The sequence below is a fragment of the Camelus bactrianus genome, chromosome 13, assembly GCF_048773025.1.
Source record: "Camelus bactrianus isolate YW-2024 breed Bactrian camel chromosome 13, ASM4877302v1, whole genome shotgun sequence".
NCBI classification, from domain to species: Eukaryota; Metazoa; Chordata; class Mammalia; order Artiodactyla; family Camelidae; genus Camelus; species Camelus bactrianus.
This window is the reverse complement of record NC_133551.1, coordinates 4,473,517-4,537,089: the sequence shown is the minus strand read 5'-3', so window position 1 is coordinate 4,537,089 and position 63,573 is coordinate 4,473,517. Positions and strand designations below refer to the sequence as shown.

The following is a 63,573-nucleotide window of genomic DNA, read 5'->3' as shown; positions in this document are numbered from 1 at the left end:
TTTGCAGTTAAAAAACAAAATAAAAGAAAAAATACACATGATAGCTAAACTTAGAAAATATCTAGTGTGTTTTCTGTCTCGGCAATGGATGGTTGTAGAAACTCGTGAAAACCTTCATTACACAAGTTTCTTAAAATGCTGATTAAGAAATAAAACCTTCCTTCTTCATCTTTCAAGCTGCACATCTAATTGTGAAGAAAGTGAGGGGAAATCCTCAGAAGCCAAGACAAACCAGAAAGCAGGGATTCTGGGTGATACGCAAGCCTTAGAAGCCCTGGGGTGCCTGTTGGCTCCTGTACTGAGTTTCAGTTGCCTTGACAGGAGGGTAGGAGGTGAGCCCGAGTCCTCTCACACTGGGAGTTGGATGACTGATCATATGTAAGGCCAAGCCCATCCCGAGAAGCATGGTTTACTAAAGGGTTAACTATGAAAAAAAATTCATCAAGGTAAGACAGTAAGGAAAGTCAATTTTGTTGGAAGAGGGGAAAAATAACAAATCCAAAGTAAGGATATAGTTTAAAGCTCTTCTGGCATGAGAGTAACCACAAACTCCTGGCAGAGAATCACAGCTACTCCTGGAATGAGAAGCTGTGGTTTGAATGAATCAGTGAGCAGCCATTCCGAAAAAGGCCTCCAGAGTCCTGTGGATCAAAATACTTGACTGCAAACACCTGTCTTCCAAGGTCTCATTCAAATAACCAGAAAGGTTTTAAAGGAAAGAAGCCATAATCATAGTTCTATTTCTTAACATTACTTTATGCTAGGAATTCAGAGGTGACTATGGAGTTGTCTCCTCTTTTATGGACCTTACCTTCTCTTTGGGGAGACAAACTGACACAGTTGGGGAGCTTGGTGGAGGGAGGTGATAGTCTGTTGCAATTAGCCAGGAGAGGAGATTAAGAAAGCAGTGAAGGGTGGGTGAACTTCTTAGCTGAGGACATTCTTGTTCTGCTGGCCCTTAATTGCAGGCTCAATGAGCAGTCACTGGAGGGAATATATCTTACGGCGGATGGACTTAGCTCAGGCCTCTTTAGAATGGACAAGTGAACCTGGAGAAAGACAGTCAAATCTGTGCAGACATTAAAGTTCACTTGAACATGCTCCATCCCTGAGCCAAAGATAGGAAAAATATGCAGCACTTCTTAAGGACAGAGGAGTGGTTTTTAAGTTTCTCCAAGAATGAAGCCCAGGGAACCGAGATGGCCAGTTGTCAAACTGTGACTTTGCTCTTTGGATGGTGTACTCACCAAGTATATTGGCCTTTTATACATTTCCATTTCTCTTTAATACATGTCAGGTGATGAGGACGTGGGCACAAGTGTTTGACACCTTGTCGAGGCGACTTTGGGTACCTGCCTAGAAACACGGGCATGGCTACAGCTGCGTCACACATCTTGCCGCCCATCCCGCTCCCCGGCTCCATGATCATGGCAGAGTGGTTAATTGTTGACCTGTCCATCTCCTCTGTGACATCATAACCCATGAAAAGACCGGAGAGTATTAACTTGGCTTTGTTAAAGTCAAAGGAACAGATCTAATATGGAGTCAGATTTGTTCTTTCCTATTTCAGTAGTGCCATGGAGAAGACAGTTTGGGCAGCTTTTTGTAGGGTCCTCGAGGCTTTCCCTCTCAGCCTCTGGGGGCCTCTATTGAAAACCCTTCATAGCTGTCTGGCCTGCTGGAAAACCACTCCGCCTGTTTTGCCCTGAAGATGTGTTCAGTTTATAACTTATCTCTACTCCTTGGAAAACAACTCAATAAAAACTCAGTTGGTTTTCCACCAGCCATGGGCAGGGGTGAGGGATACCTTGTTATTATTTCATAAAATAATAATAATAATAATAATAATAATAATAATAATAATAATAATAATAATAATAATAATAATAATAATAAAAGAAGTCTTAAAACAGCACTGGGCACATAAGTGAGAGTCAATAAATGCTTCCTGGCTTAAATCAAAAGTGATGACTCAGTGATTCCATGGCTGCTGTATTTGCTGAGCTAGTTACTCCTTTGCTCCATTACACATTTTTTTAACTGAATAAGAAATACATGCAAATGGTTAAAAAAAAATTCAAACAGAGCACAAAAATACACAAGTGAAAGAAGTTTTCCCTCATCCTCTCTTCTTTCAGCCCTCCCTGGAGATGCCACTGTTTACTATCCTTTGGGTGCTTTTCCAGATATGCTATGCACATTCCCACCTATGTATGTAAATTCCTTTAAAGTTTTAGTTATTTTTAACTTAAAGGGATTTAAATCCTCAAGTGGCTTCTGCCTGGGTAATAGAACAGAACAAATCTGACTCCATATTAGATCTTTTCCTTTGACTTTAACCCTATGCTCTGTCTCCTAGGCTTCATCTTGCTTGTAAAACAATGTTGCTTAGAGCCTGAAATATACAGGAGAACCTATTCTGAAGGCTCTGATCTTTAAGTATATTTAACACATTTTCATTCATAAAAAGATAAGAAATTGCAGAATAGAAAATAACGTTTGTTTTGTTAGAGGTTTACAGAGATTTGACCCAGGCAGATAGCTGCAAGAACAAAGGATTCTAACAAGAAGGAATTCCTACACCAAGAAGATTGCAACAACCAAGCACGTAGGAAAAGAGCCTGAATTCTGACTTGGGGAGATGGTTTTCCAGGACATTAGTTTGCCATCTAGGTCTACAGAAACTTGCTATTCCATGCCCCAACACCTGGTCTCCCAACTTATTGGCCTGTCCTGCACTGAAGAGAATGAATTTGGACTTGGTAGCACTCCTATATACCTAGCAAGCTGGGCACTGGAACTGAGTGTTATGGAAACAACAGGCCAGCCAAGGAACAATCACCACTCGGAGTATTGGCGTACTCAGATTTATTATGCCGGCGGGCTCAGAGGGGCTTCTGCTCCGAAGTTCTGAGCACCCACCTCCAAGACATACACATGAAGTTTTAAAGGGTTAATTACAAGTAAGGGTGTATTAGCCTATAAGGCTCAAGCAACAAAAAGCAAGGAATCAGCACACTGGTGCTTATCAACTTGTAATAGACACTTGTTGAGCTTCGATTTACGAGTTAGCTTGTTAGCCCAGTAAACTGACACTAAACTTCAGATTTACGAGTTAGCCCAGCAGAATTTAGATCAGTAAACCGACACTTATCACACTTAGATTTGTGGCTTAGCTTGTTAGCCCAGCTGGGCTTTTCCTTCACATGAGGACAGCTCTCCCACACCCAGGGAACTACTGTGAGCCCTTGATGGTTCCACTAGGGTGGAATGTGGTTTACCCAGGACGGATGGTGACTATGCACCAACACTCAGGCAGTCTGCTCTGTCTGGGGCTCTGATCTTGAACCACCCCGCTCCCTGCCAGCCCAACACCTGGGACAGTGGAGCTAAGGCAAAGATCGTGCCTGCCTGTTTCCCAGCGTGTAAAAGGGGAATATGTACTCTTCCCAAGGTAGTTCTGAGCGACAACACCTGCGGGTGCTTGGTTCCGAGACCAACAGAAAACCCTGCTCCGCGTGGGGGCAACAGGTGTGATACCCGTAGGGGTTCTGCAGCAGCATCGGATGGAGGGCTGGATCAGGGAGGTAAAACTTGAGCTGCGGGCCTTGAAGGGTTACAGAAGGGTACAGAGGCAGGACTGCCGCCTTCTTCAGGGTGCCACCAGAGGTAAAGCTTTTTCTCTCCATCCCCGCTAGGACCTTACCCTTTCCAGATCCCTCCCTTCTCTCTGCTCTTCCTGTCCATCTGTCTCCCTCCACTTTTTCCCTCCTCTCCTCCCCCTCTCATCTTTTCCCTCCCTCACTGCCCCACTTTCTCTCGCAGAACCCAGAGCGGATTGCTGGCCCTCCTGCGCATGGGCGGTCGGTGTAATCTGGACCGCGGGTTCGAAGCTCAAGCTCCGAGCCGGGATTAGCCCCAAAGGCTTCTCAGCTCTGTCGCCCGGCAGGCCTTTAGGTCCTGCCCGGGGCCGGTGCCTCTGGCTGTGGAAGTGCAATGTGGGGTCTCCCGGGAAAGGGGTCAGGCGGCTGCGGGAGGGCGGTCCGCGTGTCACAGACCACGAGGGCGTGAGTCAGCCTGTGTTCAGCTGAATTGCTCAGGCCAGACCCCTCTGCCCGCGCCACCTGCCCCAGTGCCCCAGTGCCCCAGCACCCCGGCCACAGCTTCACGGGGCCAGGTGTGCACCTGCCGCCTCTCACCCAGCCGGGCTCCCCTCAGTCCGCTGCTGGCGTCCCCTTCCCCTCTATCGCCCGCGAGTCCTCTCCTCCCGGGCTGCCTCTCCTCGGCCACCGGCCCGTCCCCACAACTGGGCGGGATGCGTCCCAGGCGGGCGGGGTCTACGGACCCAGACGGGGCAGCTGGGGCTGGGGCTGGGGATGGCCTCCGAGCGGGGCTGCAGCCCGCGTTTCCACCCATTTCCCTGCCCTGCGACTCCGGGGCTGCCCTGGTCTTCCTTTCCCGCTCCCTGAGGGACAGCTCAGTGGCGTCTGCGCTGCTCCCCGGGCTGAGAGCCTCCGGCTGTAAAACCCAGCTACTGGTGGAGTCGGGAAAAGGGATCCTCAGTGCCAAGCGAGCTTCAGTCTCCTCCCTCAGTGTTTCTGCCCCAGGTAAGTTCCTTGAACACTTTCAGGTGTTATGATGGCGGTGCTTGTTGGTGTCATGTGTTTTTATAGTGTGAGGGATTACAGTGTTGAAAGCAGGGCTTTGTTCAGTTAAAAATGAGCTGAAGGCATAAGGCTGTGACATCCTCCTTCATTCCCTCTCCCAGGGTGAAACGTGTGACCATCGATTTTAAAAAGACAGTTACATTCCCTAACTAGCCCAGCCCAGCTTGGTGTGTTAACAGGAACAGCACCACCAGAGGCGTTGGAGACCCAGGGACATTGCAGTCCTAAAGAGCTCCTGGCACAGTTTGGTTTGTTTTGGTTTTTTGTTTTTCTTAAATTGTGGGGCAGACTAAGTAGTATAGAGGGAAAAATAATTGTCAAGAAATATTTTTTCATATAACAGCTTTATTGTGATATTGTTCACACACCATGAAGTCCATCCATTTAAATGGTACAATTCAGCAGCTTTTAGCATATTTACAGTTGTGCAACAATTATTATTCCAGAACATTTTCATCACATCAGAAAGACCAGTGGAAATGAATGACCTATCCACCCCTCCCCAGTGGTGGTTCTAAAGAAGTTTCTTGGCTATTCTTGACCATAAATTAACTTGTTACATTCCATGAAAAATCTGGTAGGAATTCTAATCAGAATTGCAATGAATCTGTCTATCAAAACAGGAAGAATTAATGTCTTTATGGCATAAACTTCTTCTACCCATGAATATATCTGGGACCCTATATTTTCATCTCTCCAGAGCCTGGCCCATGGGAAGTCCTCACTAATTGTTGGGCTTGTGAATGATGAGATTCTATACATCATTAGTTGCAACTGTAGCCTTTCACAGAAGAGAAAATTAACCTCAGTGAAGCCAAGTGACTCTCTGATGGTCAGAAAGAGTGACAGCCAGTGCTGGAGTGATCCAGTGGACTTGGTGCTTGCAACCAAAATTCTTCAGCAGCTACAGCTAAGGGGATTAGAGTGTTCTTTTATTTTTTCTTAAAGGCGTTGCTTTTATTTTTACTTATTTTTTTAAATTAATTTTTATTGAAGTGTAGTCAATTTACAATGTTAGTTTCAGGTGTACAGCAGAGATTCAGTTATAAACATATGCATATGTGTATACATATGTTTTAGATTGTTTTTAGTACAACTCATTACAAGAACTTGAATATAGTTCCCTGTGCTATATAGTAGGTCCTTGTCATTTATTTTATATTTATTAACGTGTATCTGTTAATCCTCCCTTTCCTGCCTGCTAACCACAGTTGGCTTTCTATGTCCATGAGTCCATTTCTAGGAGCACCATTTTTCTTAGTAATATATGCTGGTTGGCTGCTTTCAGTTTCAGTAATTCCATTTGTGGGAGCTTTTCTTCTGGTGGCCTTTATGTGGTTTGTACACGTGGTAATAGAGGTCTGTATTTGGGAGAACTCCAGGCCTCGTGTAGTCCCTGGTACAGAGTTCCCACTGAGTTGATGCTTGAACTGGGAAAAAAACAAAGTAAATGTTGGAATTTCCAATATGGTTGAGACTTCCAGGTTTCTATAACCTGCTTAGCCCACCTTAATATTGGCTGCACCCATACTTGGTAATTTGGTGGAATTTCATGGTATGGTGGTGTAGAGACAGGGCCTTTTATGCTAATTCTCTTTCCTTTTTCTAACACTCATTCTCCTGGGCCTCCCAGATCCTCCCCCAGCAGTGCCCAGGGCTGGCTTGGTGCTACGCTGAGGATATATTTATTAATAAGGCCCTTTCCTCATCTCTTCTGAGCCTCCATTTTTTTCTCTGCACAATGAGGGCTTAGACTAGATATGTGCTTTTCAGTTTCTTTTAAAGCCATGTTTCCTTTGAGAAACAGAAAATGCAAATCACTCCTCCCATCCCAACCCTTTAGATTTTGATACAGCCTCCAAGGAGTGACATAGCACTTTGTGGAAAATTGATGTGATTGTGATTCCAGGTGGCACAGAAAAGACTCCAGAGATTTATTGCAGGGAGAGGGCAGGAAAGGAGCAGTATGTCACACTTTCTAGTGTGAGCACTGGAGCAATGGCTTGGATTTAAATACGGTGTCTGACGTGGCCTCTCTCTAATCATGTACAATGTGATAAACTTCTCTACCTCAGTTTTTCTTGATGTGTCAAGTTGGCGTGATAATATTTTAGGGCTTTTGTGAAACATTATACACATAATCCATTTGTGTTTCGGTAGAAATAAGACCTGCTAGGGATTCAGGGATTTGTTTAAAAAAAAAAAAAAATCTTGTCCATAGCACTCTGTCGGTGTGTATTTTGAATTTCCTGGAGGGTGAGGGTTGAGTCTAAAGTCCATCGTGGGACAGGTGGCCCATAGTTCTCTGTGCGCCTGATTGCCCCCTCCTCTCCAGTCCTCTTCCTCAGTCCAGGATTAAGTTCCCTTGTAGATTTACACAGAGGTCTTGTGGAAATGGCTTTTCATTTTATTGTTTCACCAAGAAGGGCTGCCATCATGATCTCTGTGGTCCGGTTTTGAAGGGCTGCCATCATGATGTCTGGTCAGGTGAAGGCTATGCAATTGGGAGTTTCTATTTAATAAAAAGAAAAATATTACAAATAGAAAATTAGAACAAGGGTGATGACAGGAGCTCTTGGAAGTGGGCACCATTAGTTTTGTTAGCTTCAGGTGCAGTGGCCTCTTGCCACGAGGACCCATCCTCTTGCTCTGAAGTTGGAGGGACCAATGGGTTGAGTGGGAATGTTAACTGAGTGTATCTCATGTGCTGGGCATTGTCCTATTTGTGCTTTGTGTTCCTTATTTGAGACAGTGAGCTCATTTAACCTCAATAGCCTCTTTAAAAAATTAGACTTTTTATTTTGAGATATAATGTAGATTCCCATGTAGTTGTAAGAGATAATATGGAGAGGGCCTATGGACCCTTTGTATAGTTTTCCTTAATGGTTCCAACTTGCAAGTTTGGGGTACAATTCATTACTGACTCACTAACAATTTGAGGTTTGTGTTATTGCCCTAATTTTATTCACGATTAAACTGGGGCTTAGAGAATCACACAGACCTGACCAGGTCACCCACATGGTTAGTGTAGAGACGGGTGGAACGTGGGCTTGGGATTTCCAGGCAGTACCATTATGATGGTCTGTGGCAGGGAGCAGCATTCACTTTGCTGGTTTATTCATTCATTCAACAAACATTATTGAGTAACCTCTGTGGGTCAGATGCTTTCATAGGGTTACCTGATTCTTCAGCAGTCCTGAGAATCAGGTAATGTTTATATTTTTTAATCTGAGAAAATTAGCTCTAAGAAGTTATAACCCCCCCAAAGGAAATATAGCTCATAAAGGAGCGATACTAAATTTGTACAGTCACCCCTTTTTATGCAGGTGGTACCCTAGGCATTTTACATTTGCAAAATTCTGTAATCCAGATATATTCATGTAAGGCAAAGATTTTTTTTTTTTAATTGAAGTATAGTCAAGTTTACAATGTTGTGTCAATTGCAAGGTTTTTTTTTGAATTTTGAATTAAAAAATATTTTTTTCAGGAGGGTAATTAGGTTTATTTATTTGTTTCATTTTTTAAAATGAGGTACTGGTGTTTGAACCCAGGACCTCGTACATGCTAAGCACATGCTCTACCACTGAACTGTACCCTCCTCCCCAAGGCAAGTTTTCTTATCCATTATTCTGAAGCTTAGGAGTTCAAATAAATTGGATAGAAATCCAGATCTTTTGATCCCACTGTAGTCCTTTTCTTTATATTCTGCTGAAGGAGGTTGGGGAAAGCACTTCCTTTGTTCATTTCCTTATTCAGCATTTTTCAGCAGTGACTTTGCATCAGGGACTTGGTAGGTGCTTGGAAACAGAAAACAAGTAATGACCCTTCTCTGCAGGGCAGGAAGCCTAGACCAAAAGCTGGGTAATGTGATCCGAGCTACGGTAGCCATTTGAAGACTCTGAGGACAAACTGTACCCCCGGATTTGCTTGAGCTTCCCTTGCCTTCTGGTTGGTACACACCAGGTCACCACAACCCAGATGGGCCTGCAGCCCACAGTACAGTATGTACCTCGATCTCCTCTCCCCTCTCGTCGGGGCCTGCAACATGAGCATCCCTGACTACGTGCAGTGTGCTGAGGACCACCAGACTTTCCCCATGGTGGTCGAACACGTGGGGATCATTTCAGAGGAGAATTTCTTTTGCATCTATAAGTGAATCACCTTGGTGAGTCAGATCAGTCCGTGCGGCTCCCAGTGGGCAATCTGTATCCACTACAGGCACCACTATGCGCCCAAGAATGGGTGGAGCGTCTTCCAGACCCACCGCAAGGTCTTGGGCCTTGTCATCATTACTGACTGCCTCTCGGCCAAGGTTTCGAGAAGCTCCACGTGCAGAGGAGCTGTATGGCACCACGCTCTATGACTCTCAGCTCTTTGACTTTCTGCTGCATGGGGAGGTGGCCGAGCAGCCGCGCACCGAAGTGGCCTTCAATTTACGAGGACTGCAGGGTGGTGGAGAAGAGGATCGAGGACTTCACTGAGTCACTCTTCATCTTGCCTAAGTCCAAGTGGCTGGACGGTGCATCCGACAATTTTGGGGACAAGATCCTCCTTCTCTGCATCCCATTTGAGAAGGAGGACATCATGGGACTGGACACAGAAAGCAGGTAAGTTTACCTGGAGGCCAGTCCACACTGGCTGTGTGCCGGGTTTCTTCCCTACATCCAGAAAGGGATCAGGAAGGAAGAGGACACTCTTGTAGCCAAGGGTGGAGGGAGGTGCAGCCCGCCGGTTTACAGACATTTAAAAGTGAATCCGCCTTTGTTTCAGAGAGATCCTTTTAGGGTTATTGTGGACACTTACTCCAGCTTTTCAGCCAGGACCCTGGTGGGACCCCTGGAGTTGCTGTCCAATAGAGTAGCCACAGCCACTGATGCTAGGAGAGCTGGGGAGGAGGCTGCTCTGAGCTGAGATTTGCTGTAGGTCAAATGCACATCAGACGCTGAGACTTGTCTAGTAAAAAGAATGTAAACTATCTTGTCACTTCCTATATTGATTACATGTCAAAATGATAGTATTTTACATACAGTAGGTTAAGATTTGTTCTTAAAATCAGTTTCTAGTACTTGTCTTTTTGTTTGTTGGTTTGTTTCTTTGTTTACCGTTTTAAATGTGGCAACTGGGAAACTTTCTTTACATGGCTCTCATTTCATTTGTTGGGCAGCCTGTCTTAAGACAGTCTCATCCCTTTGCTTGTAGATGAGATGCTGAATCCCGAGAGGCAGAACGAGGCACTGGTTGAGCTGGGGCTGGAGCCGGTGTCTCCTGCCTCCCAGGCCCAGCACCTGTTCGGCTCAGGCCCTCTCTTCCTGCCCGACAGGCAGCATGCCATGTTAGGACATCAGAATCACCGCCAGGGACCTCCGAATGAACTCCTTATGCAGGGAAAGGCTTATCACGGAGTATGGGAAAGAGCAGGGAGATGTTCATCCTCACTTTGTCCCTGTGATTAAGTCAATGGCCCCACTTTGTCTTGGAATTACAGACGAGCTCTTCTGTGCTGCCTACCCCCCCACCATTTGCTCTGTTTCCCCGTGTATCTATAGTGCTGTCCTTCGTGCAGAAGAGGGTGACATGCCTTTGCCGAGAGGTGGTCCCCCTTTGCTGGGGAGAGTGAGTGAAGCTGTGTGCCCATGGCCTATGGCCTCGGGCCTTGAGTCTGGAGAGTACTCATGGCGGTCTGACAGGTGACTGTCGGAGGACCTGGCACGGCTGCCGGGCCCACTGTGGAGGCAGTGCTCTGTGATTCTTGAAATTAACTAAGATCAGATTCTACTTTCTGGTTGTTGGGAAGTTGGAGGAGCAGATGCCAGAGGATTGATAAAAAGAATGTCCAGACCAGCCCTGTGAGTGATAGGGACAGGGGACCCAAGTCCCCCAAGTGTGTGAGGTGCCTAGCGGGCTCTGGATGAATTTTCTGTTCCTCCCGGTCATAACTCTATGGCTTAATGAAGGGGCAAGGCATGTCATGGACTGTACTTGTCCTCACAGGGCCCTGTGATCTTCATGCCCGCAGTCCCCTTCTGCTCCTTGGAGATGAGGTGTCAGGTTTAGGAGCCTGGGCACTGCTGAGGGCATAGCTGCCAGCACTGTGCTACACCGAGGCTGGCTCCGTTCACCTCACATGTCACCTCCTGCTGAGCCCAGAGGCTTCAGTCAAGGTAGGTGCATAGGTGCAACATACGCAGAGACCACCTTCTCCCCCTGGACAGATTGGTTGGTGAGCAGTGGAAGCCTAGAGCCCTGCCCCAGCCCCAGGCCAGTGCCGCCTCTTTTGTCATAGGAGGCACTGGTGACATTTTTGCTCAGCAACTGCTTGGCTCTGACTCTGCAGACCCACCAGAGAATGCCAACTTGTTTTTGCCTTTTGAAGTCTGCCCTTGGGATTTGGCGGAGTAGCTGGATGTGTGCTTAGCCCATAGTGGTTGACACTGTCACCATTGATTACCCAGAACCTTGTGTACCAGGCATGGCTCTCGGCATCAAAATACAGCAGCGCATTAAACCTCCCTCCTGGTGGGTCTGTCTGTTTTGTTACCATAAGGGCTCAGCCAGCATCTTTACGTCAGTCAGATAACGTGGCCAGTGAGCTCGGGTCAAGCACATTCTCCTCCAGTCACTTTTACTCAATTTTTGCTTTTACTATTCCACAGTCATTAATTTTTTCAACAATGCTTTGGTACAGGAACAGCCTAATTCTCTCCTGCTACTCTTGGTGGAAGTGAGTAAAACTGTCCAGCCTGAAATGCGACCACAATTTGTAGCTCAAAAGCTGCCTAGATGCATATAGGTGGAGTTTTGGTTAGGGGCGCTGACCACGTTGGGGTCCCCCGGCAGCGCCGCTCCCCTCAGGCCCCTGCCTTCCCTGGAGCACGAGGTGAGTGTGGGTCTCACCGTCACAGCATCCCTGGCCTCACACACTCACATAAATTCTTGTACATGCTGTCAAAATCATTTTTGTTCTTGTGTGTTTCTAATTTTCTCTTGTTCCTCTTTTCCTTTTTCTTTATTCTTTTTCTCTTGTACTGCCCAGTGAGCATGTTGTTGCGTCTGAAAATGTGGGCTGTGCACACCCTGCATTGGAAATAGCCAGATTGCCCTCCGTACTGTCTCCATCGCTTTAAAGAGCAAAAACTTAACAGCTGCCTTGATCCATGTATTATCCTAGTCATTTTTTATTTTCTAATTTTTTGGAAAATTTGCTTTGTTAGCACATCACCCACTGGTGTTTGATACCTGTTAAAATCCTTGCTTTGAGGAACCTGTTTGGTCCTCCTTATATTTGGTGACAAATGCGCCCTTATTAAATTTGTTTGATTGTTTTGAAGAAGTGAGATGCGAATTGATTTAGGCGGCTGCTGAGGGATTCTTTTCATGGAGTATTTAAACTTGTCAAGTCAAAGTCTGCAGCATCTTGCTCGATTCCTGCTTTTACACAAACGTGCTCTTCACGCGGTTCCTGGCTGTCACAGTGTGACGTGCGTGATGGCACTTCCTGGCCAGCGGTCACTGGTGAGAAAGTGACAGGCTCGTGGGTGTGCAGCTGCAGGGGACGCTGTTGGAGGAAGCAGTCACCGTTTAGTTATTTAATTTTTTTTTTTTTTTGCATTCAACATCCCTGTGCCATTTACTTTACTTTGCCTTCATAAAGTGGCTTAGGGGGGTCTAAAATCCATGCCACTCTTGTGTTCCCTTTACGAGGCTGGTATTTCTGAGTATCAGGAAAACATGGCCTTCTCCTAAGTAGCTGGCTCACCTGGATCTGGTTGACACAGGGACCGCTAAAGGGGACCGTAGCTTCCTCTCTTCTCCAGCCAGTGGGCATTCAGAGCCGGGTCTGAGCTTTGCCTCAGCAGCTGTGCAGGCCTCCCTGCCCCGGCCTTTACTTTTAACCCATGTTGGCATAAATAGCTGACTCCGTGTCTGTTGCAGCTGACGTCCACCACTGACGGCCGTGTCGTTACTTTGCGGTAGGGAGTCTGCAACACCCCAGCCAACCTTGAAGGAAGATGTTTTGGCCGACCTAGGACCTTGGATTCTCACCCCCATCATGGTTCATCTCACTCGGTGGAAGGGTTTGGCCACCACCATCATGCTGAACATGAGGCCTTGTTTCTCCTTTCATGCTCTGGTCCAAATGTGGACACTTCATTTATCACTGAATTTGTCTCGCTTGAGACAGGCCATAATATCTGAATGAGTCCATCACATTCTGGGTGGGGAACAGAACAGAAGTAAGTGTCACAATTAGATGGAGTCTAGGCTGTCCGGGTTGGCTAATGCTGGCTGGGATCTGTGATGGCCGGGCTGTGCCCTGGACACAGGCCTTTCCCGTGGCTCCCGAGAGCCCAGGGTTTGGAGTGAGAACAGCCTTGCCTGGGTTCCTCCATCCTCATCTGCTCACTGGCAAGTGTGTCTGCTAATTAGGAGCTCCCCCAGTCCTCGGGCCCTTCAAAGCTCAGACCACGGGAGAACCTTGAGTCCCTTCTCCTGGGCCTCCTTTGTGAGAATCCAGTGCCTTCTGAGGTGACCAGCGGCAGGAGATGCCTCCCTCTCCAGGGAGCACCCTACGGAGGACTGTTAGTCAGTGTACCATGCTGTGAACTTGGGGGGTTACGGCCATGGTCCCTGTAGAACCACATTTGAGATGGGCTTAGTGATGGAAATAATAGGACTGATTCCAGGGCAGGGATTAGGGGAGGGTACATTGGAAATTGAATGTGACTTCAAACACATAGTTGGGTGCTGGGGTTTTTACTAAAATGGGGAGTCTGGGAGGTACCTGCCAGGAATCGAATTCCAGAGTAAATGGTGAACATGAGGCATTTTTAAGATGCCATTTGTCATCCAAGTTAAGACTTCAAAGAGGCACTCGTGTCTATGAGATTGTGGCTCAGGTGAAGGAGCCGGACTATAGATACACGTTGGGAGTCGTCATTCTTAGCTGGTGTTCATAGCCTTCCATGTGAATTAGATCATCTCGAGAGCTGCAGACTGAGGCTGAGGGGGGGCAGGGCCCTGCCTGGGTTGGAGGAAAGCCCAGACCATGCAGCTTTGGTGTGTCAGTCAGCGGCATTTGCGATTTTCAGCCTAATGCCATTTATCTTTAAGGGGCCGGGGGCTGTGCAGGGCCAGCCAGGAAGAAATCTGAAGGGAGGGTCGTGGCCACGTGTGTGTCTTGGGAAGATGCAGAGTCTGCAGGGTCCGGGAGGGTAGACTTCTTAGAAGCTGGAGCTGGAGTGAGGAGTGGGCAGAAGGTAGTCACACTCACCTGTGAGGGAGGGGGGAGTCCTTGGGAGCCCCACCCTACCAGACTCGCTTTCCCATGAACAGAAGGCAATCATACAGAGTATCTGAGGTGAGAAGGGATGGGTGCTGGGAGGGGAGCCAACCTGGAGAATGGTGCTTGGAAAGATCTGGAATAGTCTCTCTGGAAAATAGAGTTAAAAATACCCAGAATCTTAAGAACGTTGATAGTGACTGGGGAGGAGGCAGTTTTTCTGGCCTCCTAAGGGTAAGTCATGTATCCAGGGATACACAGAAGAATCGGGCATTCTGTTCCGTGGTCTTGATCCTTACCGGGGGAACAGTGCAAGTTTAAAGGGGGAGAAGGGCAGTGGAGGGAAACTAGCCAGGCCCCGTGTCAGGTACCAGTCGGCCGCCCTACTTGCGTGTTGAATTCACATCCATGCCTCCCAGGTGGGCGGTGGCAGCCCCCTTTTGCAGATCGGGAAGCCTTCTCAGAGGGTTAAGGAATTGGTCCGTTTAGTGGCTAGTAAATGCTGTAGCAGAATTCAAGCAAGGCATTGTCAGACTTCAAGGGCATGTTTTCTCTACTAATTCCGGTACCTCCCTGTTGAACCTGGAATGGTGAATTGGGTCAGTTTTGGAGCCTTTCAGAAAAAGTACGATTTAAGTGCCTCAGGACTGTTTCACAAAGCTCAGCGTTCTTTGATTTTTCTGAAGCACCGCAGTGCTTTTCGCCCCACAGTTGTTAGGTTTTACTCCATTCTCGATGACGTGGTTGCAAATCACGTACAGGTGCAAAACCAGACTTAGCAGCTTCTGAAGGGAAACTCTCCAGTTCTCCCTTGATCGGCTTTCTTCCACGGGATGTAACTGTGCTGCAGCGTAGGCCTGAGTTTTACTTATGGAGTGAGGGTTTAATATCCAAAGTTAGCATAAAATGGTCAGATGAAGAAAATCGACTTTGACAATTTATTTTTGGGTTTCATTAGACAAGATATATTATCAATTAATGACCCATATAGCAAATGAAATTGACTACAGAACATTGCATTTCTTACTTTCTATTTAGAGTTCTCTTACAGAATATGGTTGCCTGCTTTGGAACATCCTCTCCACCACCACGGCACCTATCAGTGTGTTGGTGTGATTGCATTTACGCAGTGAATGTAATCTGGTCTTCCTCAGCCCCAAACACTCCAGTGAAGAATCACGGGCTGTAGCCATCTCTTGGTCACGCAAATTCTTCTAAAATTATATGATGCCAGAAAAGAAGGAAGAGAGAGAGAGAGATTGCCTTTATCAAAGTTCCTTTCAATTCTAACTGCAAACTGTTGTTAAGCAGCTCTGGTTTCCTTTGGATATGAATATATACATTTCTTTGCATGTAATCTGGGTTTTGGACTAGAAAACCAAGTTCTTGCTGTCCACAAGCCACAAAAACAGTAGCCAAATTGCACACGTGTGAAATTGTTTATACTTTTTCCTGAGAAAGTATCCTTGAATTTGGGACTTGGGCTGTGATTTTTGCTTTTTGCTTCCCCCACCCCTCTTGTAATCTCTCACTCCTTCCCATGTGGCCCCCAAGAGTTCGTGGTCTCAAAGGAGCGGGCAAACACCCAGTTGGTCACCATGTACTGCTGCTATAGATGAAGCCCAACCAAGACCTAAAGGACATTATCAGAGAGGACTTCCTGGAAGAAATGGACTCTACATTCATTTGTGAGGACAGAGTGTCAGCCAGGAGAAGTAGTCAAGAATGTGGCTCAGGTGGCAGGTGCAGCCCGGGCAGATGCCTGGAGGCTTTTGGCGTGGGGAAACGGGGAGAGTGCCCTGTGTGGTCCAGGGTGGAAGGTGCCCCTGCTGGTGAGGACACTGGAGAGAGTCCGGGATGGAGGTCTTTGGAAGAGCTTGGGTTTTACTAGAACTGACACAGTAGTCAGTGAAGGGTGTCATCAGAAAGTGACCCTCAGGAAAGGTAATTCTGGTTTTTCTTCTGATATTCTACAGACACAAGGGTCGGGACGGGCGAGAGTAGGTATGTCTGTCCCTTTGAGACCCACCCCGTCATTCATTTATTCATAACAAGTGCACTTCTGTGTGTCTAGGGGAGAGAGGGTGGAGCCACATTAGTAAGCAAAATGTATTTGCTTCTTGTGAGCTTAGCATTGTCAGAAGTTGATTTAGCCTACAATGTTCTAGGAATAGAGGAACAAATTGTGGAATTTGGAAGGAGGGAAGGCTTCCTTGGGAAACAGTCAAAATGAGCCTGGAGACAAGTGGGAAGTAGGAGCAATTCAGGGGACCCCTGAGGTCACTGGGAACCTGTGTACTGAGGTGAGGCTGGGCAAGCAGTGTCTGGGGTGGGACTAGAATTCCACCAGGGAGCCTCTGAAGGGTATGAAGTGGGTGTGATGTAATCAAATTTGTGATTTGGGAAGACTGCTGTGGCTCTGTGTGTGTGTGTGTGTAGCAGGGAAGAGGGGAAGGGTGCCACCAACAGGGGGGTCATTAGAAGAACATTCACAGTCTGGGAGAGAGGCGTCGGGACTGCTTGGGGATGGCAGGGGCAGTGTGGATGCCGGATTTCCTTATGGGAAGGGCTTGTTAGCAGGGCGACCCTAGAGGCGACTTTTGGCTGGAAGAAAACAGATGGAGGCTGCCAGGTGGACTTTCCTCTTCTCTCCTTCCCTGCCTTGTGTGATGATCTTAGCTCAGCCAACTTTTGGAAAAGAAGAGCTAAGTTCCAGGGTAGCCCAGGAATTTGTTGAGCTCGTTCGAGTGAGATCTGATAGGATTTTGGTTTGTGTTCAGATCTGCATGTTCACTTAGCTAGAAACGTCCCGTCATTTCGATTTCTATAGGGGTTTTTATTCTTGATAAAGATTGCTTTCTTGGTGAGAGGAAATTTAATACAGCTGTTGGCTTTCTCAAAAAAAATCATATCTTTTAAGAACTTTAATATTCAAAACAATAGGAATATATTAAATTGTTAAAGTAAGTCTTTGGTGCAGTGTCTTTGCTTTCTGAGCTAGTGTGGAGTTAGAGCCTTTGCATTACTTAAGAGCACATACTTGTCAGTATTTAAAGAGCTGTTAGTGAGCTCCCCAGGCCCCACCTCTCAAAACATCATTAAAGTTTGCTCTGAAATAGTGAGGTCATAAAGGTCTTATTTGCAGAAACGAAACAGTTGGTTTATAATAGGCAGCATAGCTCCCTTTATAAAATAATAATAGGTTCAAAATTAAGAAAGTGGAGGATAATTGATTTTTTTTTAAAGCTGAAACATAAACTTTCTTGTGCTAATGTTGCAACTGGAAATTTTGAAAAGAAAAATCCTACTGTAATATCATCTACGTGGAATACATATATGACTTTCACTTTTGAAAAGTAACTGCGCGGTGGTTTTTGAAGTCAGGAGCATTCCAACTCAGATACTGGCAGTGATGGTTGCTGGTTTTTAATGGAAGGGACTAAATTTGCCTTCTTAGCATTTTTTTTTTTTTTTTTGGAGTGAAAAGGTTGAGTAGTGCTTTGCCAGCATGATTTTGGGGCAATTTGAGGGCAGATGTCGTGTACCAGCAGTGAGATATTTCCATGCATTTTATTTTCCGGACATCACCAGGGCACATGTGGGGTTTGTGCCTGCAGGCTGGAATGCTGCTGGACTCCCTGATCCATCACCGTTATGTCCTGGAGCTGCTCCGGTCAGTGAATGATTTTCTGTGGCTTGGAGGTAATGTGGTCTGAGGCAGATGATCAGATGTGCAGTTAAAGTACTATTACTTGAAATAAGAGTAACCTAGAAACATGGCTCTAACAATACAGGATGAGGGAGAATTGGCTGAGCTGCTTGCAGTGGGGAGTCTTCTAAGGTGACTCCCTCACCGTGATTCTTGCCAGTATCCGCCCCAGCCCTGCACGGTAGTCCTGCCGAAGCAAGCATGCTCTTTGCTCAGAAACGCACTGAATTTCCTTGTGCCTCTGTTTGTTGGCTTGTTTTTTGAAAGCACGTCTTGCCCTTTGCTTAAATGCCATTCATGGTAGTCACTTCTTACACTCATTCTACTGGAATTCGTCCATAAATAGCTGCTGAATGGAAGAACAGAATGTAGTATCTCCATGTAGTGGAACATTATTCACATGTAAGGGTGAATAAAAAAGAAAAAACAAATAAAGAGGAAAATGAAAAAGGCTACCAGTTCTGGGAACTCATCCCTGGCTGTTCAACCCGCACTTTTTCCTTTGAAACCAAATCACTTATGCTCCACCGTACTTTTTTTGATAGTACTTACTACCTTCTAATAAACTTTAACGTTTTCAAAAAAAAGAGAGAGAGAGATGCTGATACCACTTCAAAATGGACAAGCCTTGAAAACAGCATTTTAAGTGAAAGGAAGCAGACACAAACGGCCACATATTGTTGATTTCAGTGATCTGAAATGCCCAGAAAAGGCACATGCAGAGGCAGAGAGCAGGGGATGGTTGAAAGGGGCTGGGTGGAGGGGGATTAGGGAGTGACTGTTAGTGACAGGAGGTTTCTTCTGGGGTGATGAAGTGTTCAGGAAATAGATGGTGGTGAGGGCTGCACAACTGTGAGTGTGCAGAAGACTGCTGAGCTCTGTCTCTGGGAGTGCCTGTTGTTGGGGCGGCTTTATTTTGTTCTCATCGTGCAATGAGAAGACTCATCTGCTGCTGTGGCCGTTCTACTCCCGTGAGTGGTGAGTGTCAGAGACTTTGTAGAGTCATGTTTCTTTTTTTTTTTTTGACCCTTGCTGAGTGTAGGCAAAAAAGGTTTAAGCCTGAGAAAGTGCTCCATCTGCAGAAATGTCTTTTAGTTTGGCATGGTGTAAAAATCTTGAGAGCTTTTAAATCATTGAGGACAGCCTGTGGGGGGAAACAGCCCGTGAATCCTGGGTAAGTCCCGGAAGAGCTGCGCTTCCCTCCCTGACACGGGTGGGGATTTCACCCCCGTTCAGGCAGTGAAGTGCCCAGACCCGAGAGCGGAGTTGACAGTCGTGAATATTTACGTGAATCCACTACTTCATCTTGGATATTAATTTCAAGCTGAGTCAGTTTGTGGCGGCAGCCTCATCCTACATCAGGAATTTATAGTATCTGCTCTTTGAGGTGAAGACCTGACAGACTTGACTATTTAACAGTCTCCCTTGAATTGATATGTCAGATTCCTTTGTCAAAAGCAAAACAGCAGAAATACAGACGTCCTTTAATGCCAATGTGACCTGGAACGGGTTTAGTCTCTGTGCCTCAGTGGCCTTATCTGCGGGTGGGGATGATGATAACAGTGCTTCCCTCAGAGGGGCTGGTGAGGGGAGAGTTAGAAGCACACATGGAGGACTTATACGAGATGCTCATGAATGACCGAATTTAGTGCTCTCAGCCTGGTCAGGACTCAGGAGCAGAGATGTCAGAACAGAGCAGTCCTAGCGGGAGCTCGATCCGTGTTGGCAGGTGTTACAATCAGTAACACCTCTGTGGGTTATCAGGTAGTTTTAAGACTTGGTAATATGAATTCATGAATAATGTTAGAAGACTAGACATCTCAGATCCTGTTTACATAGTTCTCAAGATTTCCTCTGAGAAATGGATGTTTTCTCCCCATCTTAAATCTGAGATGAGTCTCTAAAAAATTCTGTATTCCTCCATCTTTTTGCTTTAATTCTCCATTTCTTAAAAAAGAAAGTTTTTAAATGGAGTTTATGGGGACTGAACTGAGGGCCTCATGCATGCTAAGCACATACTCTCCCAAATGAGGTATAATCTCCCAAATGATTTTTTTTTTTAATTTACTTTCTTAGTATTCAGAGGTTAGAGGCCTCTAATTCTTTTTCTGGAGACTTGTCCATGAACCTGTAAATCTATTATTAATGGACAAAACTTTGTTTTTTAAAAAATTAATAGAATATTCTGCAATCCATCCAAAAGGAAATGCTCATTGGCTTAAAATGTTTCTCCTTTAAGGTGATTTCTCCTTTTTGGTCTAGCTCAATTTATTAACAGACATCCTTATCATCATAATGACCAAACTCGCTCTGAGTGGACACATACCTAAGGCTAAAATGCTTTCCTCATGTTTTACTTCATAGCAGGTGTTTGACGGTAGGTATCAGTGTCTCCTTTTTTGCAGCTGAGGGATTGATAGATGGAGCAGCTTGTCCCAAATCACACGCAGCTGGCGGTGGCTAGCTCGGTGCTGGAACCCAGGCTGCACAGGATGCATTCTTAATTGCTCCTCTAATCAGCCTCCCATTGAGTGGTTACCCGAACTGCTGTGACTCGATAAATGGCCGATTTAAGTGATCTCAGCCTTATGAGGCCTTCAAAGGAGAGACACCAGTGAGAATGTGAGACAGAGTGGCATAAATTAAATTTGTACATTTTCACAAATGTTTAATTCTCAGGTAATTACTTAAAAACTTAATTTTTTTATTTTAGTGGTCTGTTAGCACAAAAAACAAAACATTAAAAACAATTACAGTGCCAAAGAGAAGTGGGCTTTGAAAGTCCAACCACTGTTAATGATGTTATTTGTTTTTCTCTAGTGGCCCTTATTGACAGAAATACTTACAAAGACTGAATTGGTTTTATGTAGTCTTAATATGGAAGAAAAAATTGTCAGTGAATATTGTAAGTAAAATCTTTACTCTTTTCTTTCCTGATGGTGAATATGTAAGTTGTTTTCATGGCTTAAGTACATTTCCTCATTTGTGAAATTTGAGTAATATCGTTTAACTTGTCTGACTGTGAGAGTTAGACGCCTTGTATACAAAGAACCCAAGAGGTGCTTAATAAAAATGTGCTGTCAGAATGACAGATATTTTAGAAGGATCAACTCTGAATACTAAAGAGTGTCGCTTATTTCTGATGCATATTCAATATTTATAATACTTATATATATGATATATTTGAATATGGTTTAAAGTAACAAGGATTCTTTTTTTTTTTAGTGTAGTATGAAGTTTTAATGAAATCTGTATCATACTAGTGAGACAGGGACTAGTTAAATTGCCTTAATCAGACGACCTTGAATATTATTTACACAGAATATGTATTGTTACAACTCAGAATTCATGTTGCCGTGTAACCATCCACACAGACATTTAAATTCGTGGGATTCTGACCAGATTCATTAAGTTTAGTAAAATCCACATTGATCATTTTCAGGGAATAAGCTTCTCTCTTTTGTGATTAAGCAAAATTTTGATTTTTTTTTCTGCACTCTTAACAGGTTTAAAATATCAAAACATTGATTTAACAAGTCACTTTTTTAATAGAATAAATCTCATGCTGTTTTATTATGTAAATAAATGTTTTTGTATTTCATCAAACTTGTATGATATCCTGGCTCTTTGAGAATTATTTTGCAAGATACTTAGATAACCTACTGTTGGAAAAATACAAACGTGACTTTTATGAATATAGGCCTAGTACAGATCTGTTGGTTTATGCTACAGTGCAAGACATGAGGCCTGGGAGAGCTTTGCTGCCGATTGCAGGACAGAACCCATGTCTCAGTTTCCCCTCCTGTAAAATGAAGTGGCTGGACTGGAATCTTTCCTCTTCTAAGATGAGTTTCCATGAACCTATGTCTTTTGTTTATATTCAGGAGTATTAGCAATATCAGATTAAATACTGAATACCCTTCCTTTCCCCCGAAGCAAAGTGCAGTATGTGCTACATAAGCTTTTAGTTATCTGATTCTCTTTTCTGATCCTACAGGCAATTTTTGTGTTGCATCTTTCCCGGCATCCTGGAAGGTCATTTTAGCCATAGGTGGCGCTGTTGCACCTTCTAACAGTCTTAATATTCCTTTAGCAAAAGAAGGCTTAACAAATGTTATTTTGTTTTGATTCCGTTGCTTAGTGCTTCAGAATAGCACAATGTCCATTATGTCTGTCTACCTGGAAAAATTATTCTGCTTATGTCTTAGACTTATTCTGTCATCTCGCTGTGAACATTTCAGACTTGCTGTGCAAACAATGGCAAAATCGGTCTTTTCTTCCAGTGTTAGAAGTCAGTGAGCCGGGATTTTATAAAACAGCTAGAAGCGGCCTCTGGAGCACTTTAAAGCTGAAAAGTGTACTGGGTTCCCTGAGTATTGACCCCGCTGCTGTGTGTTAATTGGTGGTAGGAGATTTGGTACATATACGAAGGGGTGTAGATTTTTGACTTGGGTTTGCGTGCACGTGCTGCCACTGAGCCACGTGAGCCTGAGTCAGTTTGCTCTGAGTTTTTCCCTCGTCTGTGAGATGGGGACATTCATATCTGCTTTGTAGAATTGTGAGAATTAGAAATTATGTAAAGTGTTTACCACAGTCGGTATGTCAAGAGGGCTCATAAACTTTAGCTGCTTTTTTGTGTGAAGCCATCATTTGAGAGTCTTTGGCAATTACTAAGAAACAGGAAAATAAGAAAAGCTGGTTTTATGATGAAAGATATTTGAGGAGGTTCCTTAGTTCCTATACCCATAATTAAGCATCAGCAGAGTCAGAACTGTTACACAGTCGCCCTGAACCAATGTTAAGCCACAGAATTCTTTGTTACTTCATATATTTTGGGGCTTAAAGGGATCCGATACTTATACACATGTTGTCTCCAGCAGCCAACTGAGAGATGATACAAAAGATTAGGCAGGCAATAAATGTCTTCTTTGTTACTGATGAAGCCACGTTCTCCATGAACTTCAGGGCTGTGAGAAAATGCGTGTCATGATACTGTGTCCCATGTAGCTCTGTGACACAGCGAGCCTTCCCTTGAGAGGACCTGCCCGTTCATGCACAAGGCTGTCCTTCCATGGAGCCGAGCATCCCAAGTGCTTCCCGATGGTGATCAACACTGGAGGGAAAGGAAGGGTTTCAAATGCCCTGCTTGTCTCCCCGGACTCACACCTCACTCTGTTAGTGTGAGGAGGGCTAGCTGTGGGCCAGGGGCCAGGGGTGTGAATGGAGAAGCACTCTCCATGGCCCAGAGGAGTGGTTAGGAGGCATTCCCTCCCTCGGTTTAAACAGGTGGTGGGATGGAAGAGAAGGGTCCTCCCCAAGAGTTTATAAAAGGAGAAATAAGGATTTTCTTTGGGACTTAGACTAGCCAGGAAACACATAAGATGATTAGAAGGGAGACTTGTAAATCACTTTGATATTAAGTTGACATTTGTTGAACACCCAAAATGTGCTACATTCTTTTCTGAGAGTTTTACAGAAATGAATCCTTCAATCTTCTCAACAAGCGAGTAAGGAAGTTTTGATTGTTATCCCACTTTTACAGTGTGGAAATTGAGGCACACAGAGGGTAAGTTGGCCAAAATCACAGAACTAGTAAGTGGCAGAGCTGGTATTTAAACCCTGGCTGACTGGTTTGAGGCTCCCAGAGATGGGCTTTGGGTGTTTAGCGTTATCTGCATCCCTGAATCTTTGTACCTCTGTGCATATGTTAGCCCAGAAAGGACAGGGAAAGGAGAGTTACACAGATGCTCATAGTCATGTCTTGGCCACTGTCCACAGAGAGTGCATCATGATTGGCGTTATTTGTTTTCCAGGCAGTAGATCAGTTCTTATAACAGAAATTTAGTCCATTGATTTAATCTAGAAACCCTTCCTGCTCTGTTTCTGTCCATGCTTGCCATGTGACTGCCTCCCCATGATTAGGCCATTGAGAAAATGTACTCATGGTTGAATTCTGATATTTCAGTCTGGTTCATAGTTTCACGTCTTCTGTTACATTAATAAGTTAAGTTTCTGGTTTTCTTTCATCAGTGTGTCATGAGTTTGGTTAATGTGAAACAAGTCCATGGGAGCCCAGGGGTGATGACGGTATAATTTCTGAGCACGTTGTGGCACTTCTACCCGTGCAGACCTGGCGGGAATATGTCCGCCTTCCTCACTGATTTCCCCCAACAGCAGGGTCCTCTCCCACCTCCGCATGTGAGGCTGGGAGCTCTCTGAGTAGGCCAGTCAGAGGCCAAGTCCACCAATCAGAAAATGATGAAGTACCTGGAAGTGGTTTTAATAGAAGAAAAGGGTTTCCAGGTAGTCCGATGGGCTGTTCGAGTCCGTTTGGTGAAAAGCTGTCCAGTGTCTGTGGTTGAGGTGCTTCTTTGCTGTTGAAAAGCCTGGATTAGATGAAGGGATTTTAAAAAGCAGAAAGGAGTGATTTCAGGTGGTACGTCCAAACCGGTGAGAAGTGATGGATGACCACCTGTGTGAGGCATAGACAGGGTCTTACAAACTTCGTAAAATAACTTTAAAAGCTCTTCCATCTGAGTGCATTTCATATGGGGTCCAGTTCATCACTGGTCACCCTGAGAGGGCAAATAATTGATGATGGCAGAAAGGACACGGAGGCATCAAATAGGTCTCAGTCATTTTCCCTTTTTAAAGGATGTGGCAAAGTGTAATATATTTGAGCTGGTTTTTCACTGAACAATTTTTAGTGTTTTCTGGGACTCCCCAATGCCCCAAGGTTCCATGCAGCTGGGTGTCCCCTCAGAGCAGGTCTGTCAGTGCTTGCCCTGGGTTGACGTGGTGGCAAGGGGAGCAGGACGGTCAGAGTCCCCGGATCTTCCGAGCTCCGTCTCCTCATCCTCAGTGCCGGGTTTCTCATCCGTGTCTACTTAGGGTTGTTGAGAATCACACGTAATGGTTCAGGTGTGATTTGTGATTGTCTCTGTGATTGGCATATAGTCAATATTTGAAAGAAACACTTGTGTTTTTAGTATAATTGTAGCACATAAATTGCAGTGCTTTTTAGTCTGCTTTTTTTTTATAACTTTATTCTTATTTTTAAATATGCACTTATTTTTATTTATTTTTTTGGAGGTACTGGGGACTGAATCCAGGACATTGTTCATGCTAAGCAGGTGCTCTACAACTGAGTAATACACACCCTCCTTGTCTGCACTTGAAAATAAATATTTCAATACACAAAATAGCTCTTAAACACCATCATGGGACCTAGTCTCTGTATAGAGAGTTGAACACGTATGCTTTTTCAATAAGAATAAATGTTGTTGAGACATACATTTCTGAATCTGTTAATGTGCTTAAAAACGATCATAGGTAGTGATAAACACGAATCTTTGATCCAGTACAGTCTGTTTTGCCATCAAATGAAATTACATTCTACAGAGAAAGCTAATTGGATCTCTTTGATATTTGGATGGTTTAGCAGATGATCAAGGCTTTCATAAGCTGACAGATTTGTATTTTAAACTAACTACAAAGTTATCTTCTAGAAGTTGGAATTCCTAAACTTGTGAAGTGCCCAGTAATCCAGGGGGTATGTGTCTGTGTCTGTGTGAATGTTTGTGTGTGTGATTTCAGGAATCTAGAAATAAGTTCCATATGGACTTCTGATACCTTTCTCCTACAGTTCAAGGTATAGGCATATATTTACACAAATAAATTGATATTCTTTTGTCATTTTGCATATTGGTGGGAATAAGAGGTTGTCATACTTGTTTCAGAAGGGTTGGGGAGCATGAGCTCAGAAAACGGGAGGAGAAAGAGGCCGGGAGGCACTTCACAATTTGTGCAGGATATGAGAAACAGTAGCTTTTTTTTCTCTTTTCTTCTAAAGCAAACTGGCACTGAATTGTAACCTACTATTACCCAGAATTGCTTTTCTGATCAGATACAAGTGCCTCAGATTTTTCAAGGCAACATGAATGATGAAATGTGTTTTAGCAGTTATCATTAAATGTAGTTTTATTTTTCAAGTAAAAGGCTATAATCTGTTCTTCCAGCGGTACATGAAGTCCTCATCGATCTATGTACATGATCTATGTGCTTAGTTTCTTTGTTTTTTTTTTTTTTTTAAGTGCTTGTTTCATTGTGGTGTGAATGAATGTTTAAAATTTCTGGATTTTGATCTTTAGAACATGCTGATTTATCAGAGCTGTTAAAAACCTGATTGTTCTTTGGTCCTTGTTTGTTGGGGCACCCTATTGATTTCTGTTGTCTGTTAAAGCAGGAAATGCTTCCTCTAGCCTGCAGATCATAAAGTGAATGGTTTGCAGTGTGCCTTTAAAATTATTTGAATACATTGAGCATGTTTGTCCAGTGAATTCTGAATTAACTCATTCTGTTGACTTTGCTTTGGTTCTGTGGCTTTTGCTCCTCTCCACAAGAATTTGAATTCTCTGTTGCATTTTGTATACGTGTTCTTAACAGGGGAAGAAATTTTGCATTTTTTACAGAGGTGGCTTTTCCTATCCCCTCTGAATGCCTTCTATAATTGATACAATAGTAACCTGTTATTGAAGTGCATAATTCTTTCATAAACTATTTTTTGGCATATTCAGAAACAATGACAAAGAATGATAATAAAAAATATGAAAACCTTCCTTCCTTTGAAGAATAGAAATCAGGTGGTCAGGCTCACGCATGCTTTGTGCCTGACACACTTACTCTCATGTCATTGTGTATCATGATTCGGAGATGGAGTTGCTCCAGGTTTATAGATTTTTGTTTTAACATTTGTGTTGAATTCTTTCTCCAGGCTGATGTTTCCTGTTGGTTTTGTGGAAAGAGTAGAAGGGAAACAAATCCTTTGTTTTGTTTTCAGGAGGCCTGAGTTGATGAGAAAAGGGTTGAGGGTGGGCTGAGGAAAACAGTGACACTCCCTCTCCTCCCGGCTGAAATTGATAAACAAAGAAATCAATTAAGTGTATCGGTATTTGACCAATAGAAGTTAGAGAGCCCAAAATGGCTAGATATGCCCAATGGAAATTACTGAATTCACCTGCAGAATTATGTGCTTTACCAAGTAGAAGCAACTTAGAGCAATCAGAAAAATCAGTAATATGATGAGATATAAAAGGAATATTATACCTTTTATTTCTGAAACTTTTCTACGGTAAGTTGTGTAGAGCTAAAATTAAGTTTCAAGCACCAGGAGTTAAGAGTGTGGGTAGTTCTGTAGGATCGTTATTCACGGATGTACCTAGGCCCTGCTAGAGTGGCTGAAGATGGCAGGAAAAGACCCAGAGGCAGGATTTGTCATCCTAGGGTGTCCTCCATAATGGTTCCATGTGGGAGCCCATGATTGGTTTAACAAATTGTAACACACTCCAGCCGCCTGTGAACTTTAAGAAGAAAAATATATGCTTAAAAACTGCTTTACAAGCAAGTGCCTGTACATCCTCACTCCAGTCTCCTTGCATTAAAAAGCAGAGACAATGCTTTGCTTGCATAGTTGAGGTTTTAGATAGCACTCTGCTGGTTGCAAAGCAAGGACCGAGGCCCTCAGGTATAAACGCTGAGCTTGTGTGCTGTTAGATAGTCTATGATCCACAGAACAAGGACCTGGCTGGTCTGGTGGTCTGCTTTGTAATTCACATGTCTAAAAATGTATCTTGTTCCCCTCACCCCATTACTTCCCTAAAGATACACTAATCCTTTGTACTCATTGTGTATTCTACAATCTCTGCTTCATACTGTCTTTCCCGAAGTTCCTATTACTATCACACAACTGTTAATGAATTTTTCCTTTGATTATACACAATAAATAAGGGTGCAATTGAGAGGCTCGTGGAGTTGGCTCCCTACTCCCTCTCGATTTATTGACTTTTTCCACAGAGACTTGAATAATCATTCCATGTCGGTAAGACTTCTGCCAGCCAACCCACAGTTCCAGGTGAGAAGGATGCAGGTTTACCTCTCCTACCCGATGGAGACAGAGGAGAGAATTGAGATATGCTCCCCCATGGTCGCTTCCTGTCCCACGGCCACTGCAGTTCACCTGCAGCCTTCTGGCCTCTGCTCAGAGGGCCTCTGTCCCAGGACTGACTGCAGCCTTTTCTTCCCTTGTCAACATTTCCTGTGCCTTTCAGAAGTTGTTCTCTTCTCTGCAATTCAACCCTGGCAGATGTGATGGTGGTCAGCGTGCTGGTGGGCAGTCCTTTGGGGACTCCCAGGAGACATGCTGATTCTCCTGAGTCTCTCAATCGGGGTTACAGAACAGTCGAGCACCGAAGGAAGCCCATTCACGTGAGGTCAACAGAGCATTTTATCACTTTCATTTTATTTTTAAATTTTCAGTGGAGAAATTATTTTTAGCAAACTGTTCCAGATTTTCGGCCACCTGCTTTCCTCACCACCATTTCCTTGTTGGCTCTGGTGCTTGTTTTAAGAACCAGGTTTCTTCTCTGGTCATTTGTAGCAGCTGGGCTTGCCGAATCCTTGATCTGCATTTGAAGCAGAATGCTTCTTCCTGATGTGAAACTGATTTTCCTAATTCTGAATATTTCGTGTACACTCAGCAACTGTTTCAAGTGAAATGCTCTTGTCCAATTTTGGTTAACTCACATTTGCTGATCTCCTACTTTCATGCTGAGGGCAGTTTCTTCTTCCTCTAATAAAAGTTAGCAATTTGCATTTACTAGGGAAGGTACTGGCCCGAGGTGCTTTTTTTCTTACCAGTTTTAATACAATTCACCCATTTAAATATACAGTCGTTTTTACTCTATGCCCAGAATTGTGCATCCCATTTAATCTTAGAATATTTTCATTTCCCCAACAGGAAGCCCCGTATGCATAAGCAGTCATTCCCATCTTCCCCATCCTCCCCCAGCCCCAAGGAGCCACTCTTCTCTCTCTGTGGATTTGCCTGTGCTGGACATTTCATTTAAATCGAGTCACTTCATGTAAGTGGAACCGTCTATTTTGACTGACTTATTTCACACTGAGTAACGTTATCAAAGTTTGTCCACGTTATGGCCTGGGTCAGTACTCTATGCTTTGCTATTGTTGACTAATATTCCACTGTATGGCTGGGCCCCACTGTTTACCCATTCATCAGGTGATAGGCAATTGGGTTGTTTCTGCTTTTTGGCTGTGATGAGTAGTGTCGCCATGAATATTCCTGTAGGAGTTTTTATGTGGACATTTGTTTTCCGTTCTCTTACGTTTGTGCCCAGACAGCAGAGTTGCTGGGTCATTCAGAAACCAAATGTTCAACTCTCTGAGGACCTGCCAGGCTGTTTTCCAAAGTGGCCACGCTGTGTTACGTCCTCACCAGCAAGGGCTGCGCGCTCCGCTTCCTCTGTGTCCTTATTAGTGCTTGTTACCCTTTTTTTTATTATAAACTATTGTTGTGAGTGTGAAGCGGTTTCTCCTAGTGGGTTTGACTTGATTTCCCTTACAGCTAATGATATTGAACATCGTTTCATTGTGCTTATTGGCCATTTGTATATTTTCCTTGAAAAATACCATTTCAGATCCTTTATTCACCTTTTAATTGAGTTGCCTTTTTATTGTTGATTTGTAGTAGGTACTTGTTTTTTTTATAGATACAAATTCCTTATCAGATAAATGATTTGAAAAAAATTTCTTCTGTGTGTTGTTTTTTCACTTTCTGGATGGTGCCCTTTGAAACAAAGTTTTAAATTTTGATGAACTCCAATTTATCTCTGTTTTCTTTGTTCCTTGTGCTTTTGGGGTATTATTTAAAATCTGAGGTATTTTATTTAAAATTTTATATATAAAATAACTTAATTCGTAGGACCGTTCTAGGAGATGGGTGCGGTTGTTGTCCCCAGTGTATGGATAGAAGACTGAGATGCAGAAAATTTCTCTGAAATATCAGTTTCACAGCTACCCAGTGCTGTGGGAGTTCAGGCACTCATGATCGTCCCAAACATCTGTGATCCTCACCACCATGCTCCACTACTGCCTGGAATCGTTAATGAAAACGTCTTTCCTTTTTTGATTCCTTGTTTGTTTTCTCATTGGGGACCTCATCTCCTCATTTTCCTTTCGGATATCAGTGTAGATTTATTTTAGGTCTCATGTAGGCAGAAGCATTTCTATCAGTTAACTTCTTTATTACTCACTCTCCAGTGATGATTGTTGCTAGTTGACCTAATCAAGTCATGCTTAAGTCTTTCCTTCTCATGACACTAAAAACAGTCATGACTTACAGAATGCAAAAAGCAGAAAGTACTTGATTGATTTTATTTTGCTACCCAATCAAACCAATCAAATAAAAACCCGCTGTTGACACAGATTATAAGCCCTCCAGGTTAGGGTCACTGTCTTCCTTGTGTTTCATTTATTTGGTCACAGTGTCTGGATAGTGCCTTGCTGTTCAGCAGTTTTGTTAGGAAACGGTGCTCGTGAATCATTGTAAGGACAGAATTTTGACAACAGACTGTGTTGTTCATTTCACAAGGGAAAAGATAATATAGAAATACTGCTCAGATCTATTTGAAAATTAAGCTTGGAATTTTGAGAACAATTCAAGAAACCATACAAAGATTTTTCACTAATTTTAGATCTATCTTAAACACATTATGGTTACATAGCAGAGTAACTTATCAAGTAGATTTGTCAAGAGGAGTGTATTATTGATTTTTTGTTTTAGTTGAAATATTCTATCTGGGATAAAGTAATCAGTGCCTATAAATGAACAAATATGTTTGTATTTCTATGCAACATGGGAGCAGACTTCATATGTTTCAATATAATATATATGACTGTGTGTTTTAATCTGTCTGTCAGTGTTTTTATAGTTTTTCAGCAATGTTGTAACATTAGAATTCTAAGAAATTCACTCCCGATACTACTGCAGTTTGTACTGTGTATCCTGTCTTATGTATGGGATTCCACTGTCCCCTAAGTGAGGAATTTCCTCTCCTATTGTGTTAGAAGCAGATTTAAAGGAACTGTGATTTCTAGGCCTTTGCTCTCCATGTGTTTGCACTTGGGTGTCAATCACAATTTTCCCTTTCTTGAGTTTTCATTGTTCAATTAGAATTTTTGAAAATAACTATTAATATGTTTCAGTAGTCTCCCTAGAAACTTGATGTTTTTGTGCTTTTCAGTTTTCAATTTATGAAAATTGTAAATGCACACTTGTTTTTAAGTAGTCCTTTTTCACTAGATATTTGTTTACTTCTTTATAGTTAAAATAATTTTTTTCCTAATGAATGAATCACTGTGCATGTTTTACAAGATACCTTACTTTTTATTTTTCTTATTCTAACAGGTATATTCATTGTACAGAATTTTGAAAATAAGGATAAACCCAGTAATAACTTAAAAATGGCCTCTAATCTCACCTGGAGATACAGTTGTAAGGTTTGAAATTGAGAATTACAAGTCCTCTCATGTTTTTCTTCTTTTTCAAGTACGTTTTGGTTACTGAGTCCCTCGAATTCCCATATGAATAGTAGCAGCAGCTAGTCAGTTACTGCAGAGGAGCCCGCTGGGATTGTGATCGAGACCACGTTGAGTATACAGATCGCTCTGGGGAGCACTGCCATCCCAAGAGCGCTGTCATCTGATCCAGGAATGTGCGTGGTGTGTCTGTCCAGGTATTTAGGTCTTCTTTAATTTTTTTCAACAATGCGTAGAGTTTACATAGTATTATTTTACCTTATTTTTTTGCCTTTATACTGAGTACAATTGTGCAAGGTACTAGGATCAGAATTGTATTATAGCCCCGCCACTTGCTGCCACCATGGACTCTGCACTCTTGCTTTGCCCTGTGTAAAATCTTGCACAAAATAGGACCTAAGTAACTCTCTCTTGAATGAATGATTATATGATTGCTGGATGATGCTGAAGAGTCCTTGTGATGATGTCTTTTTCCCAGACTTTCCCCTCTTCTTAACTATGCCTTTTCTCTTCCTTTCCTCCAACCTGGGTTTCAGCCTGCCTGTGGCATTGATTTTCCCTGAGTGTGGACTCTTCCTTTCACTAGTTCACGATAATGTTTCATGCGGGCTATGAAAACTTGCTAGATGTCAAGAAATAGCAAATTCACTGCATGCTAGTATTTTTAGTCTGTGGTATTATATTATCCATTGAAATTAAATCAGGCTGACCCCCTGAGCCCTCCCCTGACCTCTTTTCTCCTTCCTACGGGTGATACTTCTCTGGTTGCTGTCTGTGCCCTTCCCCCAGACTTGGTTTTGGAGTTGAGTAAGTCACCATCAGTGGAGCTCTCTCTTTAAAGATGAAGAGAACATTTGCTCCTTCTCCCTGGTTGGGGACTGGATGAGATGTGTTAACAGATAAAGAATGGAGCCCCATCTCATTCTGACCCTCGCTCTTTCCGTTCCTTTCTCCAGGGGAAAAGAGTACAATTCAAAAATATAAAGATTGTGAGCTAATGAGATAGACAAGACAACCGAACATTTGTTAAATATCCTTTCATGCCGGAAACAAATGTATTATACACACAAAAAGCACACAAATCACGGTAGTACTGCGGTTACAAACGTGGGTCCGAGTTCGAGTCCTGCTCTGGAGTGACCAGTCCTGTGAGATGGAGAACTGGTAGGTCGGCTTAGCCTCTCCCGGACTTGTTTTCTGTCCTGCAGAGATGGGGCTCGCTAGGCGTCCCTCCCCCTTAGAGGTGCTGTGGGGTGTAAATGGCACGCGTAGGCAGCCCGAGCACAGCTGCTCATTCCTCGTAAGGGCAGGATAGCATCGCTTTTGCGGTGACAACTTTGTGACTGTCCCGTGTAGACTCTTAGTGCTCCGAAGGGATGCCTTGTGGTTTGGAGATGGGATTCTCACTTCTGTAAATACCCAAGGATTTTGTTATTGGGCCGTGCTGATTTGAATCTATTCTTTAGAAAGTACATATTGTAGATATATTTTTCAAGCATGCATGCTTTTTTCTTTTATTATTTATAGTTCTACCCTCTCATCTCTTGGTGTGACTTTTCATGGAATCCAGGAAACAGTCCTAAGCCACTTGCCTCTTCACACTTCTCCGTGGTGGTTTTCTTCCCTGACTAGAAGAGGGTTCTGCATAGGAAATTTTCTTTGTTCCCCTTTTCTTGGAGTCACTCTGTCTCCCCAACTCTCACCTGTCCATCTGTCCATTTATCTACCCACTGATTCTTCTGACTTATTCCAAAAAGCATTTCAGGCAGCTTACAGAAGAACAGATACCAAATAAACAGGTGAGGAAATGGGGCCAAGTTCAGACAGTGAGGCTAGGAGGCGAGCCTGTGTGAGAGTTGCAGGCGTGAGACACACGCCTCAGCCCTGTGACTTATAAGATCGACAGCAACAGTGTGCCTGAGGTTCCCAGCAGACACAGGGAAACAGGGTTTGTGGGAGATGCTCACTGGCTGTGAAATAAATAAGTGGCTTAGGAGATGCCCAGCCTTTCCAGCTACTAAGGCTTAGGAGAATATTTTGAGTTTCTTCCAAAATCAGAGTATTGCATCTTTTCTTTTTTCAGAGATCTATGTATAGTTTGTTACATTCTATACCTGGAAATTTCTCCAAAACTGCTTCCCACGTGAGTCCCATGGCTCGGGAATGGGGTGGTTCTGCTCATTGACGGGGGTTGGCCAGAAACAGAAAATGACAGCCTCAAAGGAGCCTGGGATTTGTCAGTTATGTTTTGTCAGTGCTGTAGATTTCAGAAAACGCTTTCACCGTTTCTCTCCATCTGAGGCGGCAGCGTGCTCTCTTACCAGCATCAGGAGCTCAGGGCCGCGGGATGGTGGGGGCTGACTGCACTGCTATCAAGACAGCTGTGCCAGTCACTGCAGGCGTGGTGATTTTACATAGTGCATTTCATGTTCTTTAATAGGTTTCAACAGGTAGTTAATTAACTGAGTTAATTAACATTTAAAAAATATGATGCTTTGTTGAAAAGACAGTTATAGGCAGAATATAAGTTGTGAACACTTTAAAAACGGTTTCATTACTGAAATTTTAGTAGGGAAGATTTAGTTTATCTTATTTACACCTCTCTTCAAAAGTAACAAAGAAACAAGACAGAAAAAGCAGAGGATGATTTCTGTTCTTCCTCTCGGCTTGCAGGTGCCCTCACCTCCAGTGGCATCCATCCAGACACCAGCACTGACACTGGCCGTGCTCAGAACTGCCTCAGCCCTGAAGACACAACTGACAAATAGAAGGGGGCCATGCCCTGTGACAGCAGGTGCTCTCACTTTGTGGGTCCTTATGTAACTGCGCAGTGTTATTCAGGATCGCCCGTTCTACACTGTGTGACGCTGCTGCCGTGTCTCCTAGTTATTTCTGTAAGTACTCGTGTATTTTTTTCAATGTGTGGTACTAGACATCTAAAAATGCTTTTTTCAGATGAAAAATAATATGTATTTAATATAATAAGTCTTAAAAAAAAGGGACAAAAGGGTCTATCCTGGTCCCACTACTCAGAGATAATAATTAACACTTTAACATCTATTTTCTGTTCTTTTCATCAGTGTGTATTACGTCTGTCATAAAAACGAGCGAGCACTCTGTGCCTGTTTACTTTGTGGAGACCTCCATTTTCCATTCGGCTTATTACACTTTTTTCTACAGTATTCTCTCTCCCCTGGCATGATTTTTAATGACCAGTATAGCATTCTGTCTTGTGGAGGCAACGTCCATTTTACTTCGGACTTAAATAACCTTTTAAATTCCAAGTATATTTAACTGAAATACTGAAAAGAGAACTGTGGTGGTACCGAAAGGCCCCTACATCCCTTCCCCTTTTTTTCCTGAGAGTAAAAACTGCTGACAATGTGGTGTATATATTTCATGACCTTTATGCCTGTCATATATATATACACATACATACATACATGTATATGAGAAATCTATGTATATGTGTGTGTATATATGCTTTATTGAAAAATAAGGCCATACTATATGTTTTGTGCAGCTCGGTTTATACACTGAGGTGTATATCATAGACGTCCTCCCACTCCAGACTCACCCGGTCATTTCAGATAGAGTAGAGGGGTCTCCTGATGTGCAGTAGATTTGGTCTCTTGTGTAAGGACACCTTTGGTGGGAGAGTACTGTGGACAAGGCCTTGGACCAAGCCAAAACGCCTGCCCCTTAGTGCCCACAGCTCGCCTTCATTTACCGCATCATTGTCTTGATGGTGGATACTTAAGTTTTCTCCATTTTCCACTGTCAGAAAGGGTGTTTGACTGGCGTCCTTCTTGTACAAACATTCCTGTGATCTTGTATGAGTATTCCTTTAGTTAAGGTTTCTGGAAATTTAGTCCCTGGATGTGACAATTACATACGTCACAGGCTCCTTTCAAGTGACTCTAGAAATTCCTTCTCCTGCGGGGAATGAAAAGATGTAGAATAACTTATGTAACCAATTCTCTATCGCTGGATATGATTTCACTTCAGCTTTTCTTCCCACCATTGTAAACAGTGCTGTGTAAATGCTCTGATGAGTACATCTTTTTGAACTGATTTTTTTCTAAACGAAAAGATTCCTAAAATGGAGTTCAGTCTGTGTGTACACACATTTTTCAGAGTTTACATATCCATTGACACGTCGTCCTCCAAAAAGATCGCTCAGTTTGTTCTCTCAAAGATGGACACTACCTAGAATATTTTTTAAAAACATTTGCCAATATGATGAGCAAAACTGCTTTTTCATTGTTTTAGTTTGCACTTGATGACCAGTGAGGTATTGAGCATTTTTCACTCATTAGCCATCTGACTTTTAAAAGGTGAATGATCCCTTTTGTCCTTTGCACACATTTAAGTGAGGGAGCTTCTTGTTGCTTTGTGACAGCTCTTTGTATGTTATGAACATTAACCCCTTGTCTTCATTAACATGTATCACAGAGCTTTTTCTTGTCATTTCTTGCCTTTCATTTTGTTCAGTAGGTTTATTTTTGTTGTGGCCGAAAATAATCTTAAGACAGTAAATGTCTTCTTTTTGGGTTTTATCCTTGATAGTATTCTTAGAAATACTTTCTTATAATGGTATATATCTCCTCTGTAGGATTTTTTAATCTCTATGATGGAGATGATAATACTACTTTTTATAGTGAGGAGAAGTTGAATTACTATAAGCAAAGAGTTGTATTTGCTGTTATTAGTACTTTCTAATATTTACATCACTATCTGTAATTTTTCTTGTGGTCATTATGACTGGAATAGAATTTGTTTTTTCCAGGTGATTCTCTGATTGTCCCAAGACAATTATTGAATTCATACTTTGCTCTTTGATTTGAAATCCCACCTGTACAAAATATTTATGTACACTAGAGTCTCTTTTTGAGCTCATGGTTTATTTCTGTCAGTCTTACTTTCTTACTCCAGTGCTATATCTTACATATTGTAAAAATTTATTTAATATCTGACAGTGCGACTTTTTTTATTCTTTTTTCCATCCCCAATTTTCTTGTCTAGTATTATCACTTTATTATTCCTGAAGAGTTCCAAAATATTTTGTTCAAGTTAAAAAAAAAACAGATAAGAGCTGTCATGGGATTTTTTAGTAAGTTTTGAATTATCTTTAGGAGAACGTTCATCTTTACAAAACTGCTTTCCTCCATACAATATGTTGATGTCTCTGCATTCACACTTCTTACTTTACCCCTCAGTACAGTCCTGTGTTTCTCCATGTAAAACATGGGCATTGTTTTTGAGTTTATTCCAGATTATTGTTGATGTTTTTGTTAATTTTGTAAGTGAGAATTTTTTGCTATTATATTTTTTAACTGTTAAAACTGACACCTAGGAAGGCAGATTCAATTTGTAAATACTCACTTTGTAACTTGTCATTTAAAATTGTAAGTATTAAGTACTTGTTACAGAATAGTTTCTTTTCTGTTTTTAAAAATTTGTTTCCAAGATTCTCAAAATGGTCATAGCTAAGTAGTATAGGTGGGGAGACAGATGGAGAGAGGTAGTGTGGCTCATGTACAAACTGTGAGCACTTTCATGGCTGCCTTTATGCTGGAAAAGCCGCTGAAGAGCCCAGGTAAGACCAGGGGTGGCTTTGTATGCACTTGAAAGCCAGCTTTCCTGCCTGTATGGAGAAGCCTGGTGAGTGAGGCAGGTATATGATCAAGGTCGAATGGAGGTTATTGGCTGCACAGAGCACTGTGTCTGTGAGAACAGGATACCATCGCCATGGAAAATGCTTGGTGCCAGGAACAATGCAGGGAGCTGGGAAGCCTGTCTGTTAAGGATTTTCCAGCCCTGGGAGTGGGAAGATCAGACTGTCCATTCAGATCTGAGTTTGAATTCATCCTCTTTAGTTTACTGGTCCTCTGACTTTTCTCAAGTTATACATCCTCTTTGAACTCCTGTTTTCTTGTCTCTCAAAACAGGAGAATTACGGCCTGCTGCTAGAGTGTTTGATCAGGGTAAATAATTTGTGTCTATAAGATGCCATGTACAGTCACAATCTCAGTGAGAAATGGGCTGTCGCCTCTTCTTCTGCAACTCAGTGCTTGATGAGACATGGGGGAAAGCCAGTCCCTAATTTGTGTGTGATGCAAGTAGGAACAAAATTAAAGTCTTGCCTTTCCCTTGTAGTATTCTTACTCCTTTGCTTCATTTACTTCTTTCCTCCTTTCCTTTCCCCTTTCCCCTCCTCCATGAAAAGATCCTGGGACTCTCTCAGAACACTAGATTCAAGTTACTTTAAAGGTTGGCTCATCCTCATGAAATGACAGTAACATAAAAAAAATCTGTACACATCCCAGAATGCATTGTATTTGATTTACACAAACACACGCGTGCACAAAAACACACACACAATCAGGCTACCTCCCACTTGCAGAGGGAGAAGGAACACTTTTTCTGAGTTTTCATTCACTGAGCGTGAGAACAAAGTCTCTTACGCAGACTTTCACCAGCCTTCGTGCATGGTGTTTTTAATTGGATTTCTGCTTTTTGGCCATAGATATAGTATCCTAATAGAAGAGAGAAAGTGAAGACATAGACATTCTGCTGAGATATTGGTGTCATCATATTTGAGTTGGAAAGGGCTTAAGACAGCATAGAGTCATAACTTTTTATGGGTAAGAATCCATGATGTTGTAACTTGGACAAGAACCTGGGTCTTCTGCCATCTTGTCCATGTGGGTGAAAAGGCAACTGGGTGGGGGATGGTAGGGATCTTTCTTGCTTTAGTTCCATGGTCTTGCTAGTTTTCATTGCTCAGCTGCCTTTAGTTTATGTCCATGAGGCCTCTCATGGGAAGGTCACTCTGTCCTGATAGATTGTTTCTTATCAGCAAAAAGCTCTGGACCCACTCATATTTCCCAGAGTTTTCTGCTGACCTGCTGACACTTTATATAAATGAGACCAAGAAACTACTGAATATAAAATCCTTATTGTTATCATTTGCCCTCGAGTTCCATAGGAATGGGGTGCTGTCTCAGGCTGTCTAATGCTAGATCTGAACAAAGATAGGGTGATAGGCTGTGCTGCTGGACCTCCACAGTCGAAGGGGATTTCCACCTTAGTTTTTAGAATCAGGCAGATGAGTTCAAATATTGCCTTTACCAGTAATTATCTTTGTGACTTGGGGGAGAAACTGTACTTTTTTGTGTCCAATTTTCTTTGTTTGTAAATAAGTTCAGTATTTATTTTAAGGTTTCAGTTTTAGAATTGAATGAGCTAATTCCCTCATTTATACCTAAAATATTGATCGCGTGGTTCTATGCTGGTGCCTTGGAGGTTGATTACTATGGGACTCGGCAGTGAGAATGGGGGTGGTGGACCCCTGGATAATAGAGCTTATATTCCAGGATATGCTTGTAAAAGACTGGATGTGCAGTGGATTTTTAGTAAATATCCACTTCTTTCCTACTCTGCTTTGATTGTGTATATATCTTTATACTAATATATGAACAATTTTTATTGCAATTTAAATATCTTTGTAGTATTTACAATATGTAGCTATAAAAAATACGTGAAATAAAATGATTTGACTTTTATTTTCTTTTCAATAAGAAAAACAAAATAAAATAGAAAAGAACAAAGTTTTGAAGGAGTAGAAATAATTTTATTTCCATGGAATCAATTCCGAATAATAGGTTTTTTGGTCGTGTTGTTAAACAGCATATAAAATTGATTGGTTGTGACATACTGGAAATGAGGAAACAGTGGAGACATACTACCTCTAATGCAGTCATTTATTTACCAAGTCCAAACTCGTTCTGCTTGCTGCATGACAGGCCAATAAATCAGGAGATGAGCTTTTGGAGTAAGGAGTAGTGACTTTATTTGAAAAGCTGGCAGACTCAGAAGATGGCATACTGATATCCAGGAAAACTCTCTTCCCCAAGTCAGAATTCAGTCTCCTTTTATACTAAAAAGTGGTGGGGGTGTGGTTGGTTGTTGCAAACTTCTTGCTGTATGAATTGATTTCCTTGGAATCCTTTGTTCTTGCAGCTGTCCATGTGGGTCAAATCATGGCACCCCTGTAAAACCTCAAAAAAAACAAAGTTTATTCTTTATTTTGCAACTTGCCATCTCTACATAAGTGTAGAAAAGCTAACATCCTTAAAGATCAGAGCCTGCAGAATAGGCCCTCCTGGATATTTCAGGCTAAAGGCAACTTTCTTTTACAAAAGGTGCAGAGATAACAAGTCTTAGCCTAGAAAACAGGGTACAGGTTTAAAGCCAAATGAACACATCTAACATGGAGTCAAATTTGTTCTTTTCTATTACAATTTCTTTTTCCACCTCATAGATAATTTTAGTAAGAAACATGAGCAATTTTTTTACTTTTGCTTCTTAATAACGGATAAGTGGCCCAACTACAGTTTTGTGAACAGGGATGCTGTGCGGGCATAGGGGTCACAGCAAAGTCTTGTTGGGGGTGGTCGACCCTGCAACATGTCTGATGCCCTGTGAGTGTTGGTGAGGGTCCCCCTAACCAGGGGCTCTCTTCAGGAACCACCATGTGGGCATTGATCTCTGGAGACTTCTTTTTCAGCTGTAGGAAATTTTTTTAGATGCTGTGATGAAAAAATCACTACAGCTGGGGATAATCAGGGAATAAAGGAAGGGGAAAAGGGCTTGGAGTAGTGTAGAAGAGAAGGACAGAAGATCAGGGAGCCTGGGGGCTTGGGGGCAGGGCCTCGGGAGAGAGAGTAGCAGAGGTGGGGAGGGGCCCGGCTCCAGATCCAGCTCCTGCACCTTTCCCTGCACCCAAGCCTCACAGCTTTTAATTGGGCCCAAGACTCTTTCCTGTCTGGATGTCACCCTGGGCAGAACGTTGAGAATCGAAGGTAAGGGGTGGGCAGCACTCACCTAGGGGGTCACTGAGGACTTTGGTCAAGTCCACAGTGCCTTTTCTAGTCATGTGTCTTCACTTGTTCTTTATCTCAGGATCTGAGAAGCAGGAGCAGGGAAATCAGGGAGAGATCCAGGAAGATATTTGACTCTGTTAAGAGACGACAGTCACAGCGACACGGGGAGCAAGGACACTTGCAGCAAAGTAAAATGACTTCACAACTATTGCATCAGAGCTGCAGGTGTGAGAGAGCCTAAGCCTGTCTCAGAGTGCAGGGGACAAGAGGAAAGGAATGGTAAAATTAACACTGACAATTGAAATTTTGTTAAATAGCCTGCTAATATTAATTGTATCAAATGAATGTATGCAGGTGTATTTCTATGATAATTTATAGGTACACACAATCCCACCAGCCCCTCTTTCTCCCATCGGGGATGGGCTTTCTCAAGCACAGTGCCCCTCCTGGTTGAGTGGGCCACGCTGCGGGTCCTCGCCTGGGGCCAGGCTGCTGCAGGGCACTGAGTCCCCGAGGCACGGCCTGGGAGACATGACAGGAACATCTCTGCTCATAACTGAGAGCCTCCGTTTCCCCCTGCAGTGTAAGAATGCCGGTGACTCAGTTAGAAGCATGCATCCAACCCGTCCTTCCGTGTCATCACCATCTAGAATCGGTGCCTGAATCTTCTGAATTTCTCCAGAATGTGGTTTAAAATCACCTTCGACAATTGAGTGTGTGTCCTCTTACAAGTGGAGGAATTGCTGCCGTTTCCCTGGAACTTACTCACCACTAGTCCATCTGATTTTTCTGTGCTAGGATTCAGTATGGCCTGCTAAAAATTCTGCAGTCAGATCTTGAAACACTGATGAAGAGGATTATTTATTTTATTTCTTTTTATGATAGTGTTTTACTTTCAAAATTCAGAGTTTTCGGTTCTTTAAAAAATTTTTTGGGGGGTTGGAGAATCAACGTTTCTCTTACCATCTTTGTGACCTGTTGCTATATGCCTCTCACCTGTCTTCTGTCACTTGTGAGGCAGTTCCATTTGTGACCCTGTCCGGTTTGTTCATGTTATAAAATATAAAGTCTGTAAAAGTACAGTCCCTTTTACTCCGAAGACATTCCACAAGTACTACTTAAATCTGGGTGTGGTTTTTAGAAGACAGAATCATTAGAACATGTACTTGCAGGTTGCTAGTGCAAAATCCCCAAATCAATAGTCTAGCTCAACATCTAAAATCTTTCTAATCTACCTTGGATTTGTATGGATAAGTGAAGCAGTTTGCTAAGAAATCAAGACCAGGTTTAGAATACAGGCTGGTGTAGCTCAGCAGGTCCTCCCATGCTGATGCTCTGCCAGAGGGTGGGGCCAAGGAGAGAGGGCGTGTCCTGCCCTCCCTGAGCTGACAGTTTGATGGCAAAGACCTTCACCAGGTGAAGAACTTGGAGTTTCTTCTAAGAAAAGTGGGTTTGAAAAGAGTCCTAAAAGCGCGAGAGTGACCCAATCCCATATGTCTCAAGTAGGGGAGAGCGGCTGTAGGGCCACTTGGGAGACTCGTGATTCCAGGTGTGCAGTGTTGGTGGCTTCCACTTGAGTATTGGATGGTCAGTGGGTAAAAGCGAACAGATTGAAGACATGTTTCGATGGTAAAAAGGAAAGGATGAATGCTGTCTGTGAAGTTATAATGGAGTAAGGCCCAGGTTTTGGGGTGGATTAATGAGGTAAATGATAGTCCTGCTGTGCTGTGATGAGGGAAAACTGCAGAGGGAGTTCTGGGGAAAATCTGATGAGTTCAGCTGTGGGTAAAATGAAAGGCTGTTAGATGTGTGGACTGGGAGCTCTGGTGAGAGCCAGTAGTGTGTAGGGTGAGGGGAGAGAGACTTTCAAATCATTTTGTCTTGTGAACATACAAATAATTATGAGCAATGACACTCTTAACACCTCCATATTCTGGATTTAAAACCCAGTAACATTTTGATTTATTGACTGCAGAGGTTGTTAATTTTTTTAACAGAAATAAAATAAATAGAAACAAAATAGTGGAGTTAATCAACATCTTAAATTTGATGTGTGTCCTTGTATATATTTTGATACCTCATCTGTTTATAACTATAATCTACAAAAAGTTAACTTGCTTAGCATAAGAGTTAAACAGAGGGACGTGACACACTCTGTTAGGGGTTGCAGCTGATCACCTTGGGCAAATTATGCCGCCTCTCTGTTCCTTAGTTGCATCTTCTGTGACTGCCCCTGGGCCCCTCATCACAGCTGATTTCCTAGACTTGATGTTGGGAGGGAGGCTGCTGAAGGGAGTAAGAAGTGGCAACTACGAGGGATACTGAAGAGAGAGACAAAAGCAGATTAAAGCCTATAAACTTAGTACAAATACCCTCAAAAGAGAAAGAATCCCGCAGTGTTTTGAGCCACTTAGCGTAAGGAAAACAAAATCACGTGGACTCAATTCTCTTGAACATTTGAGTATTGCGGGTGGGTGGGTGTCATCAAAAAAGTGTCGAGAAAAGGCCTTTTGGTTTCCCTTGACATTTCCAGTAAGGGTGGGTAGCATAAGCAAAACCCCCCCGGTTCACACTGGAAGGTGCCTTTTTGTGCAATACTGACCAAAGGTTGGAAACCAGTCTTCAGCGGTGCTGGCAAATGAAGAGACTCCTGGATTGGGTGGGGCACTTGCTGTGACTTCCAGGTGACCTGCTGGCTGGGGACTGTGAGGCGGGCAGTATGTTTGCAGGGAGACACGGGCATAATCCCTGCCTCTGAGGCTGCTGGTCTGACTAGCAAACCTGGGCACCCGCAGTCCTAATGGGGCAGCTCGGGATGTGGCCTGGGACACCTGCTCTGCTGAGGGCGAGAAGAGGGCTTCCCTGAGGTGGTGTCCCTGCAGAGAGTGGAAACGTCCTCCTGCAGGGGAGGAAGTGCCTCTGAGCAGGGTGCTGGATGCACAGGCATGACCACCCTGAGCATGGAGGATTTGGGAAGCCGGAAGTCATACAGTGGCCCGAGCAGCCTTGTTCCTGAGAGACTGGAGGTAAAAGATGCTGAAAATGCAGGCTAGGTTCAGACCCTGTGGTGGGTTATGTGTGACAGGAAAGGACTGGTCAGGCAGGCAAGAGAGAACCCTGTGGGCGTCCCAGCTGGGGCGTCACGACGGAGGGAGGAGCAGAGTTATAGACTTTGCCACTTATTAGCTGTGTGACTTTGAGCAAGATCACCCCAGGTCTCTCTCTATATATATTCATCTGTAAAGTGACACAGTGACAAGCTTGTGTCATCAGAAGGCTTAGTTTAGTTCTGATCCTCTGTGTCCAGTCTTGTCAGTGCTGCCCTGTGAGGTTCTGCAGCGGCTGCTCTTACCCTGAGATGGGAGGTCGTAGAGGGACATTGTAGCACCCGAGGGCAGGATGGGTTTGCTTTAAAAGCAGACATGTTGCCGCCTGTAGCTGCAGACCTGCAGGCAGTTTGGTTGATGGTCGTGGAGAGAACTTTGGAGGCCTTAGCGTCGTCTTAAGACTTGTTTTCACTTAGGGACCGGATTTGAATTTGCAGATTAATGTTGAAGATTTGGGCTTCTGGCAAAGCTGTTTTCAGAGATGGGTATATACGTAACATATCATATAACATAAAATGATTTTCTTAACGTGTGGGTCTTTGCAGCTGTTGGGAACAGCTCTGTTGCCCTGGTCTCCACGGAGGAAACTAAGGGTCAGCAGAGCGTGCGGGAGGGCAGGCAACCCACAGTGCTTTTGCCGGCTGTTTTCCCCAGTAGGGCAGTCTGCTGAGTTGACTCTTCTCTGTGTTTGGTTACCAGATGAGCAGACAGCAAAGTAATGAGTTCTGGTGGGACTGTATAATGACAGGAAGAAAGAGGAACCAGTAGTTTTTCAGGACTAGAACTCGCTTTTGGTTCCTGATCCAGTGTATTCCATTAAAGAAGTGATGAGTTGTGTCTCTTCTGGGACTTGATTGAAATAAATGTTCAGCCTAAAATTAAGAGTTGTGTTTCATTTGGCGGGAGGACTCGAGCCGGGATGACAGCCTCTCAGATCACTCTGAGGAACTGCTCCCAAGAGGTATGGGAAGAGCTAGGATATACAGGAGCTTTACAACAAAGACCAGGTAGTTGGAACAATAAAAGATTGCTTGTTATCTAAAGAAAGCCAGGTATCTCAAGTTCAAGTATTTAGTGGTTTTCTATGTATGGGAGGAAGCAAACATTTGGACTCACTGAATTCATACTTTAACAAGCACCTAGCTATCTAGGGCAAGTATCCTGTCCTTTCTTATTCTGAGTCTGCTCAGAGGGCACCAATATGAGTGGCTGAGAGGCTGGGCTGCAGGCCTGTCCTCGCTGGGGTGTGGCAGTGGCTGCTGATGGCTTGGTTTCAGGATTCTTTGTTTACTGACATGGTTGCAGTATTTTCTTTCACATTGTAGTACTTTCATTCACAGTGCTCCCACTTGGTCCTAAATTCGACCAATATTTTGAGAGACATTTCATGACCAATTTTGTCCCAGGGTGCTAGGATGGCTCATTCCTAGTTCAGGTGAAGTATCTTCTGAGCTGCCATTCAAGGTGTTAGTTTTTTATCAGACCCTGTTGATACTAAAAGTTCTCTGGATCGCCTGTCTTACTAGTCTATTATGATCCAGGAATTGTTTACCCTTCGTTGCTCATTACCATAACTAGAATCACACTATTACAGTTATTTTACACAGAGTTATAAATTTTATCTAATCCTTCAAGATGTTTAGCCATCATCAATTTTGTAGGCCTAGTTCCACATTGGGAAATGTAACAGACAACAATTTTATTATATAGACAGTATATAAGTAATTCAGCTAGTAACGTTTATAATGTCATGAGTAAGAATTTAATAGTCGAGAAGTTATATTTTTGGGTTAAAATTTTCCTTGTGTTCCTGATTGAGTTTGAGTGATCTTATGAGAAATTTCATATTTATGGTCAGGGTCAGAGCAGGTATTAATTGGCCAAGTGAGGTCTCCCACCTTGTAAGATCAATAGTGGCCTAAACAGAACTATAATTTCTTTTTAGAATAATGTTTCTGAGGGCTATCTAGTTAGAGCCTTGGAGTAGGGAAACCCACCAAGGTAACACAGAAGTACTAGACATAGGTAATTTACCATAAACTTAGCAGTTGGAGTAGTTCATAATCAAAGGTAGGAGAAATTATCAAAGTAATTGGCATACAGGCCTGGTTCTGTGTCTTGGGTCTGCAGTCTTCTTCAGATGTTGTCTTCTTCTCATCCTGACCTGGTAGATTCTTCTCCATTTGGGCATTGTTTTAAGGTGAGCAGTGCTCTATAGGCCAGTGCACTGCAGGGGCTGTTTCTGATAGGAAATGAATCTGAAAGTCCGTTTCCTTCAGCTTTGGTGTGTATGGTCTAATTAAGAGTACCTGATAAAGGGTCCTTCCATTCAGGTTGGAGACAGTTCTTTAAGTCATGCCTGTTCCAGTATGTATAATCCCCTGGCTGCTGGTCATGGGGCATTGGAACTTTACCAAGGATAGATTACTGAGCCTCAGAAACAAACCTAGAGTATTCTTTTCATAATTCAATTAAACTTTACAGCAATGAGACATAACAGCAAGGAATGATCTGGGAAATGTCTAAGTAAATATAGACCTCAATCAACAAAACTAGAAATTAATATCCACTAAAATATAATCTTTTTTCTCTCTAAAGTTACCCTCAGTTTTCTCAAATATAGTCAAATCAAGATTAATTTATTTACAAGCTAAGTCTGATTATTTGATTATATAGGCTTTTTTTAAATTGGCTGTGTTGGAACTTTTAATAAGGACTCTCAGGGTAGAATGTTAATAAGGTTTTCTTAGGCCCAGAATGCCTCGTTAAGGGCTTGTCATGGATTTCTGCCTTACAGACTTAGGTAAATTCTTTCCTCTCTAAAATCATTAAAATACTTTGAGATTGCTATATCTGTTAGGAGATGATCTTCCTCATTTGTCTGGTAGAGCCACTGGGGACCTTAGAGTTTTTAGTCTCTTGAGGGATCAGATAGAGAGAAAAGATAACTGTTCCAAGTCTGCGTACATAAGTATAATGTAACAAATTTCTGTGAATCATAACTAGCTTAAGGAGAAGAGTTTCTTTATGTCTGGGAAACAGGTTAAAAGCCAGTAGTATTTCAGACAAAATCAAAAATTATAACCATATTCACCTGTTTACTCAGTCCCATGTAACTAATTCTTTTACTCAGAGTTTTCATTAGACCTTTAAAATTTCTTACCCAGTTTAGTTCAGTGCTATAATTTGAAATTTATTTGAAATCAATAAATCTCCTTGAAGAGAAAGCAATTTGCAAAATCATCAGAAGGAAACAATTAACTGTATATAAATGACAAGTGATTTAAAAGCATGGTTAAACAACGTTACACTATAATCGATAAAGAAAGCTGGTCACTATAACTAGAATTATAACTGGTAACATTTCAGATATACCAGAATTTTAGGGAATCCATATAATTTCTAGAATATCTATATTAATAATATTTTCTCATACAATATAACCTAGGAAGATCTATTATTCATTTGACAATATCATGTTATTTAACATGCCAAATGAAACTTACTACTTTAAAATCTCTCTTTGGGATGTTTCATGGGCCCTCTGTAGCATCCCAAACTTAACTGGAGATTAAAAGAACTTTAATTAGAAATTGATATTTGGGGAGCTTGTTAAAAGTTTTCAGAACACTTGGTCAGATAAACATATAGATCACTGTAAAGTAGTTCTTTTTCATTAACAAGAAAATACGTTAAAGGTAAAAGCAGAACAGGTCAGTTATGTGGTATAAGAAGCTTTACAATTTGTTACTGAAAGTGGATTAACATTTTTAGAAAATTTTGTCATCTTAACAGAGAGAAAACCAAATCTAGTCTTGTACCAGATTACTTCTAAGATTCATTTACTTTGCCCAAGTTGATTCTAAACTTAGACAATTCCGACAACGTACAGAACTCTTTCCTCAGGGTTCCTCTTCCACAAGCGTTCCACAGCTTTCTATACTCACATTAGTGTGTCCTTTATTATCTCTTCCATTCAGAAGTAACCAGCTTCAGAAGAAAGTCACTATTTTTTATTAACAAAATATAATTACATTCATATATCTTCCTTTACACATTTATCTTACTTTCCTAGGATACTGAGATTATACCCTTAATAATAGAGATTATTTCAGGGTAGCACCAACCATTTATTAATATTTCTAAACACCTTTAGTTTCTCTGTAAGGGTAAATTAAATGTTAAGTAATTCATATTTCAATCTTATTTTATCTGAAAGTGTCATAGCTATTTAATAAAATCCTATCATTTAACTTAATTTAGCACAACTCTAGAATTTAAAGATAACAAACATTTAGAGAGTATTTTAACCATACATTTTAAAAATATATTTTAAAAATTTACCCAAAGCTCTCATCTCATTTGCATTTAATTTACTTCAAATTTTACTACACCACATTACTATTTTTTTTCTTGACAATTCTGCAACAGATATAACAGGATCTTATTTGACTTTCATTAAAACTAGGTACAGTAAAGGTATTGTACTTAATATTGATGACTTTAAAGATGTCTATATTAATTAGAACATACTTAAACTAAACAATACCAAGTGTTATCTTAATATTGAATATTTTCCAGTTCACGTGACGCTGAAAGTCAATTTGGTCAGTTTTTATTTTAAAATTACTTAATTTGTAAGCTCTTTTTTTTTTACGTCAATTAAGCAGAGATCTTTGACTTTGATTTTTTTTTCAGCTGTAGAAATATCTCATATCTATAATGTGTACCCAGGCTTATAAACACAAAAAAGCTAGAGATCTCATAGGTTCACTTTAAAACTTACTTATAAGATAGGTATAATAATAGTTGGAGTAAGCTGAATTTGCTTGCTCAAATCACTAAGGCTTACTATTTATGAAACCGACATTTAAGATTTCTTGACAAATGCTGAAGGACGCATCAGAGTTATGAGTTCTAAAATGCCAAAAATTTCTTCGCCTTAAGTATTATATCGTTGAGCTAATTAGGCTTATTCCTAGGTCACTGTTTGCTGTATTTATATTTCTGATCTGCAAGACAAAGACAGAAGCTTCCAGTTCCCCAGAGAACTGCTCTGTCACGCAGGTCCAATTGTATCTCCTTAATTGGCTTTTTTGTATCAGTGAGAAGAGCTGTAAACAAAGAATTCCATGTTTTAAAACTTTAAGATTTACTTTAGCATGTCTTCCCAAGCTTGCATAAGGAATTTAGTGAGGTCTCTTTTCCTTGAGTTATAAGTTAAACCCAGGGTAAACCTCTTATTTTATTGTCTATTAGCCACTGAATATTAGTTTTTAATTTTACGTTATATTGGAAGGCTCACAAAACTCTATTGGTTTCCTTTACTTTGTTCAATTAATATTTTCTAAGGGACAGATATGTGCCCAGCCTTATAATACCAAGAAGGGGAAGCGTTTTTCCATTGAAATATATCTATCCCACAATATAATTAAGCAAAAGTTTTATATAAAGCCCATTTAATATACCAATTTTACAAACTTTTATCTCAATTTTATTAAATCTTGTACCTTTAATTTTTATATTTATTAGGTTTAATCAGTAATTCCTATTTCTAGAAGGAGTGTCAGAAGCTTTTTTTTTTTTTTTTTTTGTGCATTGTATCTAATTATATAGAAAAGTCTCTGGGATTCCCAAGTTTCAGCCAAAGAGCTTAGGCCCTTCTCAATTTTCAATTTGATTAATAGGTCTGTTGTCCCAATCATTGATCAAGTATTTCAGTCTATAAATATGTATTTTTTTTAGCTCTATAAATACATATATTTTAAACTGTGCTAAAGCGGACTTGTTTGAACTTTAATGTTGGAGGGCAGTAGGTGATCTCTTTGGCCCTTTTTTTTTTTACTTTACATAGTGTAGTATCAAAACCTTGTATCTAAATCCAAAAATGTCCATTTTATTTATCTCATTCAAAATAACCATATAAAAATATTTATCCATTTGGGATAAGCCCCTTATCTTTTTTTTTTTTTTGACATTTTTACAATCCTTTATCCAGTTATTCAGCATAATTAACATTAATTATTCTAAGTATTTATTAGCATCTCTAAAACCATTGATCGGAAAGGAAAAACACAAATGTAGGTTTTCAAACCAGTTTTTTTTTTTAAACTAATTTCTTAGGTTAACCATTAGATATATTTTTCTACCTTTAAACTTGATTTTAATAGGTACCAATAAAACGGCTGTTTATAATGAGAGCTCTTTCAACTTTCACCAATTTAAAAGTTTTCCCAAATTAAAGGATCCATCATATGGCCATCAATTTATATATATATATAGTGATTTTAAACCAATAAGATGAAGAGGCTTTTCCACATGAGAGTGGGGGTGTTGCTTAAATAAAATTCAAAAGTTTACTTTCCAAAAGCTAAAAGCCTTTGTGGTCCAGGCTGATGCAACAACGGTTAAGATGGCAAAATATCTGAAAATTGGTACAATCAAAGGATTTTTGAGAATCCCAAATTATTTGCGTGGCCACAATATGTACACAATACTTGTACCTTTTGTATGACAGAGTCCAAGGTGTCGTTTAAAAAAAAAGAAACACATATATACATACATACACACACATAAAACACCCAGAGAAAGATAAAACATTTACATTTCAAGGACACAGGAAGAGAAATCCAAGTTCTCCCTAAATGGGATTTTGTTCTTATAAGTTCAGAATTCCAAAAAATATTTTATCAGGCCTGGTTAGTTACTTTCAGGGTGAGTTTTTTTTTTTTTTTCTAATTCCTAATTAATGTTGTAAGTTTTGTACGTATATAAACCTGGCTAGTGTATTAGTTGGAGGCTGGCAATCTGTCATTTCTTTTTCTTTTCTGTTCTGAGTTTTTTTTTTTTTTTTTAATTTTTTTTTGAAAGTTCTATTTCCCATTGTAAGTTCGGGTTCTCAGAATAAAATTGCTGGTAAGATTTCCCGCAGGGACAACACTATGACATGAAGTCTTTGCCTCTACCATTCCTGAAAGTTTCTCCGTCACCCAAGAAAGCTGTTACCAGCCAGGTGGAGGGTCCCATTTTTGGAGTTGAAAGGGTCCTCATAGGAGTTTTACTTTTATTCCGAAAAATTCAATGGAGGTAACCAAATCGAGGACAACATTAGACCAGCCTCTTACCTAACCACTTAGTCCTGAACCCAGTGTCTTTCAACTGGGACCCACTCAGGACGTTTACACTGGGTGAGTATTTTCCTGGTATGTTTCCACCAGCCCCACTTCAGACGTCTCCTCAAGGTGGTTGTTTCCTGTTATCTTTCAACCAGGCCCCACCCAGTATGTCTCCACTGGGTGGGTTATTCCCCCCCAGTATCTTTCAACTGGAGGGCCAGGTACCTGGATACACCGCCAAATAAAACTCAGGATCATCAACCAATATGGGAGATCCGAGAACTAGGAGAGACTCACCCAAATTCACCTGGATTCCCCAAGGAGGCAGATGGGCACAAAGTGCCAATGCTGGTACCAAGGCTCCGGTAACTCGGAGAGTTCAGCTGGAGAGAAGTCTGCTCTGAGTCCCTTCCTGGTGTCCAAAACTTTTGACTGAAATACATGTGCAGCCTAAAAGTTAAGAGTTATGTTTATTTGGCGGGAGGACTCGAGCCGGGATGACAGCCTCTCAGATCGCTCGGAGGGACTGTTCCCAAGAGGTTGAGGAGGAGCTAGGATATATAGGAGCTTTACAACAAAGACAAGGTTGTTGGAACAATAAAAGATTGCTTGTTATCTAAAGAAAGCCAGGTATCTCAAGTTCAAGAATTTAGTGCTTTTCCATGTATGGGAGGAAGCAAACATTTTGACTCACTGAATTCATTCTTTAGACAAGCACCTAGCTATCTAGGGCAAGTATCCTGTCCTTTCTTATTCTGAGCCTGCTCAGAGGGCACCGTTGTGAGTGGCTGTAGAGGCTGGGCTGCAGGCCTGTCCTCGCTGGGGTGTTGGCAGCCGCTGATGACTTGGTTTCAGCATTCTTTGTTTACTGACATGGTTGCAGTATTTTCATTCACACTGTAGTATTTTCGGTCACAGAATGATTATGGATAATCTGCAAACTTGGAAAGCAACCGAGATGGAATTACTTCAGGTACCTTCTAATTTAATAAGCCGTGTGTAAACATAAAAATGGAGGAAGCATACAAAGTATTTGGTGGTGTAGGGAAGGTGTTCTGCACATTACAGGAGAAGGCAGAATTCCTTTTCTTTGTGGGCAGGGACGTAAGCCCACCTTTCTTTTCCGTAGTGGTTTCTGAGAACAGTTTATGGTAATTAATGAACATTGAGAAACGGTGGCAAACATTGCATTCAAGAGCTGGCCGGCTGCAAACTTGTGTATTGGACAGGTGGATTTCATAGGCAAGTGGTCAAGTGGAAGGGAGAGAGATGGAGCCCAGGCCTGGGCCCAGATTCAGGTTTAAATCCCCATTTCCTCACCATGGGGCCTTGGACTAGAATGTAACCTCTCCTAACCGGTTGGTGAATCTGTGAAATGGGCATGATAATATTGGTTTCTACCTGGGATTGTTGTAAGTTGTACAGAGTATTATAGCACACATGAAGCTCTTAACACAGTGGCACTTAGCAGTGTTCACTGTGTGTGGAGGTCCCGCTTCGCGTGTGTCAGAGCCGTAAAGGCAGCATTTGTCTGTTGAGGATGCACTGGTAGCCCCTTGAATAGGTTGTGAATTTGGTGATTTCCTTTTATCTTGGTAAATCTGTGTGCCATGGGCAGTTATTTTCATGGACAAATGAGGAATCTCAGGGTAAAGAAGACTGTGTAATTTGCCCAAAGTCAGACCATAATTTTGGGTGCAGGTGCCTCAGTTCAGCATGGGCCACTGGGCCTTCTGCCCTCTCCTTTCAGCACCTGAGCCAGATGTGTGCTCGGCTGTCTCCCAGCCCAGAATATCCAGCAGGGAGCAAGACATACCTGGCCCTGTGCTGCTTGAGCAAAACTCCGGGGTGGAGGCAGTTACAAAAAGGATAAACATAAAAACAGATGACAGCAAACTGTGATTAGCTCTGAGAAGGAAAGGAACAGGCCTCGCCGTGCAGCGCTGGGAGCTTACCCGTCGGGGCTGCTCTGGGGGCGTTCATCTCAGCTAAACAAGCTCTGCTGCTGCACCAAGGCAGGAAGGCAGGGCACGTGTGACCAGGTAGACTGGGCCTCGTTAGTCATACTCATTCCCCATTAAGCGGCAGCTGTCATGGGCACTTACCTAGTAAACAGATGTCGGCCATAATCATCACGCACTTTGCTTGGTAGTTTTATTGGCCCCACCTTTGAGATGAGGTCATTGAAGCTGGGGAGTTTGCTGCATGCCCGTGATCACCTTGGAAATACCCCCACTGGTCTTTCAACCTAGACTGGCGTGGCTGTCATGCCCAAGCCCTGTGAATGGCATCGTGTAGCTTCTCCCAAGTGGCCCAAATGATTGATATTGATTTTCTTATTTCGTAGGAAATGGTATGTGACAGTAGGAGAAAAAGGTAGTAAGAAATTGTTTGGAAAACTAGAAAAAAATTCAATTCTTCCCAAACTGGGGGAGCGTAAGCTATGTCACACACTCCACTCACTGCCTGTCACCTCCTCCCTGCCGACTCTGTGTTCAGAAGCCACTCTGAGCCTTTGAAGAACATTTTGCCTCATGACACTGTTGACAAGGACCTGCGACCTCTCTGTCCCTGGTTAACAGTCTATTCAAAGCCATTTAAATTTTATGCAGGCTCCTCCACTCAGATGTAAGAATAGCCTCTTTAAACTTCTTGATGCAGCTCCTTAATGAGGATCTTGTGAAGGAAACCTAGTCAAAACCTGGGATGTATGCACATAGTGACCGTAAACTCAGCACTTTGTGAAGTTCAGAATCAGATGGGTGGGAGACTCAGGAAAGGCTTTTTAATGTAGAAAGGGGAAAGTGAAAGGACGTAGGCTGTGTAAGACTGAAACATCTCGGTCCCAGCCAGCAAGGCACCTGCGTTCAGGATGGTGGGTGGGGAGTGCAGAGATGTCACAAAGAAAGAAGTGGTGGGATGGGAGGGAGGACAGTTAGGTACTTTACTGGGGAGGGAAATAGTGGGCTGAACATTTCCTGGTTGAACAAGAGGACTGTGACATGATGTGCTTGTATTTTGGAGAGAAAGATTTTGTGGGGACAGGCCTAGGGAGAACGCTCTGTGGCTGGGGATTCAGCACAACAAAGAAACATAGAGAACCGGGCAGACCCCAGGGCCCCTGCTGGGGGAGAGGCTGCCCGCCAATTCGAGCCCTTGGGGCTGCTTCTGTCCTTTAGCCGGGGCCTTAGAGCTCCCTTCACAACCCAGTCCTGTTGATACAAGAAAAAGTAAGTGGGGCATGAGAAGGGCTGTGTCCCAGGCTTTGGTTGAGCCCCTTGGATGTGCCCTGCCAGATGTGGGTACTTGGCTTCATGCAGGAAAGTATTCAAGCGCAAGCCACTGTTGAGTAAAGGTAGACTTATTCAGAGAGATTCATTGAAAGGCAAGAGAAATTCCACGATGTGTGGGGGTTTGATGCTCAGATTAAAAGTAGGTACACACTCCACAGACTGTGGGCCTTCTCTGAAGCGGGAGAGAGAGGTGTGACCCCTAGGCGGTGCTGTGTTGCTTGTATTCATGGGCTTGGTGGTTTCATATGCTAATAAGTAGAAGGACCAGCCTAAGGGCAAGGGGCTGGAATTCACAGGGAGTTGGCCATTTCCCACCCTTTGACCTTTTTTGGCTAGCCTTGGGACTGCCATGGTGCCTGGGGATGTGTTATTCACCATGTTACTATTACAATGGGTGTGTAATGAAGCTCAAGATCTGCTAGAACTTAAATCTCTTCATCCTGAGCCTCAAGGCCTATTGGGGGTTGAATCCTTCACCATTTTGATGTTAATTGCTGTGGCCTTCCTTGAATGGCTGTGCTCTGCCCCCTTCCATCCTGTCTCACTGTGATGACACAGAGAGAACAAAGGCCCGGCCCTGGGTGTGCTGCTGCATTTAACAGAGGGAGGGGTGGGGTAGGTTGAGGATGACTCTGGGTGGTTTGAAGGATGTTTCAGATTTTCCCACGTGGGACATGGGGACCTGCCAGCTGCCACCACAGATTTATCTCACGGGAATTATCGCTTGTGTCACTCATTTGTTTCTATTTTTCTTTTTTTTTTTTTAAGTATTTAATCTAAATTTAATATCAGGTTTTTTTAGGAAACAAATTTGTCTTTTTATTTTCTTTGGGGCTCTTTTTGGGGGGGTAGGTAATTAGGTGTATTTATCTGTTAGTGGAGGCCCTGGGGCTTGAACCCATACCCTGTGTATGCTATACACACGCTCTAACACTGAGCTCTACCACCCGCCCCTTCATCTTTTTCTTTTTGCTTTAGCTGCCAAAAAACTTACAGCTGAATTTCTAGTCGGCCTTTAACACTTACCCTGACTTCATGGCATCCATTTTTATTACTTTACCTCCCCCTGGTTTCATTTAAGTATTGAATCTCCATTTTCTTTTCACTCTCACTTTTGTCTTTTTGTTGTTATGGTTGTTAAGCTGTGTTTAAAAAATTGTTTAAATTCTCTTTTAGCAGGAGGCTGAAAGTAAATAAATATGTAAATAAACATCACACTTAAATGCTTTTATACATTCTAAGCTGTTTAGTAGTTACTTAAAAACTGGACTGATATTAAAGTTATAACATTTTTACATTATTTTTTAATTTTTTCTAAAGGTATAGCTGATTTACAATATGATATGTTTCAGGTGTACAATAGTTGCTCCATTTATAGTTATTGTAAAACATTGACTGTATTGCCTATGTTGTAAGATACATCCCTCTAGCGTGTTTACGTTACATGTAGCAGCGTGTATAAGAAAGTTGGGTAACACAGAGTCTGGGGCATTGCTGTGTCTGACTCAGGTTCCAGGTCACCCTGCCTGTCAGACCCCAGGCCCTCACAACTTTCTGTAGGGCAGTGAGTGGAGGCAGCTCTCATCAGCGCTGGTACCAACCTCTGAGTGGCAGTGACAGCAGTGACTGTCTGTGGACGTGCAAAGTGTTGTTCCAGGAGATTTACATGCATTTCTTCATTTATTATTTAAAGCCCTCCTGTGAGTGATCGTTTTATGTTTTTAATGAATAATACACTTTATTTTTAGTTTAATAGACTTCAAACTTCCGGAAAATTTACAGGAGTAGTACAATGAACACTTAGATACTCTTCACCTAAAAGGGCAGTATTTGACCTTTTGTGTCTGTCTTATTTCAGCATACTTTTTTAAGGTTCATCCATGCTGTAACCTGAAACAGTAATTTATTCTTTTGGTTTAATAATATCTTTTTTTTTTTTTTGGTCTATTTAAAAATAGTTTCATTGAAGTCTAGTCAGTTTATAATGTTGCATCAGTTTCTTGTTTACAGCACAACACTTCAGTTATATAGGAATATACATGTATTCATTTTCATATTCTTTTTCAACATAAGTTACTATAAGATATTAAACATATTTCCCTGTACTATACAGTATAAACTTGCTGTTTATTTTATACATAATCAGTATCTGCAAACCTTGAACTCGCAAGTTATCCCTTCCCACACCGTCTCCACTCTGGTAACCATAGTTTGTTTTCTATGCCTCTGTGTCTGTTTCTGCTCTGTAGATAAGTTTCTCTTTCTTTGTTTTTTTTTTTTTTTTTAAGATTCCACATATGAGCGATCTCATATGGTATTTTTCTTTCTCTTTCTGGCTTACTTCTCTTAGAATGACATTCTCCAGGTCCATTCATGTTACTGCAAATGGCATTATTTTATTATTTTTTATGCCTGAGTAGTAGTCTATGGTATAAATATACTGCAACCTCTTTATCCAGTCATCTGTCAGTGGACATTTAGGTTGTTTCCATGTCTTGGCTATTGTAAATAGTGCTGCTGTGAACATTTGGGGGAATGTGTCTTTTTGAATTAGGGTTACTTCTGGATATATGCCCAGGAGTGGGATTGCTGGGTCATAGGGGAAGTCAATTTTTTGTCTTTTGGTGAATCTCCATACAGTTTTCCACAATGACTCCACCAAACTGCATTCCCAGCACAGTGTAGGACGGTTCCATTTTCTCCACAGCCTCTCCAGCATTTATTGTTTGTGAACTTCTGAATGATGGCTATTCTGACGGGTGTGAGGTGATACTTGATTGTAGTTTTGATTTGCATTTCTCTGATAATGATATTGAGCATTTTTTCATGTGCCTAATGGCCATTTGTATGTTTTCATTGGAGAAAAGTTTCTTTAGCACTTCTGCCCATTTTTGGATTGAATTGTTTATTTTTCTTTCTTATGAAGTGTAAAAGCTGCTTATATATTCTGGGAATTAAACCCTTGACAGTCTCATTTATTGTAAATATTTTCTCCCATTCCATAGGTTGTCTTTTTGTTTTGCTTACTGTTTCCTTTGCTGTGAAAAAGCTTGTAAGTTTAATTAGACCCCACTTGTATATTTTTGCTTGTATTTCTATTGCTTGAGTAGACTGCTCTAGGAGAACATTGCTGAGATGCATGTCAGATGTTTTGCCTACGTTTCCTTCTAAGAGTTTTGTAGTGTCTTGTCTACATGTTTAAGTCTTTAAGCCATTTTGAATTTATTTTTGTGTGTGCTGTGAGGGAGTAGTCTAACTTCATTGATTTACATGCAGCTGTCCAGTTTTCCCTACACCATTTTCTGAAGAGGCTGTCTTTACTCCATTGTATGTTCTCACTTCCTTTGTCAAAGATTCAATGACCAAAAGTTTTTGGGACTATTTTTGATAATTTTTTTTCCCATTCATTGATGGATGGACATTGTTTGTAACTTTTGGCTACTCTGAATGATACTGCCATGAATATTGATGTGCAAATTTTTGTGAGAATATGTTTTCATTCTGTTGGCTGTACAGTTGGCCCGCCATATCTGTAGTTTCCACTTCATGGATCCAGATGGCTGGTTGTAAAGGGACTCGAACATCCTTGGATTATGGAATCCAGGGTGGTGTGTTCCTGAAACCAATCCCCCGAGGATACTGAGGGATGACCCTATATGTAGGAATAGAATTGCTGAGCCATAAGATAACACTAAACTTTTGAGGAAACACCAGGCTTTTCCAAAGAAGCTGCACCATTGCCCCTTTCCAATGGCTGCATATTGAGGGTTCCCATTCCTCTGCCTCCTGACCGACACTTGTTATTGTCCGTGTTTTGATTATAACCATCCTAGTGGGTGTAAAATGCGATCTCATTTTGATTTTGATTTGACTAGTGATACTGAGCATCTTTTCATATGCTTATTGGCCATTTGTGTATCTATTTAATTCCTTGGTAAATTTAAAAATTGGGATGATATTCTTTGTATTGGTTAGTTGTAAGCATTTGTTTTATATCCTGGATACTAGTCTCTTATTAGATATATGCTTTGCAAATTTTTTCTACTATTCTGCAGATTGTCATTCCACTTTACTTTTTTAAAATATTAAGACAATTTCTTTATAGGGAAGGTAATTAGATTTATTTATTTATTTATTTATTTATTTATTTATTTATTTATTTATTTATTTTTTGCCAAGCATGCACTCTATCACTTGAGCTACCCACTTCCCCCTTCATTTCACTTTCTTGATGATGTCTTTTGTAACAAGTGGTTTTAATTTTGATGAAGTCCAGTTTATCTGGTTTTTTTTTATCACTTCTGCTATTGGTATTGTATCTAGGAAACCATAACCTATCCTAGGACCACAAAGATTTATACTATGTCTTCTTTTAGAAAGTTTATAGGTTTAGATTTTACGTTTCTGTCTGTGATCCATTTTCAATTAATTTTTATTTGTTATATACAATAGGGGGTTTCAGATTCTAAATTCATTCTTTTGCCTGCAGATACCCAGCTTTCCCTGCACCATTTGTTGAATAGACTATTCTTTCAATGGAGTGTTGTTGGCACCCTTGTTGAAAACTGACTGTAAATGTAAGTTTCCCCCCTGGAATTTTTACTGTGTCTCATAGATTTATGTATCCAAACTTATGACAATACCATAATGACTTCAGTACTATAGATTTGTAGTAATATTTAAAGTGAGTCCTCCCACTTTGCTCTGCTTCTTCAAGATTGCTTTGGCTGTCCTGGGCCCCTTGCACTTCCATATGAATTTTGGGATCAGTTTTTCAATTTTTGCAAAGAAGTCAGCTGGAATTTTGATAGCGATTCCACTGAATTTGTAGATCACTTTGGGGAGTCTTAACATTTTTAACAATATTGTCTACTATTCCATGAACATGGGAGGTCTTCCATATATGTAGATCTTCTAAAATTTTTTCAGTGATACTTCAAATTGTTCAATGTACAAATCTTGTAAATTTTTGTTAAATGTATCTCCCATTTTATTTTTAATGCTGTTGTAAATGGAAAGGCTGAGCTTCTTAAGGGTGGGACTATATATCAATTTGTTTATTTCTAGGATTCCTACACATCAAATACCCTAGGTTTATATTTGCATCATAAATCTATCCACAACTCTTCCCTCCCCTGTGTTATAAAAAACCAAGACCCAGGTTAATCTACCTCAACACCTATGTGGAAGTGAGAAATGAGACCCTTGGGTGGGGCTTTGTGCAGATGATACTGAGAAATTATTTAGGATGGCTTCATCTTAATTTCTTTTAAACAATCCTTTCAGTGTATATAGTCAGATACATTAAGAACATGCCCATTTGATGTACAGAGGAGCTAAGACTATCATTTTCAAATAATTTCTAGTGAGAATGTTGTACTTGAAACCTAATTTGTATCTATCTTTGAAGATTTATGTTTCAGGAGCTTTGACTAAAGAACACCTGTCTTTATTCAATAACGACAACTAAATGCTCAAACAACATGTAAGAGTTTGAGCTGTAACTGGAGGCAGCGCTTACCTCTCCCAATACACTTGTGCTGATCTGCTCAAAGGGGTTCGTCCAACTGTTTGTCAGTAGTCTGTTGGACAAAGCCATAAAACATTGATTTAAGGTTGCTGGAATGCAACATATTCTTATTAATACTAAGTAAGCCCATATTGAGTGCTTACTGTATGTTCAGAATTGTCCCTCAGACTCACATGAATTTATTTCTCTGAAAACCTTACATATTTCCTTGCTATTCCCACTTTACAGATAAGGAGACTGAGGATTAAGTCTTCTCTCTTTTTGGGGGAGCTCATTATCAATGACTGGAAGTTGTAAGGGAAAACATATTGATTCATCCTGAGAAAACATTTTTCTGAGAGTCAGCATTGAAGAGGGTGACCACTGAAGAGGGTGATCATTGTTCGAGTGACACGAGCCCCGTGTTGTACGGAGTCAGCATCCCAGTCCTGGACACGGCACTGTGCTGTGTGGTGGGTGAGGCGGCGTGGCCGTGCAGGGAATGAGGATGCCGGGCCGTTGGGCTGTGCTCAGGCCTGGTGAGGCTTTCTCTGAAGAGCAGTGGACCGTCATTGACAGATTTTAAGTAGGGGAGTGGGGTGCTCTCTTAGATCACTTTTGTGTTTGTAGAATGCTTGCAAACATTCAGTAGGCTCGGCAGAAAGTGATGTGACGAATCAGAGTAGGGTGGCTGCGAGGTGTAGCAGTGTTCAATTTTCAAGTGGTTTTCAGTCCCATGTTTGTGGCTTTGTAGACGTGTCACTTTGGATGACGCACTCAAGGAAGTGAAACAATTTATCTAATCAATTGAGGCAGTGATGTACCCAATTCCCAGGACTGTTGTGGAGATCCAGTGAGATAACATTCGCACAGTGTGCAGCATGGTCCCCAGCCCAGAGTCAGTGCTGAGGGAGTCCCTGTGAGTTTCTGGTAGGTCAGGTGTGGGTGGTGGGGCTCGGTGACTGAGGAAATCTGAGCCCTGAAGGAGGGGTCCAGTCACATCTGTGAGTGATGGGCCTGAGCTGGGAGGGGCAGAGAGACCTTCCCTCCCAACCAGGGGCCCTGGGCAGGATGGCTATGGGAGGAGCACCGTGAAGTCAGCTCTTTGCAGGTGGAGTTGGAGTTGCCCTTGAGACATCTAAGTGCAGTGTCACGAGCTCACAGAGGAGGTCTGGGCCCGGGCTGTGCATTTTCCTATAATCTCAATCCCTGAGGACGCCGAGGTATTGATCACTGAACGTGAAGACATACTTTACAGGACAAGTGAATAGTAGTTTCATCTCTGTCATCAAAGCTCACGTCTCTTTATTCATCACCCACTTTGTTAATTGGATACTTACAGGGCGGTTCTTCACCGCCCTCCCCTAGGCTCAGGCTCCACAGTAAAGAGCTGGTGAGCCTCCCTCTTTTCCAGAAGAAGACACATTTAGCTGGTAGCCTTCTATACCTCGCCAGACTTAGAATTTTAATTTGTTGTTTTAATTCTATTATCTGTTGGTCATCTCCTGACAGGAGAGACGTTTTACCTCATGGTCATGTTTCAATTAGCTGTTACTGAGAATTGCTGATCTGATCCATAGTGTATATATTATATTAACTTTTTAGAGTGCTTATCATTTTTCTTTCTTTGCCCTTAAATTTTGTTTGCCCCTTCAAGTTTCTATCCTATTTTGGGCCTTATTTTTTTTAATTAAAAATTTGTGTTAGTAGTTAAGAAAACAAAAGCAGAGAAACAATGCTCATGATACCTAAATTTAGAAAATATCTATTGTGTTTTCTGTCTCGGCAATGGAGGGTTCTAGAAACTCGTGAAAACGTTCATTACACAAGTTCCTTAAAATGCTGATTAAGAAATAAATCCTTCCTTCCTCATCTTTCATGCTGCACAGCTAATTTTCAAGAAAGTGAGGGGAAATCCTCAGAATCCAAGTCATACCAGATAGCAGGGATTCTGGGAGATACGCGAGCCTTAGAAGCCCTGGGGTGCCGGTTGGCTCCTGAACTGAGTGTTAGTTGCCCTGGCAGGAGGGCGGGATGTGAGCCCCAGGCCTCTCACACTGGGAGTTGGAAGGCTCATCCTATGTAAGACCAAGCACATCCTGAGAATCCTGTTTAATAAAGGGTGAATTAGAAAGAAAGAAAAATATCAGTTCTCAAGGCAAGAAATTAAGGAAAGTCAATTTTTGGGGAAGCAGGGAAAAATAACAAATCCAAAGTAAGGATTTAGTTTAAAGCTGTTCTGGCATGAGAGTGACCACAATCTCCTGGCAGAAAATCACAGCTCCTCCTGGAATGAGAAGTTGTGTTTTGAATGAATCAGTGAACAGCCATTCCGAAAAAGGCCTCCTGAGTCTTCTGGATCAAGGTACTAGACCCAAACAGCTCTCTTCCAAGGTCTCATTTAAATAACCAGAAAGGTTTTAAAGGAAAGAAGCCATAATCATAGTTCTATTTAGTGACATTAGTATATGCTAGGAATTCAGAGGTGACTATGGAGTTGTCTCCTCTTTTATGGACCTTACTTTCTGTTTGACATATTTGGGGAGCTGGGTGGAGGGAGGTTTTAGTCTGTTGCAATTAGCTAGGAAAGGAAATTAAGAAAGCAGTGAAGGGTGGGTGACATTTTTAGCTGAGGACAGTCCTGTTCAGTTGGCTTTTAATTGCAGGCTCGATGAGTTTTCACTGGAGGGAATTGATCTTACAGAAGATGGACTTAATTCAGGCCTCTTCAGAATGGACAAATGAACCTGGAGAAAGACAGTCAAATCTGTGCAGACATTGAAGTTCACGTGAACGTGCTGTATCCCTGAGCCAAAGATCGGACAAGTAGGCAGCACTTCTTGAGGACAGAGGAGTGGTTTTTAAGGTTCTCCAAGAATGAATCCCAGGGAACCGGGATGGCCAGTTGTCAAACTGTGACTTTGCTCTTTGGACGGTGTGCCCACCAAAGGTATTTTCCGTTTATTAGTTTTCATTTCTCTTAAATACATCTCAGGTGATGAGGACGTGGGCACAAGCATTGGACGCCATGTCGAGGTGACTTTGGATACCTGCCTAGAAGCGCGGGCACAGCTGCGGCTGCGTCATACATCTTGCCGCTCACCCCGTTGGCCGGCTCCGTGATCACGGCAGGGTGGTTCCTTGATGACCTGTCCGTCTCCTTTGTGACATTGTAACCCACCAAAGACCAGAGCGTATTAGCTTGGCTTTGTTCTTTTCCATCCTTCTCTTTGAATGGACTGATAGTGGACCCAGTTATGTTAGCAGATGTTTTACAAGTAGGGCTCTCAGTACAAACCTTGTAATCCCCGCTCTGTGATCTAGAGAAGAAAGTTACATTCTTTCCAAATTGTTTTGATGCACTTATGTGGGAAAATTGTGTACGTTTGTATATGTATTTCCTCTCTGAATCATCATAGCTAGAGATGAATGTGGGCAGACATGGAATGTGTTTTCTGTATTTGAACTGTATGGTCCCCTAAATTCTCCCCAGCTTTTTAAAGTCATCACTGGAGTGCTACCTCCAGAGTGTCCCAAAGCATCCACCACTGCCTGTTCTTCAGACACTGTGAGTTTCCAAGTTGGAGAAGGCTGCTAGCTGGTGAGGCATTCTCTGGCACATCTCTGGCTAGCTGATGTGGGCTTAGCACCCAAGATTTGGCAGACAGTAACTAACCACGATCACTTCCATTTCTGGGACACTCATGAAGGATTTTAGACGTATGCTAGTGGCATACGTTATTTCAATTAGTTTTCCCAACAATCATAATTAGATTTTTTCACCTGTATTAGTAAGTAAACTGTCAAAGCGAGTGATGTGCAGACTTTGGACTGGAACACGGGTCTTTCTGATCTCTGTCTCTGTTCCCTCCCTGGCCTATCCTTCCAGATGGCCAGGAGACTCTTCCTCAGTCTTGAGTTTCCTGCTGATATTACCACTCTCTTTGTTTCTAGGAGAGGAAAACAAGTCTAAACTTACTTTCCAGTTGAAAATGGAATGGAGAATTAACGTTGGAAGCCGGGAGAGTCTGTCCTGTGATGAAGTGGTCTCCGAGCCACTTCCACTGGGACGTCACGTCACTGTCTGGGCCCCTTGCTCAGCCTGTGCACAGGTGACAGCACAGATGTGCCGAGCAGTCCTCCCGGACAGGGCAGTGAGTTGGAGATGAGTTTGGGGATTTGGTTTCATTTCATAGGTTTCTGAGGGCCTTGGCCTGGCACTTCGAGTGGGACCATTCCCTGTCCCACATACTCGTGCTCTGGGCCCGTGCAGACCTGACGTGGCCTCAGCCTGAGGCTCAGGGCCCGTGGTGAAGTGGAGAATTTTAGTCCAGGGTCTGTGGAGGCTCTGACAATTCTGGGTCGTGGGACATTGTCCAGGATGATAATAATTCCTCCCCGAGTTTCAGATTTCCTTGCCTGTGAGACGGGGTAGTAATAGTTTCTGAGATGATTGTAATGATTCAGTAAGGGGCGCAGCGTGTGCTGGCAGGTAGCTGGTGCTTAAGGAGCAGAAGTCGCAGTCACTCTGTCAGCCTCTCACTGTGTGCTCTGTGCTTTGAGAAGATGTGTGTTTGGTGAAAGTCCTGCCCAAATACTAGGGTCTAGATGAA

General features: G+C 42.2%; 1 long non-coding RNA gene across 2 annotated transcripts; it reads left to right on the top strand.

Annotated features, from left to right (window-relative positions):
* The first annotated feature begins 8,514 nt into the window (after positions 1 to 8,514).
* On the top strand, positions 8,515 to 33,918 carry LOC141579669 (uncharacterized). 2 transcript variants are annotated; one of them, XR_012511529.1, is made up of 4 exons: positions 8,515 to 9,274; positions 31,060 to 31,245; positions 32,005 to 32,212; positions 33,722 to 33,918. It is a non-coding gene; the product is annotated as an uncharacterized LOC141579669 (long non-coding RNA). The 2 variants fall into 2 exon arrangements; XR_012511530.1 differs by lacking the exon at positions 8,515 to 9,274 and adding an exon at positions 28,449 to 28,575.
* The last annotated feature ends 29,655 nt before the right edge of the window (positions 33,919 to 63,573 follow it).